Source organism: Salvelinus alpinus, chromosome 8, assembly GCF_045679555.1.
Source record: "Salvelinus alpinus chromosome 8, SLU_Salpinus.1, whole genome shotgun sequence".
NCBI classification, from domain to species: domain Eukaryota; kingdom Metazoa; phylum Chordata; class Actinopteri; order Salmoniformes; family Salmonidae; genus Salvelinus; species Salvelinus alpinus.
This window is the reverse complement of record NC_092093.1, coordinates 44,931,219-45,003,307: the sequence shown is the minus strand read 5'-3', so window position 1 is coordinate 45,003,307 and position 72,089 is coordinate 44,931,219. Positions and strand designations below refer to the sequence as shown.

The following is a 72,089-nucleotide window of genomic DNA, read 5'->3' as shown; positions in this document are numbered from 1 at the left end:
TCAAGGCCTTGCAGTATTATGGGATTGTTATTGTTATTTTATGTTTGCAAATACTTGTGTAATTTACAACTTTTCAAGGATCATTCGAGAATCAACCCACCCTGACGTTTTATATGTGTGTGCTTAACAGGTAATACTTGGCTGATAAACTGTCCAGAGCTGTGAGGATATATTCAGAGCTGTGAGGATATATTCCATGGAAACATGGTCAACCAGAAGACAAACCAACTTTCTACAGTTTTGAATTAAGACCTAGGATTATAAAACTGCACCTACTTTATAAATATAGGCTCTTTGTTTTATGGGAAAGGGCATTTTATTTATTTAGTCGAACTGTTCTGGTGTAAAATATCCTCCTATATGGAAAGAAACAAAAGGCAGCAGGTAGCAGGCGAGGATAGGGGAAAATGAAAAGTGAAATTCAAGATGGTGCTGGGCTTAAACGGAAAAACAGTTGATCTCCAGGGGTCAGTCGTCTTTCTGGAGAAGGAAAGTGGACCCCGTGGTGGAGAGAGCTTCTGGTGTTCTGAGCCGGCTGCCTGTCCGGCTTCACCGGCTTCACTGTCTATGAAGTTGTATCCCTGACACAAGCCTCAGATAAAGGGCATTCAATGGTCACAATGTTCTCAACCTCCTTGACGTAATGTTATTAATGTCATGACGCCATCCCACTGGGCACACACTGGTTGAATTAACATTGCTTCCACGTCATTTCAATGAAATTCCATTGAACCAACGAGGAATAGACGTTGAATTGACATCTGTGACCAGTGGGATGAGCGGACAATTGAAATTGAAAACAACAGTTGATATCATGAAGTTGTTTCGATATCTGAATTTTGGAGTAAGCTCTAGAATCAGAAATTGGTGTTGATTTACGCACACATTTTTCTACGTAGCTGCTGCTCACATTCCCTGACCCTTCACGTTTCACTCTTTACTCACCCTCTTCTGAACCATGATGTTGTATGTCCACTGCCTCATATTTCTGAACAGCTGAAATAAAGACCCTGCTGCGATTTGAACAAACATTCCCAAAATTAGATATCCTGTTATGAAGGCTACAACATTCTTTGTTGTAATGAATTTTGCAGTTGCACAAGCAGGACCAACCTGGACTCAGATTTAAAGGTATAGTATAGAAATCTGCCTGTCACAATTTAGTATATGTTACATTTCGTATGGTAGGTATTAATTTGTGGATGTCCATCATCCATTTCGTATGATATGTTACAAATTACAATTCGTATGATATGAACAGTTATTTGTACAATATGTTACAAATTTGTAATACGAATGATACATTACGAATTCCAATTTGTTGTAGCTAATGCTAGCAAGGTGGCTATATGACTAACGCTAATGTTATCTATGCTAGGGGTTAGGGGTTAAGGTTAAAGTTAGGCTTAAGGTTAAGAGTTAGGTTAAAGGGTTAAGGCTAGTGTTAGGGGAGGGTTAACTAACATGCTAAGTAGTTTCAAAGTAGCTAAAGAGTACTAAGTAGTTGCAAATTTGCTAATAACCTAAAATGCTAAAGTTCATGATGAGATTCGAACACGCTACTTTTGGATTGCTAGATGTTTGTATTGTACACCCACCCACCCACCTTTCGTTTTTGCCTGAAGTAGACTTCAGTCTTATTTAAAACCTGTTTGGGATAGGGGGCAGCATTTTCACTTTTCCATGAAATGCGTGCCCAGAGTAAACTGCCTGCTACTCTGTCCCAGATGCTAATATATGCATATAATTAGTAGTATTGGATAAAAAAACACTCTGAAGTTTCTAAAACTGTTTGAATGATGTCTGTGAGTATAACAGAACTCATATGGCAGGCGAAAACCTGAGAAAAATCCAACCAGGAAGTGGGAAATCTGAGGTTTGTAGTTTTTCAAAGCTTGGCCTACCGAATACACAGTGTCTATGGGGTTAAGTTGCACTTCCCAAGGCTTCCACTAGATGTCAACCGTCTTTAGAAACTGGTTTCAGGCTTCTGCTATAAAGGAGGGGGGAATGGGAACTGAATGAGTCATGGGTCTGGCAGAGTGTCTCAGGCTCGTGACGCGCGCTCCAGACAGAGTTAGCTCTCGTTCCAGTGCTTTGCTACAGACAATGGAATTCTCCGGTTCCAAATCAAATCAAATCAAATTTTATTAGTCACATACACATGGTTAGCAGATGTTAATGCGAGTGTAGCGAAATGCTTGTGCTTCTAGTTCCGACAATGCAGTAATAACCAACAGTAATCTAACCTAACAATTCCACAACTACTACCTTACACACACACACAAGTGTAAAGGGATAAAGAATATGTACATAAAGATATATGAATGAGTGGTGGTACAGAACGGCATGGCAGATGCAGTAGATGGTATAGAGTACGGTATATACATATGAGATGAGTACTGTAGGGTATGTAAACATAAAGTGGCATAGTTTAAAGTGGCTAGTGGTACATGTATTACATAAAGATGGCAAGATGCAGTAGATGATATAGAGTACAGTATATACATATGAGATGGGTAATGTAGGGTATGTAAACATTGTATTAAGTGGCATTGTTTAAAGTGGCTAGTGGTACATGTATTACATAATTTCCATCAATTCCCATTTTTAAAGTGGCTGGAGTTGAGTCAGTATGTTGGCAGCGGCCGCTAAATGTTAGTGGTGGCTGTTTAACAGTCTGATGGCCTTGAGATAGAAGCTGTTTTTCAGTCTCTCGGTCCCTGCTTTGATGCACCTGTACTGACCTCGCCTTCTGGATGATAGCGGGGTGAACAGGCAGTGGCTTGGGTGGTTGTTGTCCTTGATGATCTTTATGGCCTTCCTGTGACATCGGGTGGTGTAGGTGTCCTGGAGGGCCGGTAGTTTGCCCCTGGTGATGCGTTCTGCAGACCTCACTACCCTCTGGAGAGCCTTACGGTTGTGGGCGGAGCAGTTGCCGTACCAGGCGGTGATACAGCCCGACAGGATGCTCTCGATTGTGCATCTGTAGAAGTTTGTGAGTGCTTTTGGTGACAAGCCGAATTTCTTCAGCCTCCTGAGGTTGAAGAGGCGCTGCTGCGCCTTCTTCACAACGCTGTCTGTGTGGGTGGACCAATTCAGTTTGTCCGTGATGTGTACACCGAGGAACTTAAAACTTTCCACCTTCTCCACTACTGACCCGTCGATGTGGATAGGGGGGTGCTCCCTCTGCTGTTTCCTGAAGTCCACAATCATCTCCTTTGTTTTGTTGACGTTGAGTGTGAGGTTATTTTCCTGACACCACACTCCGAGGGCCCTCACCTCCTCCCTGTAGGCCGTCTCGTCGTTGTTGGTAATCAAGCCTACCACTGTAGTGTCATCCGCAAACTTGATGATTGAGTTGGAGGCGTGCATGGCCACGCAGTCGTGGGTGAACAGGGAGTACAGGAGAGGGCTCAGAACGCACCCTTGTGGGGCCCCAGTGTTGAGGATCAGCGTTGGAACATTATTGATGATTTATGTTAAAAACATCCTAAAGATTGATTCCATACATCGTTTGATATGTTTCTACGACCTGTAACGGAACTTTTCGAGTTTTTGTCTGGACGTAGTGCTCATGAAGTTGGATTACTGGGCTGAACACACTAACAACTAGTGGCTATTTGGACATAAATGATTGACTTTATGGAACTTTATGGAACAAATCAGTCATTTATTGTCGAACTGCGATTCCTGGGAGTGCATTCTGATGAAGATCATCAAAGGTAAGTGAATATTTATCATGTTATTTCTAACTTCTGTTGACTCCAACATGGCGGATATTTCTTTGGCTGGATTGGGCTCTGAGCGCCATACTCAGATTATGCTTTTTCCGTAAAGTTTTTTTGAAATCTGACACAGCGGTTGCATTAAGGAGAAGTCTATCTTTAATTCTGTGAATAACACTTGTATCTTTTATCAATGTTTATTATGAGTATTTCTGCGATTTCTGTGGCTCTCTGCAAAATCACCGGATGTTTTGGAATCAAAACATTACTGCTTGTAACGCGCCAATGTAAACTGAGATTTTTAGATATAAATATGAACATTATCGAACAAAACATACATATATTGTGTAACACGATGTCTTATGAGTGTCATCTGATGAAGATCATCAAAGGTTAGTGATTCATTTTATCTATATTTCTGCTTTTTGTGACTCCTATCTGTGGCTGGAAAAATGGCTGTGTTTTTCTGTGACTAGGTACTGACCTAACAAAACAGTTTGGTGTGCTTTCGTCGTAAAGCCTTTTTGAAATTGGACACTGTGGCTGGATTTACAACAATGTTATCTTTAAAATGGTGTAAAATACTTGTATGTTTGAGGAATTTTAATTATGAGATTTCTGTTGTTTGAATTTGGCACCCTGCACTTTCACTGGCTGTTGTCAAGTCAATCCCGTTAACGGGATCTCAGCCATAAGAAGTTTTAAAGAAGGTGATGGAGGATGATGGAAAGAATTGGCACCAGCTGCTACCCTACCTGATGTTCTTGATCCGAGAAGTGCCCCAAGCTTCAACATGATTCTCTCCCTTCGAACTCCTGTACGGGAGACGACCCCAAGGACTGCTGGATGTGGCTAAAGAATCCTGGGAACAGCAACCATCGCCCCACGAACCTTGGTGGAACACGTGGGAGACATGAGAGATAGGATGGTAACCCTGTGGCCCCTGGTACAGGAACACATGTTGTAGGCCCAGGAGGCCCAAGCGAGGGTGTACAACAGAGGGGGACAACGAAGGGACTTTCAGCCCGGAGACAAAGTGTTGGCGTTGGTCCCGACCTCAGAATGGTAGTTTTTGGCCCGATGGAACAGTCCATACAAAGTCATTGAGAAGGTGGGTGACGATAACTATAGGGTAAGACTGCCGGGACGTAGACATCTGACCCAGATTTACCATGTGAATCTGGTAAAGAAATGGAATGCACGTGATGTACTCTACTCTATTTGCCCGAAGAAGGCTACCGAACCGGCGAAGGTGCCAATGGGGGAGCAGCTGAGCCAAGCCCAGAAGCAGGAGCTGATGGAGTTGGTCGGCCGAAACCAGGATGTGTTCTCCAGTGAACCAGGACACAGTGATCTGGTACAGCACCGCATCATCACCAAACCCGGGAAAAGGTAAAGTTGAAACCCTACCAGAAGCAAGGAGAGAGGCTGTCAGGACCGAGGTAAAAACGATGTTGGAAGCTGATATAATCGAAGCTGATATAATCGAGTTGAATAGTGAGTTGTGCAGCCCCATAGTGTTCGTGCCGAAACCAGACGGCACCAACCAATTCTGTAATGATTTTAGAAAGGTAAATGAAGTCTCAAGTTCGACGCCTACCCCATGCCCCAAATTGTTGAATTAATCGAACGGCTAGGGACCGCCCGATTTATCAGTACGCTCGACCTGACAAAGGGTTATTGGCAGGTGCCCTTAGCTCCCGAGGCATGGGAGAAAACTGCTTTCGCCAGCCCGGATGGTCTGTACCGTTACAAGAAACTGCCCTTTGTACTGCACGGGGCCCCGTCCACCTTCCAGAGGTTGATGGACCGGGTTCTCCGACCCCATCGGTTGTACGCATCGGCATACATCGACGATATTGTGATCCATGGGAATGAGTGGGAAACCCATCTAAACCAGGTGAACACGGTAGTGCAGGCCTTACGGGAGGCGGGGCTAACAGCAAACCACAAAAAATGTCGGCTTGGCCTGCGGGAGGCTGAGTACCTGGTGTACATGATCGGAAGGGGATGTGTCAAACCCCAGTTGAAGAAAGTGGAAGATTGGCCCCGCCCCCTCAGCAAGAAGCAGGTACGCACGTTTGTGGGGTTGACTAGTTTCAACCGGAGAGTTATTCCCCACTTTGCCTCCCTAGCCAGTCCCCTAACAGATCTGACCAGGAGCCATCTGCCCGACCAGGTGAAGTGGACCGAGGAGACAGACAAAGCGTTCCAGGACCCAAAGGGAGCACTGTGTTCTGGACCCATGCTGGTGATACCAGACTTCTCCACAGCTCAAGAAGGTGGGGAACACCCAGGCATGTACATTAGCCGGAAGCTGTTGCCGCGAGAACAAAGATATTCCACGGTGGAGAAAGAATGTCTAGCGATCAAGTGGGCGATAGAAATGCTGAAGTATTACTTGTTGGGACGGCACTTTACCATCGTAACGAACCATGCACCACTGGTTTGGATGTAACGGAATAAGGACAGTAATGCCCGGGTCACCCACTGGTTCCTGTCCTTACAGCCCTTTGCTTTCTCTGTCATCCGCAGATCAGGTGCAGCCCATGGAAATGCTGATGCACTCTCCAGGAGGGATGCTCTAGGGAGCTGGGGATCGCCCCTCTCTCCCGGTCGGAGCGAGCGCGCCCGGGGGGGGGCGGGGTTGTGGCAGACGGCAGGGAGAGGTGAGGAGAGTGATTATTGAGGGGAGATGTCTGGCAGCTCGTTGGCTCCAGCCCTGGGCCTTATATGGACTTCCTACCCCAACGAGGCAAGGCTGTCGTTTGTTAAGCCTGGGAGTGCTTGGGGATAAAGGAGGAAGCAGCTTGCACAAAGGGGCTGAGTAGGAGAGAGCCAAGTGCGTGTGATGGAGAGTGGAAGAAGAGAGAGCAATACCTGTGAGATTACCCGTTGTGACCTGGACTGTTGGACTACCTCCCTTGTGTACCGGACCGGATTGGCTGAGGACCCGAGTGTGAGGATTACCCCCGGAAAATGTAACGTACAAAGAGAACGGCTTGTGGACTGTGAGGTGATTGGTGACTTCCCCCTTCTTTCCCTGTATACCAAATCCAGAATAAACTCCCCATTTGCATTCTATTTGTGCTACTGGTGCATGTTTTGTTATTGAAATTGGTGACATGGAAGCCCCACATCCTTGAGCCTGCTAAAATATGAGATTCATCAAAGTAGCCACCCTTTGCCTTGATGACAGCTTTGCACACTCTTGGCATTCTCTCAGCCAGCTTCATGATGTAGTCACCTGGATTGCATTTCAATTAACAGGTGTGCCTTGTTAAAAGTACATTTTTGGAATTTCTTTCCTTCTTAATGCATTTGAGCCAGTCAGTTGTGTTGTGACACGGTAGGGGTGGTATACAGAAGATAGCCCTTTTGGTAAAAGACCAAGTCCATATTATGGCAAGAACAGCTCAAATAAGCAAAGAGAAACAACAGTCCATCTTTACTTTTAGACATGAAGGTCAGTCCATCCAGGAAAATAGCAAGAACTTTTAAAGTTTCTACAAATGCAGTTGTAAAAACCAAGTGTTATGATGAAATTGGCTCTCATGAGGACCGCCACAGGAAAGGAAGACCTAGAGTTACATCTGCTGTTGAGGATAAGTTAATTAAAGTTAACTGCACCTCAGAATTTGCATGCCAAATAAATGCTTCACAGAGTTCAAGTAACAGACACATCTCAACATCAACTGGTCAGAGGAGACTGCGTGAATCAGGCCTTCATGGTCAAATTGCTGCAAAGAACGACTATTAAAGGACACCAATAAGAAGAAGTGACTTGCTTGTGCCAAGAAACACGAGTAATGGACATTAGACCGGTGGAAATCTGTGCTTTGTTCTGATGAGTCCAAATTTGAGATTTTTGATTCTAACCACCGTGTTTTGTGAGACGCAGAGCAGGTGAATGGATGATCTCCGCATGTGTAGTTCCTACCGTGAAGCATGGATGAGGAGGTGTGATGGAGCTTTGCTGGTGACACTGTTGGAGATTTCTTTAGAATTCAAGGCACAATTAACCAGCATGGCTACCACAGCATTCTGCAGTGATACTCTATCCCATCTCGTTTGCACTTAGTGGGACTATCATTTGTTTTGCAACAGGACAATGACCCAAAACACACCTCCAGGCTGTATAAGGGTTATTTGACTTACGAGATTGTGGAAACTCCTTCAAGACTGTTGGAAAAGCATTCCTCATGAAGCTGGTTGAGAGAATGCCAAGAGTGTGCAAAGCTGTCATCAAGGCAAAGTCTGGCTACTTTGAAGAATCTAAAATGTAAAATATATTTTGATTAGTTTAACACTTTTTGGTTACTACATGATTCCATATAAAAAATAAAGAAAAACCCTTGAACGAGTAGGTGTGTCCAAACTTTTGACTGGTACTGTATGTATTATATATGTATGTATGATGTATGTTCTCCCTACTTGAGTTTTGCATTGGGGCAAAAATCTATCTGCGTTTTAACCACACACAGACCCTACTAACAGCTATTTCACTTCTCAAAGACCACGCAAGTACCGCAGGATTAGGCTACCTAGCTTTTCCACTTTTGGGCAGATGAAAATTATATTAAATCGCTATCTTGACTGACTGTTTGTGTCGTGCTTATGTTTGGCGACACTGTTACAACAGACAGCAAAGTTTGTACAAACATGTTGATCATGTCTTTTGTGTACAACATGGTAATCATCTGCATGTAGCCTAACTCCCCTCATAAAAATAATACCATGAAATCACGCTTAGCCTATGCGTACCCCTTTCCTGTAGTCAAATGACCAAATCACCCTCTAGTGGCCTCATGAGTGGAATTGTTTTAATATTTTTCATAATTTTATAATTAATAAATATACAAATAAAATAAAAGCAGAAAATCTGATGTTTCTATGTCAAATGGTTTTGTTATATTTCAATCTTCTGTGATGTATATAAAGTGTAATATTGAATACATTTCAACTCTATATCTCACAGGGTACATGTCTTCTTCTTTTTAAGCCCATAACCATGTGTGTGAGGTGTATAGTTTTGTTTCAAAGTAGATATGTTTAAGACTACCAAGAAACACTTTGCACAGTTCATAAAAATGAGACACTTTAGTTAATATTCAATATTCAATTTCATAAACACCTTTGCTTTACAATACACATTTTAGATGTGTGGAACATGTTGTATGATATTGATATTTGCAATATATTTCCCTTATACAGTGGGGAGAACAAGTATTTGATACACTGCCGATTTTGAAGGTTTTCCTACTTACAAAGCATGTAGAGGTCTGTAATTTTTATCATAGGTACACTTCAACTGTGAGAGACGGAATCTAAAACAAAAATCCAGAAAATCACATTGTATGATTTTTAAGTAATTAATTTGCATTTTATTGCATGACATAAGTATTTGATACATCAGAAAAGCAGAACTTAATATTTGGTACAGAAACCTTTGTTTGCAATTACAAAGATCATACGTTTCCTGTAGTTATTGACCAGGTTTGCACACACTGCAGCAGGGATTTTGGCCCACTCCTCCATACATACCTTCTCCAGATCCTTCAGGTTTCGGGGCTGTCGGTGGGCAATACGGACGTTCAGCTCCCTCCAAAGATTTTCTATTGGGTTCAGGTCTGGAGACTGGCTAGGCCACTCCAGGACCTTGAGATGCTTCTTACGGAGCCACTCCTTAGTTGCCCTGGCTGTGTGTTTCGGGTCGTTGTCATGCTGGAAGACCCAGCCACGACCCATCTTCAATGCTCTTACTGAGGGAAGGAGGTTGTTGGCCAAGATCTCGCGATACATGGCCCCATCCATCCTCCCCTCAATACGGTGCAGTCGTCCTGTCCCCTTTGCAGAAAAGCATCCCCAAAGAATTATGTTTCCACCTCCATGCTTCACGGTTGGGAGGGTGTTCTTGGGGTTGTACTCAACCTTCTTCTTCCTCCAAACACGGCGAGTGGAGTTTAGACCAAAAAGCTCTATTTTTGTCTCATCAGACCACATGACCTTCTCCCATTCCTCCTCTGGATCATCCAGATGGTCATTGGCAAACTTCAGACGGGCCTGGACATGCGCTGGCTTGAGCAGGGGGACCTTGCGTGCGCTGCAGGATTTCAATCCATGACAGCGTAGTGTGTTACTAATGGTTTTCTTTGAGACTGTGGTCCCAGCTCTCTTCAGGTCATTGACCAGGTCCTGCCGTGTAGTTCTGGGCTGATCCCTCACCTTCCTTATGATCATTGATGCCCCACGAGGTGAGATCTTGCATGGAGCCCCAGACCGAGGGTGATTGACCGTCATCTTGAACATCTTCCATTTTCTAATAATTGCGCCAACAGTTGTTGCCTTCTCACCAAGCTGCTTGCCTATTGTCCTGTAGCCCATCCCAGCCTTGTGCAGGTCTACAATTTCATCCCTGATGTCCTTACACAGCTCTCTGGTCTTGGCCATTGTGGAGAGATTGGAGTCTGTTTGATTGAGTGTGTGTACAGGTGTCTTTTATACAGGTAACAAGTTCAAACAGGTGCAGTTAATACAGGTAATGAGTGGAGAACAGGAGGGCTTCTAAAAGAAAAACTAACAGGTCTGTGAGAGCCGGAATTCTTACTGGTTGGTAGGTGATCAAATACTTATGTCACGCAATAAAATGCAATTTAATTACTTAAAAATCATACAATGTGATTTTCTGGATTTTTGTTTTAGATTCCGTCTCTCACAGTTGAAGTGTACCTATGATAAAAATTACAGACCTCTACATGCTTTGTAAGTAGGAAAACCTTCAAAATCGGCAGTGTATCAAATACTTGTTCTCCCCACTGTACATTTGCTAAATTATGAAGATGAACACTATTTCATTACTTGACGTTGTCCGTTCCTTTATTTTCATGGATAATGAGAGATTTGTGTTTATATAAATGATATATTGTCATTCAGACTCCTTTACAAATGGTGCATAGTTTGGACAACTTTATAGGCCTACACCTAAACAGAATGCCGACTTAGGCTACATTTGATTCATTTGCATTCCATGTACCATGAAGGCCTAGCTGATATAGAACATACACTTGTCTTATAGGAATGTGTGGAGAAACAGACATTATATGCAACATTTATATATGTGAAATGTATTGCCTTATTGCTGTAATCAATTAAATATATCTGTAATCAAAACAAGGAAATTATCTACCAACTTTATTGTCTGTCGGACAGCTTAAAAGAGAAGCATTAGAGGTCCATAAATGGAGTAGACCTTGATTCTTAAATCTGAGCCCGGATACATAAAATATACTCATCCGTTTCGTCGCTGATATCTGGAGCCAGCAAATGTATAGAAACTATACCTTTCCCTTCTTCTCTGCAGAAACTATACCTTTCCCTTCTTCTCTGCACTTTCTTTGGAGCGACAGATTTCTTCTGACTAACATTCTTTAGAGGAAAGGGCTTAGCGGAATTACGTGAACATGCTCAGGGAAAGGTCTTCTAAGCCAAGAGATGTACAAATTCTCATTTATCAAGAGCTTATGATTCTGATATGCAACAAACGGTCTTTGTGAAGTACTGAGGCTTGACAGTTTGGCATCGTTATTCTGTCTCGGTGATGCATGCTATTAGTGTTGCGCTTAGGACATAGCATGTTTTCACTTTTAATCACCATAGCCAACTCTTGACTCTGCTTTAGAAACTGTTTATGGATAGAAAAGGTCTCACTAAGAGAAAGACAAATAGGCCTCGAAATTATACAAATTGGAAGACAAAGCATATCATACAAAAACGTAAGCCACAAATTTGTAACATTTCATACAAAATGGAGGGATATAAAAAAATGACCAAATTATATGAACTGAGTCTAGTTTGCAATATTATACAACTATTGCAGATACATACAGTGCCTTAATAAAGTTTCCATACCCCTTGACACCATATTTTGTTATGTTACAGCCTGAATTCAAAATTCATTACATTAAAGAAAAATCTCAGCCATCTACACACAATAGCCAATAATGACAAAGTGAAAACACATTTTTGGTAATGTTTGCAAATGTATTAAAAATGAAAATGAAATATCTCATTCACACGCCTGAGTCAATACTTTGGAGAAGCACCTTTGGAATCAATTGTAGCTGTGAGTCTTTCTGGGTAAGTTTCAGCAGACCATTCAGGAACGTTCACTGTCTTCTTGGTAAGCAACTCCAGTGTAGATTTGAACTTGTGTTTTAGGTTATTGTCCTGCTGAAAGGTCAATTCATCAACCAATGTCTGGTGGAAAGCAGACTGAACCAGATTTTCCTCTAGAATGTTGCCTATGCTTAGCTCTATTACGTTTATTTTTTATCCTGAAAAACTCCCCAGTGCTTAACAATTACAATCATGCCCATAACATGATGCAGCCACCACTATGCTTGGAAATATGGAGAGTGGTACTCAGTGATGCGTTGTGTTGGTTTGCCCCAAGCATAATGTTTTGTAAAAGTTCCTTTCTTTGCAATATTTGTAGCAGTTATTGCAAACAGGATGGATGTTTTTGATTTTTTTTTTCTGTGCAGGTTTCCTTTTCACTCTGTCAACTAGGTTACTATTGTGGAGTAACTACAATGCTGTTGATCCATACTCAGTTTTCTTCTATCACAGTACACAACACTTCCTGTTGAACGCGGAACGCGGGAGAGCTCGGACTGTTGTTTTGGAAAGTTTATTGTTTTGGAATATTCTGAAAGTTTCTTGAAAGTTACTTAGTAGCTACAGTAGCTACCTTTTGAGTTTGGATCCCGCGACGCGGTTGGCATCAGTTGATGGGACTGCTACTATCTCTCCAGGGATCCTGCCCACCAAGGCCAGGTCTGAGGAGCTGTTTGGCGTAGCAAATAGCCTAGCTGTTAGCTAGCTGCCTTTCAAGCTAGCAGGGTTTTCCTGAGGGCTTGAACACAGTCTGTGATGCGGTTAGCCATTGTGGCTGGGACTGTGGATTGTCCCAGGCTTGTGGCTGTCTAGATCCCTGCTGTTTGTTGTTGTTTTCAATCTTCCCTGCGACCTGCCCTGTCTGGAACTGCGAGGAGTAACATGTTGCTACCATGACAAAGACCAAAGCTGGTGGGAGTACCGTTGAGTACAGTGGTGTCTATCTATCACAGGTGAAGGATGTTGTTACAAGAACAAGAAAATAGCTTCAAGTTTTTTGTTGAAATACTGGTGGAGTCAACTAATAAAAGAATGGACGACCTGAAGAGAGGTCCAGGACCAGAAAAACAGTTTGCAGTTCTCCCAGGGTCAGCTCGATGAGTTTAAACAGGAGAACGGCAAGATGATAGCAATCTGTAAGTCATTGAGAGAGGACATCAGTTCTGTATGTGAATCCATGATAAGAATGATAAAGATATCAGATTATCACGAGGGACAATCAAGGCGGAACAACATGGTTGTGGTCGGAATTGCAGAATCTCCAAAAGAGACCTGAACGGAGTCTGAGGACAAAGTGAGGGAAATTATCTCGGAGAAACTGAAGATGGACCACAGGAGTTTTTTTCCATAGAACTGGAAAACCCACCACCGGCCCAGATGACAGGCCCAGGCCAATAGTGGTCAAGTTCCTGAGGTTCAAGGACAGGGTAGCTGTTCTGGAAAGAGCCAAGAACTTGAAAGGAACATCAACTCAGCAAAAAAAGAAATGTCCTCTCACTGTCAACTGCGTTTCTTTTCAGCAAACTTAACATGTGTAAAAGTTTGTATGAATATAACAAGATTCAACAACTGAGACATAAAATGAACAAGTTCCACAGACATGTGACTAACAGAAATTGAATAATGTGTCCCTGAACAAAGGGGGGGCTGCATTAAGTACTGCAGTGCATCTCCTCCTCATGGACTGCACCAGATTTGCCAGTTCTTGCTGTGAGATGTTACCCAACTCTTCCACCAAGGCACCTGCAAGTTGCCAGACATTTCTGGGGGGAATGGCCCTAGCCCTCACCCTCCCGATCCAACAGGTCCCAGACGTGCTCAATGGGATTGAGATCCGGGCTTTTCGCTGGCCATGGCAGAAGACTGACATTCCTGTCTTGCAGGAAATCACACACAGAACGAGCAGGTTGGCTGGTGGAATTGCCATGCTGGGAGGATGAACCTGCAGGAAGGGTACCACATGAGGGAGGAGGATGTCTTCCCTGTAACGCACAGCATTGAGATTGCCTGCAATGACAACAAGCTCATTCCGATAATGCTGTGACACACCGCCCCAGACCATGACGGACCCTCCACCTTCAAATCGATCCCGCTCCAGAGTACAGGCCTCAGTGTAACGCTCATTCCTTCAACGATAAATGCGAATCCGACCATCACCCCTGGTGAGACAAAACCACGTCTCGTCAGTGAAGAGCACTTTTTGCCAGTCCTGTCTGGTCCAGCGACGGTGGGTTTGTGCCCATAGGCGACGTTGTTGCCGGTGATATCTGGTGAGGACCTGGCTTACAACAGGCCTACAAGCCCTTAGTCCAGCCTCTCTCAGCCTATTGCGGACAGTCTGAGCACTGATGGAGGGATTGTGCGTTCCTGGTTTTATTCGGGCAGTTGTTGTTGCCATCCTGTACCTGTCCCGCAGGTGTGATGTTCAGATGCACCGATCCTGTGCAGGTGTTATTACACATGGTCTGCCACTGCGAGGACGATCAGCTGTCCGTCCTGTCTCCCTGTAGCGCTGTCTTAGGCATCTCACAGTACGGACATTGCAATTTATTGCCCTGGGCACATCTGCAGTCGTCATGCCTCCTTGCAGCATGCCTCAGGCACATTCACACAGATGAGCAGGGACCCTGGGCATCTTTCTTTTGGTGTTTTTCATATTCAGTAGAAAGTCCTCTTTAGTGTCCTAAGTTTTCTTAACTGTGACCTTCATTGCCTACCGTCTGTAAGCTGTTAGTGTCTTAACGACCGTTCCACAGGTGCATGTTCATTAATTATTTATGGTTCATAGAACAAACATGGGGAACAGTGTTTAACTCTTTACAATGAAGATCTAAGAAGTCATTTGGATTTTTACGAATTATCTTTGAAAGACAGGGTCCTGAAAAAAGGACGTTTCTTTTTTTGCTGAGTTGATATGTTCTTCAATGAGGAGTATCCTGAAGATGTGTGCCAGAAGAGGAAAGAACTTATTCCAGCCATGAAAGCTGCCAGAGCGCATGGGGGCATTGCTTACATCCACTATGACAGGCTCATTGTCCACCCTCCCTCCAAAATGCCTGGAAGGGATGAGAGAGCCAAGCCTATGAGTTGGTAGCTTCAACCCTGCAGCACACACAAATACATTTTACATTACATTTAAGTCATTTAGCAGACGCTCTTATCCAGAGCGACTTACAAATTGAATACTTACATACACCAACAGATTAATGTATATTTTTTCTCTTCCTTTATTTTCTCTTTTCCATATTATGTCTATCTCTGTTAAGCTACCCAGGAAGGGCTGAAAAAAGCCCATTTTAATATATGTAGCCTGAGAAATGAGGTTAATGAAATCAATAACTTGCTAACATCAGATAACAGTAATATATAATACATTTCTGAGAATCACTTAGATAATTAATTTGATGATACAGCAGTAGCAATACAAGGATATAACATCTTTAGAAGAAACAGGAATGCTTATGGGGGAGGTGTTGCTGTATAAATTCAGAGCCATATCCCTGTTATGCTTAGAAAATATCTTATGTGAAGTGTTATTGAAGTGTTGTGTTTGCAGGTTCACCTGGCACATTTAAAGCCTTTTATTTTGGGGTGTTGCTATAGGCCACCAAGTTCTATCAGTCAGTATCTAAATAATATGTGTGAAATGCTTGATAATGTGTGTTATGTAAACAGAGAAGTCTACATTCTTGGAGACCTGAATATTGACAGGTTTTCAACAGGCTGTCCACTCAAGAGGAAGCTTCTCACTGTAACCAGTGCCTGTAATCTGGTTCAGGTTATTAATCAACCTACCAGGGTGTTTACAAATGATACAGGAACAAGATCATCCACATGTACTGATCACATTTTCACTTATACTGTTGAACTTCGCTCTAAAGCTATATTCATACCCAGTGGATGCGGTGATCACAATATAATGGCTATATCCAGGAAAGCCAAAGTTCCAAAATGGTGTATAAGAGTGCATATTATTTTGCTGTGGATGGTGTTAAAAATATGTGTTGGTCTGATGTGATTAATAAGGAGCATCCAGACGCTGCACTTGATACATTTATAAAATTTCTTCTTCCAATTATTGATAAACATGTACCTGTTAACCTCACTAGGGTATGTGAGCCAACATCCAGTGAAATTGCAGAGCGCCAAATTCAAATACAGAAATACTCATTATAAAAATTCTGAAAACATACAAGTATTTTACATAGGTTAAAAGATTAACATCTTGTTAATCCAACCACGGTGTCAGATTTCAAAAAGGCTTTAAGGCGATAGCATACCTTACGATTATTTGAGAACCTCGCCCAGCAGACAAATCATTACAAACAGTAACCAGCCAAGTAGAAGAGTTACACAAGTCAGAAATAGAGATAGAATGAATCACTTACATTCGATGATCTTCATATGGTTGCACTCAGAAGACATTCATTTACTCAATAAATGTTCCTTTTGTTCGATAAAGTCTCTCTTTATATCCAAAAACCTCTGTTTTGTTCGCGCGTTTTCTTCAGTAATCCACAGGCTCAAACGCAGTCACAACAGGCAGACAAAAAATCCTAATTGTATCCGTAAAGTTCATAGAAACATGTCAAACGATGTTTATATTCAATCCTCAGGTTGTTTTTAGCCTAAATAATTTATAATATTTCAACCGGACAATAACGTCAATATAAAAAGTTAACAAGAAAGGCACTCTCTCGGTCGCGAGCATGAAAAAGCTCTGTGACACTGCAGGGTCCACTCATTCAGACTGCTCTTACTCCCTCATTTTTCAGAATACAAGCCTGAAACTATTTCTAAAGACTGTTGACATCTAGTGGAAGGCATAGGAACTGCAACTTGAGTCCTAAGTCAATGGAGATACTGTAATGGAATTGAATAGAAACTACAACAACAAAAGATATCCTACTTCTTGGATGGATTTTTCTCAGGTTTTCTCCTGCCAAATCAGTTCTGTTATACTCACAGACACAATTTTAACAGTTTTGGAAACTTTAGAGTGTTTTCTATCCAAATCTATCAGTTATATGCATATCCAATCTTCTGGGCCTGAGTAGCAGGCAGTTTAATTTGGGCACGCTTTTCATCCAAAATTCCATATGCTGCCTCCTACCCTAGAGAGGTTAAGAAACTGACTGTTAGAACTGTGAAGGCTCCATGGATTGATGAGGAATTGAAAAACTGTATAGTTGAAAGAGATGGGGCAAAAGGAGTGGCTAATAAGTCTGGCTGCACATCTGACTGGCAGACTTACTGCAAATTGAGAAATGATGTGACCAAACTTATCAAAAAGAAGAATAAACTGTTTTATTAAGCCAAGAATTATATAAAGAATGATGGAAAAAAACTTTGGAGTACTTTCAATTAAATTATGGGCAGAAAGAAAAATTCAACTCCATCTTTCATTGAATAAGATGACTTATTCATCACAAAACCATTTGATGTTGCCAAATATTTGAATGATTACTTCATTGGGAAAATGGGCAAACTAAGGTAGGAAATGCCAACAACAAACAGTGAGCCATCATAGTCTTGCTTAAGAAAACAAATAATGAAAGAAAAGCATTGCAAGTTTGAATTTTGTTAAAGTTAGTGTAGGAGAGGTGGAAAAATTATTGTCAATAATAACAATCCTCCTGGCATTGACAACTAAGATGGAAAGCTACTGAGGATTGTAGCTGACTCAATAGCCACTCCTATCTGTCATATCTTTAATCTGAGCCTACTGTAGAGGAAAGTCTTGGTCCCTCAGGCCTGGAGGGAATCCAAAGTCAATCCGCTACCCAAGAGTGGTAAAGCGGCCTTTACTGGTTCTAACAGCAGACCTGTCAGATTGCTGCCAACTCTTAGCAAACTATTGAAAAAGATTGTGTTCAACCAAATACAATGTTATTTCTCTGTAAACTAATTAACAACTGACTTTCAGCGTGCTTATAGAGAAGGGCACTCAACATGTACTGCACTGACACAAATGACTGATGATTGGTTGAAATAAATTGATAATAAGAAGATTAGATTTTAGTGCAGCCTTTGACATTATTGACCATAACCTGTTGTTGAGAAAATGTTATGGCTTTGCAACATCTGCCATATCGTGGATTCAGAGCTATCTATCTAATAGAACTCAAAGGGTTTTCTTTAATGGAAGCTTCTATAATGTCAAACATGTAAAGTGTGGTGTACCGCAGGGCGATTCTCTAGGCCCTCTACTCTTTTTCTATTTTTACCAATGACCTGCCACTGGCATCAAACAAAGCATGTGTCCATGTACACTGATGATTCAACCATATACACATCAGCAACCACAGCTAATTAAGTCAATGAAACCCTTAAAGAGTTGCAGTCTGTTTTGGAATGGGTGACCAGTAACAAACTGGTCTTGAACATCTTTTAACCTGTCTAGGACTGGGGTTCCGCTAGCGGAAATTGCAGGGCGCCAAATAAAAAACAACAGAAATCTCATAAAATCAAATTTCTCAAACATACAAGTATTAGGCACCATTTTAAAGATAATATTCTCGTTAATCCAGCCACAGTGTCTGATTTTAAAAATGTTTTACAGTGAAAGCTCCACAAACGATTATGTTAAGTCACCACCAAGTCACAGATAAACCCAGCCATTTTTCCCGCCAAAGAGAGGAGTCACAAAAAGCACAAATAGAGATCAAATGAATCACTAACCTTTGATGATCTTCATCGGATGACACTCATAGGACTTCATGTTACACAATACATGTATGTTTTGTTCGGTAAAGTTCATATTTATATCCAAAAATCTTATTTTACATTGGCGTGTTAGATTCAGTAGTTCCAAAACATGCAGTGATATTGCAGAGAGCCACATGAATTCACAGAAATACTCATAATAAATGTTGATGAAAATAGAGCTTTTATACATGAAACTTTAGATACACTTCTCCTTATTGCAACCGCTGTGTGAGATTTTTTTTTAAACGTTACGGAAAAAGCATAATCTGAGAACGGCACTCAGAGCAAAAACCAGCCAGAGAAATATCCGCCATGTTGGGTAGTCAACATTATTCATATTATTCATATATAAATATTCACTTACCTTTGATGATCTTCATCAGAATGCACTCCCAGGAATCGCAGTTCCACAATAAATGCTTGTTTTGTTCGATAATGTCCATCATTTATGTCCATTTATGTCCAATAGCTTCTTTTGTTAGGGCGTTTGGTAAACAATCCAAAAGCGCGATCTGGTCCATTCAGTATAGAATATACTATATATAGAATGATAGATAGACTGATGATAGACTATGTATAGAATCAATCTTTAGGATGTTTTTATCATAAAAGTTCAATACTGTTCCAACCGGAGAATTCCATTGTCTGTAGAATTGCACTGGAACGAGAGCAACCTCTCAAGTGAAAGCGCGTGACTGAGAACGAGGCTGTAGGCAGACCCCTTAGTAAAACAGCTCCTATCCGGCCCCCCTTCACATGAGCAGCCTGAAACCACGTTCTAAAGACGGTTGACATCTAGTGGAAGCCTTAGGAAGTGAAGAGAATAACCCATATCTCACTGTGTATTCGATAGGGGTGACTTCAAAAACTACAAATCTCAGATTTCCCACTTCCTGTTTGGATTTTTTCTCAGGTTTTTGCCTGCCATATGAGTTCTGTTATACTCACAGACATCATTCAAACAGTTTTAGAAACTTCAGAGTGTTTTCTATCCAAATATACTAATTATATGCATATATTAGCATCTGGGACTGATTAGGAGGCAGTTCACTCTGGACATGCTATTCATCCAAAAGTGAAAATGCTGCCCCCTATTTGGTACACATTATTCTCTAAGTTCTAGATAGACCTGAGCTGCATCTGGCAATGATTCGTGTGGCCGTTGAACAAGTTGAGGAAAGTAAATTACTTGGTGTTACCTTAGATTGTAAACTGTCAAGGTCAAAACATATACAGTGGGGAGAACAAGTATTTGATACACTGCCGATTTTGCAGGTTTTCCTACTTACAAAGCATGTAGAGGTCTGTAATTTTTATCATAGTTACACTTCAACTGTGAGAGACGGAATCTAAAACAAAAATCCAGAAAATCACATTGTATGATTTTTAAGTAATTAATTTGCATTTTATTGCATGACATAAGTATTTGATCACCTACCAACCAGTAAGAATTCCGGCTCTCACAGACCTGTTCGTTTTTCTTTAAGAAGCCCTCCTGTTCTCCACTCATTACCTGTATTAACTGCACCTGTTTGAACTCGTTACCTGTATAAAAGACACCTGTCCACACACGCAATCAAACAGACTCAAACCTCTCCACAATGGCCAAGACCAGAGAGCTGTGTAAGGACATCAGGGATAAAATTGTAGACCTGCACAAGGCTAGGATGGACTACAGGACAATAGGCAAGCAGCTTGGTGAGAAGGCAACAACTGTTGGCGCAATTATTAGAAAATGGAAGAAGTTTAAGATGACGGTCAATCGCCCTTGGTCTGGGGCTCCATGCAAGATCTCACCTCGTGGGGCATCAATGATCATGAGGAAGGTGAGGGATCAACCCAGAACTACACGGCAGGACCTGGTCAATGACCTGAAGAGAGCTGGGACCACAGTCTCAAAGAAAACCATTAGTAACACACTACGCCGTCATGGATTAAAATCCTGCAGCACACGCAAGGTCCCCCTGCTCAAGCCAGCGCATGTCCAGGCCCTGTCTGAAGTTTGCCAATGACCCTCTGGATGATCCAGAGGAGGAATGGGAGAAGGTCATGTGGTCTGATGAGACAAAAATATAGCTTTTTGGTCTAAACTCCACTCGCCGTGTTTGGAGGAAGAAGAAGGATGAGTACAACCCCAAGAACACCATCTCAACCGTGAAGCATGGAGGTGGAAACATCATTCTTTGGGGATGCTTTTCTGCAAAGGGGACAGGGCGACTGCACCGTATTGAGGGGAGGATGGATGGGGCCATGTATCGCGAGATCTTGGCCAACAACCTCCTTCCCTCAGTAAGAGCATTGAAGATGGGTCGTGGCTGGGTCTTCCAGCATGACAACGACCCGAAACACACAGCCAGGGCAACTAAGGAGTGGCTCCGTAAGAAGCATCTCAAGGTCCTGGAGTGGCCTAGCCAGTCTCCAGACCTGAACCCAATAGAAAATCTTTGGAGGGAGCTGAAAGTCTGTATTGCCCAGCGACAGCCCCCAAACCTGAAGGATCTGGAGAAGATCTGTAGGGAGGAGTGGGCCAAAATCCCTGCTGCAGTGTGTGCAAACCTAGTCAAGAACTACAGGAAACGTATGATCTCTGTAATTGCAAACAAAGGTTTCTGTACCAAATATTAAGTTCTGCTTTTCTGATGTATCAAATACTTATGTCATGCAATAAAATGCAAATTAATTACTTAAAAATCATACAATGTGATTTTCTGGATTTTTGTTTTAGATTCCGTCTCTCATAGTTGAAGTGTACCTATGATAAAAATTACAGACCTCTACATGCTTTGTAAGTAGGAAAACCTGCAAAATCGGCAGTGTATCAAATACTTGTTCTCCCCACTGTAGATGAAATGGTTGTACAGATGGGGAGAGGTCTGTCCATAATAAAGAGATGCTCTGCTTTTTTGACACCACACTCGAAAAATCAGGCTCTACTTTTGTCAGGCTCTACTTTTGTCTCATCTTGATTATTGTCCAGTCATGTGGTTGAGTGCTGCAAAGAAAGACCCAGTTAAGCTGCATCTGGCCCAGAACAGAGAGGCACGTCTTTCTCTTCATCGTAATCAGAGGTCTAATATAAATACTACACATGCCATTCTCGATTGGCTAAGAGTTGAGGAGAGACAGGCTGCAATCTTTCTTCTTTTTATAAGAAACATTAATGTGTTGAAAATTCCAAATTGTTTGCATAGCCAACCTACACATAGCTCTGCAACACACACTTACACAACCAGACATGCCATAAGGGGTAATTTCACAGTCCCCAAATCCAGAACAAATTCAAAAAAGCGTACAGTATTATATAGGGCCATTATTGCATGGAACTCCCATCTCATATTGCTGAAATGAACAGCAAACATGGTTTCAAAAAACAGATAAAGCAACACCTCGCGGCACAACGCCTATCCCCTTATTTGACCTAGATAGTGTGTGTGTATGTATTGATATGTAGGCTACGTGTGCACTTTTTTAAATTAATGTAGTTCTGTCCTTGAGCTGTTATTGTTGATTAATGTTCTGTGTTATGTCATGTTTCATGTTTTGTGTGGACCCCAGGATGAGTAGCTGCTGCTTTCGCAACAACTAATGGGAATCCTAATAACATACCAAAAATACCAATACAGCCATTAAACTCTATAACTGTTTTAAAGTCACCATTTGCCTCATGGTGAAATCCCTGAGCAGTTTCCTTCCTCTCCAGTAACTGAGTTAGGGAGGACGCCTTTATCTTTGTAATGACTGGGTCTATTGATACCCCATCCAAAGTGCAATTAATAACTTTACCATGCTCAAAGGGATATTCAGTAGGTACCTTTCTTTTTGAGGCTTTGGAAAACCTTCTTGGTCTTTGAGGTTGGATCTGTGTTTGAAATGTACTGCTCGACTGAGGGACATTACAGATAATTGTATGTGTGGGGTACAGAGATGAGGTAGTCATTCAAAAATCATGTTAAACACTATTATTGCACACAGAGTCAGTCTATCCAACTTATTATGTGACTTGTTAAGCAAGTTTTTACTCCTGAACTTATTTAGGCTTGCCATAACAAAAGGGTTTCGATATTTATTGACTCAAGCCATTTCAGGTTTTTATTTTGTTTTAATTTGCAAAAAAATCTAAAAACATCATTCTACTTTGACATTGTGGGTTATTGTGTGTAGGCCAGTGACAAAAATATCTCAATTTAATCAATTTCAAATTCAGGCTGTTGACAACAAAAGGTGGAAAAACTCAAGAGGTGTGAATACTTCCTGAAGGCACTGCATGCTTCTGTTCACACTTTCATTGGGACTGGACAAAGTGAGGTAATAAGCCCTATACCAACTTTGTATGGTCCATAATACGGTCTACAATATTGGCTGTCAGTAAGGGTATAGACTACAGGCCTACTTTACTACATGGAGTTTAACATAACCTGCTATAAATAATATAGGCATGTTTTTAAATGTAATTAAAAGTTGTTATTATGCCATTACTGTGTGGATTACAACGAACTCAGCAAGTAGTGACTGCTAAATAAGGCGTATCTAATTCTTCATTAGTTCAGCTGACTAACTTCAATGGTCTGTTACTCACTGGCTGCGTTTACACAGGTAGCTTATATATTCTATATGTTTCACTAATTGGACTTTTGACCAATCATATCAGCTCTGAAAAAGATCTGATGTGGAGAGATCTGATGTGATTGGTCAAAATACCAATTAGTGGGAAAATTATTAGAATTGGGCTGTCTGTGTAAACCATTTTTTTTGCCATCAGCTTATTTTAGACGCTTTCATTTACCTCAGAATGATTTAATCAATGTAACAGGACAAGGTAACCTACTGAAAATAAAATTAACTAAGGCAAACTGCTCCTTGAAAACGCATCGATAGGCTACCATTTTTTTTAAACGACTTGCGTAACTTGCATTCGTAAATGCAAACGGTTAGATGGTGTTGGAATTGTGAGAGACAGTATGACTAACTTATTTGAAAACCCTTGATAAGTTTTATCTATTTACACCAAATTGTTGAGATAAGTTATTACAGGCTCCACCATGTTTTCACATTCCATTTCGGCTTGAGTGTACCCATAATTAGCTTGTATGCTTATTCCCAAAAATAGAAATATTACTTTATGAATTACATAATTGCAATATATAATGATAGACTAGGTAGGCTTTATGGATTATTTTAAGCATGAAACATAATCATATATTCCACCCCTCTGATCACTTAACACGGTGAAATAAGGCCTACGTGGCAGCGAAGTCCAAGACTTCAAATATTATTTTATTGGCATGTAAGATGTGAGGAATTAAATAGTAAACCTATATCATCATCATGACCATCATCTTACTTTGTACATACTGTAGGAAAGAAATGTACAATCTTAAATGTATAGCCTATGACGAAAATAAAATTGTATTATCCACTTCAGATAACTGTTTAGGGGTGAATATTAGCCTATAGGCTAGTCAAGACCATGTCAGTTGTGAAGTTCTCTCTCCTTCAGTGATGTTTTCAGTATTCGATTAGACCCGAAAGAGGAAGTAATAATGGGCCCAATAATGCAATTAAAAGATAATAATAATATTATTAATAATAATATATATAACATATGACATTTAATCGAAAATCAAAAGAAATAAATGTTTTATTTACAATATTTTCAGTGCAAATAATTATTGAAAAATATAAAATACAACAATATTTATTAACGCTTCCAGAGTAAATTACATTAACATTGTGTCATTTTCTGGGATTTCAGAACGCGGAACACCTGTTTCAGATTAAAATTCACAACAGAATATTTCCTTAATTTGAGGAAAAAGTCATGCACATGGCCTAATACTGACTGACAGAGCTGAAAGATGGAAGGAGTCGAAAGTAAAAATAATAATAACCCATAGCCTCTGCAGTAAGGCATCCTACTGGCCCTCCACTTTAAGACAAACTTCACTCTGTATATCAATTTATCAAAATAATATTTATATTAAATTATTAATGTTACATTTTTTTTTAAATACGTTTGACTTTGCACTCATATTTACATTTGTGATGATGTCACAGTTTCTGTGAGTGCACCGACTGAAGTTGCCTCTTCCGTACTCACAGGGGTGGCCCCGGTCATGATCACACTAGTCTTGTTATGCTCAGAAATGTCCACGTCACTCTTGTCCTCCTGTCCTTCCTCGAATTCGGACTCGCAGCTCGCTTCACTCTCACACTCGGACACTTCCGGCTCTTTGGGCTCGGCCTCTGTCAGTGACTTGTCCAGTGTCTCCTTCTCCTTGTCCTTCTGTGCCTGGGCTTCTTTCGAATGCCTCCACTTCATCCGCCTGTTCTGGAACCACACTTTGACCTGACGAGAAAGTGCAAAAGCTCGTTTAGATGTCGACAGCATGATCCTGATGCCTAGGCCACTCGCCAACAGGTTGACAATGAATTTTGCTCCATAGAAATATGACCCAGAGACCTAATTGATAGCATAAAAGGACAGTCTCTACATAAGACAACAAAACCGTATTGATACGGAAATCATAGCCTACATTTCATAATGAATAACTTGACAGTAGCCTAGGTAGGCTACAATAAAGTTAATGCAGAATAAAACAACAGTGTGGGTAAAGGTGGGCATACTTTGCGTAAATGTGGGCCTATAGCCAACAAAAACAAATTGCTATTAACACATCAGCTGGGCTATAGGCTAGTATTATGTGTATTCCTTAACCCAATGGAGTTACGTAAGATTATGACCTTTCTCCATTTGCAATAATTCGTTGTAATCGACTTTCATTTCCCTAAAAGTTCTCGATTGCGCAATTCTACAGTTGCCTACTAGGATATATTACCGGGTGTGTCCCCTGAGTGGCGGCTTCCTGTCTTAACAACACCAGGGCTCTATTCAATCCGTATCGCGAAAGTTCAGCGTTACAGCATTCTTGAAATTTTAAGACAATGTTCATGATTTAGCGGAGACTGCATTCACGGTAAACGCTCCATATGTCGGCTCAGTGCAAATTACTTTTAGGGTATATTTCTATCGCGCAATCTTTAACGCTTCAGCTAAACTTATTGAATATATATATTACACTATTAGGCATATGTCTTTCCATCTCAAGAAGAAAGGATTCTTAAAATATAGTCCATAATACAATGTCCATAAAATTGGGTACTATAGGCTACAACGTGATGCAAGTAACGTACCTGTGCATCTGTTAGGCCAAGCATTGCAGCCAGTTGTTTTCTGTCGGGTTTGGTGACGTATTTCTGTATTTCGAATCGTTTCTCAAGTCCTTTTCTTTGCAGGTTGGAGAAGACCGCTCGCGACCAGGACCTCTTCCTTTTGTATGTCTGTGGTATCGTGTCTTTTGTGAGGACAGCATACGGACCTGTATAAATAAAGGGACATAAAGGTTGAGCAATGTTATTTATTCGTTCAAATTTCAAAGTGCACTGGTAAACTATAGTTGGATATCCTAGAAAAGTGGTGTCACGTCATCAAACATGCCAAATTATATTCACTTGAAAAACACGATCAACAGAAGATAGGCCTATGGTTTAAAAACACTGAGCAAAGTCTGAATAATAACAGCTATGTACAAATATTGTTTGAGTCCTTAAATGCCATGTGTGCGGAAAAAGTCCCTATGTAGCCTATGTGCTGACGGCTACACTACCTGGGAAGGTGTCCTGAAACTGATGCTGCCCTGAATGCCTGGCGCCGTTTAGTGAGCTCATCATGGAGGACGTGTCGCTCATCGCTGGGTCTATGGATGCGAAGTACTGGTTCGCCGAGGGCTGCACGGGCATGTGGATCCCTGACTGACGATTCGAGCTAACAATGGACGTGAGATCTGTCACAGGGCGAGAGATAAATAAGTAAGAAATTACCGCAACGTATGATATACGAGCATTTGTCAACGGTAAAACTTTTCACCTAAAAATGACTTTGGTGTGCGAGTCTGAATGTTTAAACCTTTATTTAACTAGGCAAGTCATTTAAGAACAAATTCTTATTCACAATGACGGCTTAGGACCAGTGGATTAAATGCCCTGATCAGGGGCTGAACGACAGATGTTTACCTTGTCAGCGGGGGGATTCAATCTAGCAACCTTTCGGTTAGTGGACCAACACTCTAACCACTAGGCTATCTGCCGTCCCAAGCTAAATAATACCTAGTTTTATAGTGAGGCAACTGTGGCAGTTTGGATGTTCATATAGAGGTTTTGTGTGCGTAAATAATAAAATGCATGATGTAGCCACTGTGGTTTAGGTGTCTTCGAGGTCAGTAATTTATAAACGTAGCCTTTAATTAAGTCAATACAGCCGCATTATAAAAATAAAAAGTGCCTTTACAACATGATGGCATTCTTGAATGCTTTCTATTGCAGTAAGATCATCTTGATGTAGGCCTATAAATAGTTATTTTAGAGAATTCATGTTGACAACGGTATGAAAGTTCATTTAAAAGGTTACCTCTTAAAGACAATATGTCTTTTGTTTTTGGGTCGAAGTCTGTTGACAAAATCCGATCGATTCCGAACTTGAGGTCCTTGCTTGATGGTGGAGGAGCTTGTTGGGAATTAAAACTCGTTCTAGATACAGACGTTACGTGTATTCCGTGCCTGTGATATGGAGACCCGGGGTTCAGTCTCCCACCATAGACCGACTGTTCTGGCCCCACCGGGAAAGGACGCAACGGAGATCCAGAGGTGTGGACCTGAGAACGGTGTCCCATATGAGCCATGAGGGCCGAAGATTCCGGGATGTTCTCGGCATCCCCAACCTGCAAAATGTCAGCAATGCAAAATGAGGGCTTCTTCATTGTATCCACAGCGAAACCACCCGCGCAATACGCAGACCAAAGACTAAAATTTGATGCGTAAAACGGATTGAGTCCTGCCGTATACATCCTGAACTCGTAATGTTGCCCCTCGGTTGATCACAAACGATGATACAACAATAAATTCGGCATGTAACGTTGAGTTAACTGTAGTCAGAAAGGCTGCCGTCTTTGTGTAAGTGCAAGAAATCTCTCACACAACTCTGACATGTTAGTCTTTGGTCTAAGTACTTCAACGTTGAAGTTTTTCCTCTGACACGGATTGGTTGCTTTCTAGCCAATAGAAGTATGGTTTCGACACCCAAACACGCCCTTGTGATGGAAATGTGCAGAGTTAAGTGGAGCTAATGACCATATATTGAATATCTTCATAAACACTTTCAACGGCAGTCACAGACAACAACATCATCTCCGTCACTATCTTGTTCATCATGGATGGCATGCAGCAACGACAACAATAAATGCAAGGGCAAACGTCTTCTGCAAGATGAACATGTAAACATGTCGAATAATGTAATTACGTCTATCCTTGCACTCGGCTTTTAGGCATTCAGCTTTATTTGTTTCTAAATACTTTTTTTTTTTTATGTTGATACAAAAATTATTAGGCTGTACAAGTGGAATCACATTTTCATATTTTCTGTTTGTCGCTCAAATGGCAAAACAACTGCCAATTAAACGATTTAGGCTACAAAAAGTAAAGACGGACAATGTTGAAGATTGCATTTGACAAAGATTTCATATTTTTGTGCCATGTTTAATTTCTGACAATATCATCAATCGAAGATCATACATTTAGGTTACAAGCTAATACAAGTGAAGTACCACGATCTACATGGTATATGCAGCGCCGAGTGCAGGAAACTATAGTTTCTATTAGATTCAGATGACTCTGTTTTTTATGGGCTGTGATTCGTGCGAAATGAGCAGATATGCCTGTTAGATTTGTCTCAAAATAGAACATGTTTAACTATTTTAGGATACAGCAGCAATCCTTATTTCTTCCTTAGTAGAGGGGGAAACTTTATAATTACTGTTAGAACTTCCTTTTTTCAATATTTGTGCAACTTTATCTCGACCTGCAAGTTGCATGGTGACGCAAATCCGTCCCTATGCTCATAATAAACAGAGGAAATCTATTCCCCTCTTAAACGAAAACAAAATTAACTTCAGAGGCAATACTTCACCGGGTAACGAACATAATGGGGGACTGATTATTATAACAATGACAAATATGTAAGGGTAAATTGTATTTTTTAAGTATTATTGTAAGCAGGATTACTATACTTTTTTTGTCATTTTATATGGATAATAATATAAAAATAATCACAATCATAATCAGCATAATTATAATAATACAAGTACAATCATATCCATATTGATAATAATGAATAAACACATGCTTTACTTTTTATAATAATATCAAATCGTTTACTCATGGAATATTGTTGTTGTTTTTTAATCAAACCGAATCTCTAACATGCTTACATTCTCATACACTCCTCTAAAATTGAGAAAGTAGTGTGCGTGTGTGTGTTTGTTTGCCTGCGTGCCTGCATGCGTGCATGTCTGACATGGAGACGAGTTTGTATCGTGCAGGTACACGTTCCCAAATTCCCACGCCACGGATATAGGCCCATGCACTGTTTAAAACCCATTGTCATTACTGCATTCATTAGACTTGATTCATTGCCGGCAGGGTCTATGACCCTGACTGCCTGCTATCGTGGTGTTTTCGGATGACACTTTTCCGGGTTCAAATTAGAAATTAAATGTAGGCTAACGTTTGCCCCCGATCATGCAGTCAAAACAATCCAGGGAAAAGGATGTAGCAGAGGCACAAAGGGTTAGCACGCCTAAGTTATTTCAGGTGCCGATGAGCCTTCAGAGGGAAGCATTAAAACATGCACACTAAAACATGTCAAGGCACTGGAGTCTTGACACTCAAGAACGTCAGTAAGTCAGTAAAATAGTGCCATTTAATTTAGGAAATTATTTCATAGTGAGTGAATGTCAGGTTTGTCCAGTTGAAAATGAAAGTATGACCCATGTGACAAAGGCCTACAGTTATTGTTTCAGCTCTGATAAAATTGTTTATTTGCCTTTAGTTTTCAATTATATCAATGCAGGTTGGTGTTTAAACACCAATACCATTGTAATAGCTACACATAGTCCATTTAAAAGTGCTTTGTATTATACTTTATCCTGGAAATGTTGATTGAGGCTATCAGAACTTCCTAAGGCAACTGTATAAGCACGTTGAAAAAGAAAATGTCAAACCATGCATGAACAGTGGCAGATAAAAAAATATATATAAGTTTGACAGCTACAGCTGACTTCAAGCCCATTGTTGTCAGTTGATTTCTCAGTGTGTATTTTTCAGGAAGCCTTATCCTAGCTCAGGAAGGCTGATTGAGCGCCTCATCTAACAACTCTCTCGGATCAGATTTTGGGAGTCAATTAAATCATTTCCATTACGACACTGAGAATTATTACTCTACTCTGGTAAAACATCGACCCAGGCCAAGATGACTATTTCTGGCAATGTTTGTCTCAGGAAGGAACTGTCGTAGATTTAATGGGACCTGTGCCATTGTACACGGCCTTCTGTATGGCATAGTGCCATTATTTTCAAAGCAAAAAATAAATAAATGTTAAGGGAGTTATCCAACTTCAATTGAAAACAGGATTGTCCCGTTTGTAACCCCAAATGTGGCTTTTATTATATGTATTCATATTTTAATCAGTTCTGTTTAATAGGCCCCCATGTTATGAGGGAAATGGGCTCTCCATCACGTGAAAAGGTATAGATGTTTTTGAGGATTGTTTCAGGGTGTCTGTCCGCCCACTGGTTCAACAAACATCAATTGTCTGTGTTATGTCTGTGTTGGTCCATATGAGTATTCCCATGACCTCTTTGACAGAGGGTTGGGACACCAGGCTAGCACATAAAATATATCCCTATAGGCCTCAGTAGGCCACATTAGGACACGGACCATATTATCCAGGTTTTGAATCTTAGGAGAGAGCTCTTAATGTATTCCTTTATTTGTGATTGAAAAATCACCTAAATGCATCAGGACCCTTTCGGAGACTTAGGCTGTTTGTTTTTGTTGCCGGATATTTGGAGGCCTATTAGTGTTGGTCTGTTGCTAGGGCCAGCCAAGAGGAGAGGAGCTATAGCCCAGCTGCCAATCAGTGGAGACAGGACTCATCACGCAGGAAACATAAAAATCTAAATCTAAATATCCTTATCTTCCACCACTGATCATGGGAAAATATGGAAACCTCATGGATTTTCCCCTACCCTTCAGGCCAGCAATCACCATCCGGAGAGTTCCACTCATATGGCCATTCAATTTAACTCCACAAACTTCATCACAGGCTATAACAGTGATTGTCTCTGAATATGTCCACCCCAGACAAGTGACTCATAAATGCCCCCTTGTTCCAATCCAAATGGGGAAGTGATCTATATCCCTAGTATATTTAGCTAATGAGTAAGTCACAAACACATTTGATTAAATCCATATATAATGACTTTTCAAAGTTAGTAGGGCTAGTTGTATTTCAACTTACTCCTCCCAATTAAATATAATTGTCTAATGTTTTTCTTTCCCCATCTCTTTGAGAAAAAAGAGAGCAAAACCCTATACTTACCACTCCAACAGAAACATACAGATTTATAATGCCAACAACCAAACCTGAATGTAGCCTAGTCTCCACAGTTATTGTGGTTTTAGGCCATATTAAACTCAAATAAAAATAATTAACCAGAATTAAAATCATAATTAAAATCACATAATTGAAACGGAAGATCCTGAAAGGCTACAGTGTGGGCGATTTTTTTTTCTTATTTTCTCCATTTGTGGTCATATAATTATACTGTTCTCGTACCTTTGCCCCACAGAAGAGTATAGATAAAACATTACGTGGTCATTAGATGGACATTAGGAGTGGTAGACTAACTACACTCGCCTCAGTCTGCCCTGTCGTTTAAACAATCGAAGGGCTTATTTAATGGAAGCTTTTAAATATGATGGTGTCCCAGTGTCTGTACATTAACAACCTCTGTGTTTACATAAAAACAGCCCCGTTGCAGATTAAAGTCGCTCCCCTCTTCGCCTCTTGTGACTGGTGCATTTAGGGCCTTCTGATTACTCGCTGGGTCAATGTACACAGGGTTAAATCACATTTGCTGAGTACTCCGGGGTTACAGCGCTAAATAAGAGAGGAGACTAATGGAAACGTAAAAGGTCATCATAACAAACCATTACTTATTTTTCTCTCCCAGTGTCCTGGCAGGCATCCCATGAGGCCGAGAAGATTCGAGGAACAGTGCGCACTCTGTGTAATGACGCCCATGTGACCGATGGCCCAGGTCACTTGGCAACCCCGTGGGCCAAAAAAACTAAAGTTATAGGCTCTCTTTAAGTATTGTCTGCGACTGTGTGCTAGAGTGATCAATTTTGCATGTATTTAGCGCAACCCTTCACCATTGAGGTAAAGCAGAGCCTCTCTAAGGGCCGAGGCGATAGATCTGTAACAATGTCACACACTGTAAAATTGTTGTAATAACAAGCCGCTGTGGAAACAATTGCGAGGGGGTGCTGCAGCACCCTTAGCACCTCTACTTCCCAGAGTTGGCCTACTAGAGCTGAATAACGTTCAATAGGCCTAGAATATTACACAGCCTTATTTTAACTTCTGAAAAGTATTGTTATAGTCCACATCAGCCATAATGTTCTCTACCTGATTTATGGCCGTTAACAAAACAATTAAATCAAGGTTATGATCGGGCGTGTTCTTGCAGAGCGACATTTCACACCCCAAGTATCATCTTGATGGATTCCAGTTTTGTCAACGCTCCAGAGCTGTCCAAACAGACCGTGTTTTATTACCTCTCCCTGAAAGTACAGCTGTCAAAATTACGAATGTATAGGACTTGTCATTAAACCAGAAACATCGTCTTAGCAATGCCAAAATGAGACAATAACATACATTGAACAGTCATAATAGTTATTATATTTAATTTCCCGAGTCTTCATCGCGAATCTGGGTAGTATGTGGGAATACTATGCGTCAAAATCTATTTCAATGCCTTGTCATTGAATTGATTTGACATAAATCAAAATGTACACCATCGAAATATATAAAGTAGCCTAACAAAAATATGAATAGTCTTATTCATTTTGAGAGCAAGACAAGTTCACATTTTTGTTATAGGCCACAGGCCTATATATTATCCTAACGTTTTGTAAATATCATATCCATCTTTGGGTGGCAATAATATTTTCTCTAATAAATCCGTATTCCTTGTCTTTGTGCAGTTTTCATTATGGACACCTGGACAGCCACAATTAGCCTACAGCACTTCCTCCCCCAGGACAACAATGCACTTTCACTTATAAAGATCACACCCCAAGGAGCACAGGTCCCGAGGCATCCATATACATGTGGTTAAAAAATACACCAATAATAGCTTTTCCACACTATCCCAAGCGCCCTATTTCATGTACAGTTTTAATGTAGGCTAATGCATTTAAAAATATATATTTCATCATGTCAGCCTAAAGGTCATCAGATAATAGACAATACAGATACAGTAGCCTCATTTTTTTAATGATGAAATTAAGTTACTTTGGAAGCACGTGAAGCTATTTGGCTATTTGTCTGTCATGCCAACTATAGTTGCTTGTGAATATCGTATCCTAATTGTATTTATTCCTGCTAAATCATTAATTAATAACTGAAGGTGATTATATTGTTATTACGTTTGTCTATTGCTTATCTCGACAGGCTACTGTTAATAAAGAAGGGTTATTAAATGTAGCCTTATCAAGTTGTAGGCTACCCAGGGCTTTTGGGTGAAATTTACCTATCAAGCGATTTCAGGCACACAAACACATTTACAAAATGATATTAGCTAACAAACCCTTTGTTGTAGACATTGCCTTTATTAAAATGTATAAGGTGCAGTGTTGCTGTGTAGGACTAGCTTACCTGGTCATGATAGGATACCCTATTTCTACATTCTTTAGGCTGGCCTACATTACCAGTTAAGCTGCTCATTTCATCACAGCTCCTCTCCTTAATCAAACACCATACTATTGATTCACCAATCAGGTTACAGTTGGCCTAGTCTGGGTACCAGTCTTTTTTAGGTAACATTCCACTGAAATCTTTGGCATATAACAGGAGTGATAAGGAGTGGAATGCAATAACTGAAAAGAGACGGCAACCGGGCTACAGTTGGCCTTTAAATGATAGCCTATATTCTAACGTCATTCTTAAAATCGGATACATTTTTTCGACTGTCGTTTTATGTGATCAGAGATTCTAGTCCTCGTGCAGGTCCTTATTTGGGGTCCTTATTATAGCCAAATAAACTCTCAATACACAGGTCAACTTTAACAAAATGCTGTCATCTAGTGGTGGTTCTTAGAAACAACCTGCCATTTTAAACATGGAAATTATAATTTGAGCTAAATAGACTGTGTTTACACAGGCAGACCAATTCTGATGTATTTTTCAGATCAGCTCTGAAAAGTATCTGATGTGAAAAGATCTGATGTGATTGGTCAAAAGACCAATTTGTGGAAAAAAATATCAGAATTTGGGCTGCAGGTTAGAGCATTGGGTCAGTAACTGTTGTTCTGCCCCTGAACAAGGCAGTTAACCCACTGTTCCTAGGCGGTCATTGTAAATAAGACTTTGTTCTTAACTGACTTGCCTAGTAAAATAAAAATTGGGCTGCCTGTGTAGACAGAGACATACAGTCTCGGCATTATGGTAAGCTATGAGCGACTAGAATATTGCAGATAAAAAACAGACAACATGAAAAAATGTCTGTCAGATGCTCATGGCGATGTATTAACATCTGTTGACCTCGGATCAGTTATGTGCAGGGGCGCAACTTTGGTTTTAGAAGTGTGGGGGACACACTTTTTGATTGATTTATTTTTTGTCAGATAAACACTCCAAACAGCCTACCCGACCGCTCGGAGGTGCCCGCATGATCCTAAAGCACACCGTTAGTTTGTATCACATTCCACTGATAAAACTGGGGGGGATAAAAACGCCATTTCAGAATGTGGGAGGGACATGTCCACCCAGTCCCCAGTGAAGGTTGCACCCCTGGTTATGTGCAGAAAAACATTCTCTTTTTGTCTTAACCATCAATGCGCTTCCCAACAATGTCTCAATTCGGATTACACGTTGGTCCGCAATCCTTTGGACTTCTCAACTCTGACGTTTAATTTAAAATGGTTTAATGTAAGGGTTATGGTTAGGGTAGTGGATAAGGTTAGGATTTAGGGTAGGGACGTCCCAAGGATCCCGCATAGCACTAACCATTAAGGTTGGATCCCGGTTAGCACTAACTATTACTACACATTGGGCTATATTTAGTGCATTGAGTGTGAGACAGCTTCGGGGAGGTGACCCGGGTTTTTCTCCTAAAATGTCGATGTAGATCATCAAATCCAGGCACGTTGAGCGTATTGTGGACAAAGCGCTTCTCCACTGAAACCAGCGCTGTTCAATTCTGGTCCTGGATGGCCGAAACACTTCTGAGTTTTGTTTCTACTTGGTAGTTAATTGCACTCACCTGAATCAGTCGCTGATTAGAAGGAGAGAATGAAAACCAGAAGTGTTTTGGCCCTCCAGGACCAATATTGAACAGCCCTGGCCTAAACTAATGCACAACAGGCTTGTCAAGTGTGAATAATTTACAGCAGGTGGGATTTATCCCGTTTCTTATCCCAATAAGCAATCTATTTGTCTTTCCTCATAGCACAAGTTCAGCTGTGGAAAGAATGTTAAAGATCCAGCTGTCCACTTGACAGTCTGCTAAGGAAAGAAACTGGCCCGTAGAGACTCACTTTGGATTCAGTTTCAATGTTTCATTTAAATGGCAAGGTTTAAAGAGGTAGCCCATGCTATTTATTTTGTAAGGCATGCATGTATGTATAGCTTTTTGCATGTATAGGCGTATTTCACTTTTCAGAATCGCCCAGCATAATAACATTAGTCTTCTATTCTTAAGATTAAAACTTTGAGCTTGAATGACCAGACACACAGTGGAGGACATGGTTTCCAGAACTTACAGATCAAACTTATCTTGGATTGTGTTGAAACCATATCCATTTTTACTAGACTGCCACATCGTATAATACAACTAAGCCATGACATTTGATGGAAATATTGTCTTTCAGTTTCATGTAGGGGTAATGTAATCTAACAGCATGAACAACAGGATCACTGATCTGTATTGGATGTTCCAGATGATCCAGCTGCAGTTGGTTGATTGCGGCTCCCTGTGGTTTGCATTGAGGATACGCTGGCGTTTAACCTCTGGCCTCAATTAGGTTCTAAACTATTAGGGAGGACGTTTTGCTGGTAGCAGACGGTGCCAGGTAGACAGGAACTCCAGCTGGTGGCCGGTGTTGGCATGACAGGAGACAGGTGAAACTGGACACCTGCACTGGCTTGGATATTCATTTTTTAAAGGGGAAATTCAAGGGGACATTAAATAGGAAGGACAAGTTATACATTTGGCAGATGTTTGTAACCTTTGTATCATAAATAACCATTATAGCAGAATCTTTATTATACTGATGAATTTTGGTCAAAATGCAGAAATCCTGGGTCATTTCACCAAATCAGCAACCAACTAAAACTTTTGATTTCGCCTAATTTTAACATTCTGGCATAAAGAGCATATGTTCAACTTCATAAAAAAACGTTTTCCCATCTCAAGAGGTTAAAGAAATAAATTACTGTAGTAAGAGACTGCACATTTTTTGTAATGTGGGAAACCTAGAGAAAATTGGATCGCTGAAATATATTTTTTTCCCCTGACCCTCATGAACGCTTGAAAAAACATGTGCCCCTCCCCTATACCCAAAATAATACTTAAAACATAAAGTGGATAGCAGAGAACATGCCTACCGTTTACCCTCACTCCTAGGACAGACCATAGCCGTAGATATGCAGTTTTAGAACCTGTTATTCGTTTTGTAAGCATTACATGGCAAAGTAGCCAGAAGATTGTGGATTTGCAGGTCACCGCGGACAAAGGATAAAGGGTCAAAATATACCCACTATAATAAAAGCACTGCATGAATTTCTCATCTTATTTGCGGTCCGAGAAAAAAATAGCTTTTAATAAACGCATTTCATGGAAGTCTACGTGATTTTATATGACTGGAGACAAGCAGAATGTTTTTTCATACCACAATAGAGCATGACAATGAATGAGCGCATGCTGCAGCACCGGAGATGTTTGGATTTTTGTTTAAAAAAAAAGAATAGTCTAAGTTTGGAACAGTGCTAAAGTTGAGCCCAACAGAACCAGTTACAACTGAAGTATCTGACCGTTAATAAAAGCCATTAGTTGTTTATTAACATTGCATCCGCATATCATCAGGTAGACCTATATGCACTTGTAAAATAAAATCATTTGGGAAACTATCATTTTCTAATTGATTCTATTTTATTCCATGATATTGTTGTTACAAAATAGATGTGTTGACTGTGATTAGGGCATGGGAATATAAGAGGCTAAATTAACAGCTCACCACATAATCCTCAAACCAAAGACTGGCCAAACACATTCAAAGGCACTGTATAGCCTAATAAGGCATTTTTCGTTTCATGATTATTTAATTCTAAGTAATTTTTTACAATTTAATTTTATACTACCTAAATGCTCAATTTATAGTCATGTTGTTGAAGTACTGTTGTTGATGTGTTATTGAAAAGCTGAGCGCTCCTGCCAGCCTTTACTGTGTAACAAAGGCTCAGACCCGGCGGCAGAACGAATCAGTTCGACTGGCCTTTCATTTCCATAGGGTGGCATGTTTTTTCACAGGACCTCCTAAGTGTGATCGCACTCCTATGCGCATTTTCTTCAAACAGTTGCACATCAAAAATAACGTTTTCGTTTCTCAAAATCATTGTCACATGGTTAATCATAAAAATCTGAAGTAAAATGATACAAATCAAAAAGTAAAAATTCAACAATGACCGAAAGCACTAGCCTCTGCCATGTGATCCATTGGCGGCTAAAGAAATGAGAGCATATAACTCAGAGACACAGCAGTAGGCCTATAACTTCCCTCCCCAGTTTGGGGATTCGATTTTACAAGTCCAACGCTCTAACCACTAGGCTACCTGCCGCCCCAGGTAGCGGCAAATAGAGTAATCCCTCTCGTTTCGCCTCTTCCTCTCTGCCGAAACGATATCACCGGAGAAAGCAGCCGAGCGAGCGAAACGGCGCCTCTCTATTTGTAGCCCATGTACTGTCTGTATCAGATGCTGTCTGGCCAGAAATAGTATTGTCATGCCATACTCATTTGGTCCAGACAGCATCAGATACATGCTCTACACATACTGAAACAGAGGGGCGCTGTTTCGCTCACTCGGATGCGTTCATTGATGCTTCTTTCTGTTGGCGCCATCTCGGTCAAATAAATGATAAATATTTCAATATTTTATTTGGACGGGCGAGGAGGTACGGTAGGGCGGGCCAGATCCCAAAGTCCTGCCCATAACGCTGGCCCTTCATTTTCCTTCCTTCTTGGCTACCTGGCTTGCTGCTGACTGATTTAAAGTTACTATGTTGTTTAATATCCATGCTAAATATTTGTGTTGTCTCCTATGGGTTGTAGTGCAGCCTCTGAATATCATAGAGACAAATTAAAGATATGCCATATGCATCGGTCACTTCTTTCCACTGCATTTTATAGATTGTTTCTAGCATAAAGCAGTGCGGACTAAAGTGTAGTTATATACTGAATACAAATATAAATGCAACATGTAAAGTGTTGGTCCCATGTTTCATGAGCTGAATTAAAAGATACATACAAAAAGCTTATTTCTCTAAAAACGTTGTGCACAAATTTGTTTACATCCCTGTTAGTGAACATTTAGTGAACTCCTTTGCCAAGATAATTCATCCACCTGACAGATGTGGCATATCAAGAAGCTGATTAAAGAACATGATCATTACACAGGTGCCAGAAACAAGCTATAAAATGCCACATTAAAATGTGAAGTTTTGTCACACAATACAATGCCACAAGCGGGCTGTCATGTGCCTTTTATTGAGGAGGTGCTTCCATGTGGCCACTCTACCATAAAGGCCTGATTGCTGCAGAGATGGTTGTCCTTCTGGAAGGTTCTCCCATCTCCACAAAGGAACTCTTGAGCTCTGTCAGAATGACCATCGGGTTCATGGTCACCTCCCTGACCAAGGCCCTTCTCCCCCGATTGCTCAGTTTGGCCGGGCAGCCAGCTCTAGGAAGAGTCTTAGTGGTTCCAAACTTTTTCCATTTAAGAATGATGGAGGCCACTGTATTCTTGGGGATATTCAATGCTGCAGACATTTTTTGGTACAATTCCCCAGATTTGTGCCTTGCTTTGTCATTGTGGGGTATTGTGTGTAGATTGCTGAGAATTGTTTTTTAAAATAAATATAATTCAGAACAAGGCTGTAACGTAATTTTTTGGGGAAAAAGTCAAGGGGTCTGAATACTTTCAGAAGGCACTGATACAATTTCAAATCCCCCATATATGTTTTTGTAAATATATATATATGTGTAGGCCCACTGAGTGTACATTCTGAACCTTGTTTGAAGTCAGCAGGTCACATGACCAAGGAGCTATTGAAATTTGAACGTTTGAAAAATTCATGTAAAAACGTGTGAGATGAAAATGAACAAACCAAAGGGTGTGCAATATAGAAGGGTAGTCAGTGGACATTCTGAACCTTGTTTGAGTCAAGTAGGTCATATGACCAAGGAGATATTAAAATTTGAATGTTAAAAAAGTTTGTGCTTTTTTTACGCTTCCTAACTTATTCAACTTGGAATACAAAATGCTGCTCACATTTCCACATGTTTATTAGTTTTGGAAAGCGAATTAATGTCCACATCGTGAAAATAAGACCTGTGCAATGTTGAGCGCAATTTTTCCAACATCATGACACTTATTTGGAGTCTGTGGCTCAAGTGGTTTGAAAGCTATTGAGGTTTGAAAGTGCAAATATCCATTAAATATCCAACTTGAAACAGTCCTCGGTGTCTCTGACTTGTGGTTAGACTCGCTCAGGTGGAACAAACTTAACAAAACAGCCACACGACAATATTGGTTTTCGTGGTAAATGTGAAAGAAAAAAACTGTTTTGATAATAGTTTTCATACACACACCTTGTCCATAATGTAGAGGCCTATGGGATTGCCATTGAAGAGGAAAAGAAGGAGGGTGGTACATGTGATTTGCATAACATACCATTACCAATTGACATACCTTTGTATGCCTCCTTGTCTGTATACCTACAGACACAGGAACAAAAGTGAGCAGTTCAGTCATCTGCACCCAATATAGCTAGCCTTCAACATATTCTTATAGCATACATATTCTCACCTCTTTGTTGATTGATATCCATTGAATTGTGTCCATTTTCTGTTTTAGAAAGATTTGCACAAATATGAAAAGATAGATGGTATCATCATAAAACAATATAAATTTAGGTCATATAAGGGACAAACCATACCTTAAATTGAGGAACGCGTTTACATTTGTCAGTTAAGTGCCTGCACCTGCTATCCTTTCAAATTTAAATCCAAATGTTTCAGTTGGGCAGTTAGGTTCCTGCAAGAACCCCCACCAACTAAGGAGGTTTCTTGATGAACCCCACTTCCTATGGGGTTCTTGGAATAACCTTTTGCAGGCAATTTTCAGTGCCAAGAACCCTGAGGTTCTTCGAACCCTTGTTGAACCCCTATTTTTTTTTAGAGAGTATAGGCTACGTCATAAAATCGGCCTACCTGATTACTTTGTATCAGTGCTTGACTGACTGAAATAGGTACCAGTACTCATTTTGGGTGCTGATACTGTTTATATTTAGTAGCAGGAGCTCCACAATACTTTTGAGCTAATATTCTATAAGAGGCACAGGAGCTCACGCAGTAGAACATTTGAGGTAATGGTACTCAGCTCTGGTGAGCTCCTGCAAAAGTCAAGCGCTACTTCTTATCCATTGAGCAAATAGCCAACAGCTGTGTCTGTCCTGAGCTCACTGGCGCGGGAAACTCTAAGGGCCCAGAATATTTTATACAATGATACAATGAAGTTCGCTACCACAAGCTTTAGGGCCGGACCCAAGTTAAAACCTTTTCGGGCTAGAGGGCAGTATTTTCACATCCGGATGAAAAGCGTGCCCAAAGTAAACTGCCTGCTACTGAGGCCCAGAAGCAAGGATATACATATAATTGGTAGATTTAGATGGAAAACACTCTAAAGTTTCTAAAACTGTTTGAATAATGTCTGTGAGTATAACAGAACTGATATGGCAGGCGAAAACCTGAGAAAAATCCATCCAGGAAAAAAATAATTTTATAATAACTTTTCAATGGGTTTTCTAAGGGGATCTAGATTTCTGTGGCACTTGCTTGCAGTTCCTATTGCTTCCACTGGATGTGAACAGTCTTTAGAAATTGGTTGATGTTTTTCCTTTGAGAAATTAAGAAGTAGGGCAGTTCAGAACGAGGGTCGAGTGAAGTGTACTGTTTGTTAGAGGCGCGTGACCTGAAAGCACGCTCCACTTTGTTTTTATCCGCTATTGAAAGCAGTTTATCCCGTCTTAAATTTTAATCGATTATTTACGTTAAAAAATACCTAAAGTTGTATTAGGAAAGTTTTTTGAAATGTTTGGAACAAGTTTACAGGTAACTTATTAGATATTTTGTAGTCATGTTGCGCGAGTTGGAACCGGTGTTTTTCTGGATCAAACGCGCCAAATAAATGGACATTTTGGAGATATAACGATGGAATTAATCTAACAAAATAACCATTTGCGATGTTTATGGGACATATTGGAGTGCCAACAAAATAAGATCTTCAAAGGTAAGGAATTAATTATATTGTTATTTCTGCGTTTTGTCGCGCCTGGCGGATTGAAATATGAATGTCATGTGTTTGTTTGGTGGGGTGCTATCCTCAGATAATCGCATGGTTTGCTTTCGCCGTGAAATCTGACACGTTGGCTGGATTAAAAACAAGTGTAGCTTTAATTTGGTGTATTGCATGTGTGATTTCATGAAAGTTTAATATTTATAGTGAAAGTTTTTAATATTTCACCGGATGTTGTCGAGGGGTTCCGCTAGTGGAACGTCTAGCCGTAACAAGTTAGTTGATTCAACGTTTCAAGTTCATGCAGACATGCCATGTGTAACCAATGTTATTTATAGTATACTTATTTTTATCAAGATATTTTCTACCTGCTAACTGCAATGTTTTTATTTGTTGGCTTTATGTAAGCTATTTTTACATAGTTGGCAATGGCAATAGAAGTTACTTTTTAAGTTTGTATCATTTTCATTTAGATAGAATTTTGATTAACCACATGACAGACTTTATTTTAAATGAAGTCGCTCTGGATAAGAGCGTCTGCTAAATGACTTAAATGTAAATGTAAATGTAAATGAAATAAAACTTTCACAAAAATGTGCATATGAAAACCACAACTGGCACGCAGATCAGTAGAAAAGGTAAGATAAATTGGCATTCCACATGAGAAAGGTTGCCAACTCCTCGTGTAGCCTATTAACGGCAACTTCAGGAGAGTAATGGAAGAATCTGCGACAGCCAGCAGCAGCGGGAGAAGAATAGTTTGGTCAGGTTATGCCTTTTTTCTTTCTGGTTATCTAGATCTGGCACCTTCTTGAGTCTTATTTCATCAAACACCAAACTTTAAGCATCAGACAAGCTCAATGCATATAGTTGATTTTATTAAAACACATCTATATGTCTATATATGAAAAAATACACATTTAAAAATGTAGACCAATCGAACAGACTGCTTTCGGTCGACCAAGATTTTTTTTTGTCAGGGACAGCCCTAATCCAAACTCAACCCAAATTTACCACAGGCATTATGATCGGGTTGCGAGCAGCTGCACTCCCAATTGATGATCACTTGTGTGCTGCCAGCTGAGGGCAGGATTGAAACAAACCTAACCAACCTTTATTTACGTTGTGATGCAGTCACAACCACAAGTCTCACAAAACTGTTTTGGACGAGACTGACTTTACGACCGAAATTATCCTATTTACACTTTGTAGTTATTTTGACAGTAGAATAAATGTGTTTAACTTATATTGATGCCACATAGGCTGTTTACTAAATGAGAAGTTTGTTTTTAGGGGTAGTTGCTCCTAAAAACATTTCTAGCCTGTCCATCTATTGGTAACAGGGTAGACGTGTTACTGTATGCTGGACCGCTCAGTTCTGCCACAAAACACCAGAAAATTGTCAAAAAGAGTATAACCAGCGCACCTGCTTTTACTCGATGATTACTAGATGTTGAATGTTTCTGTTGAAGAAAATATATAAAAATTAATAATTTCACCATATTGAAATGAGTTTAGTTGAGGTAACAGAGTTGACCTTAAAATGAGGGACAGATGTAAATGTCACTAATCACATGAAATAAATACATCTTCAGAAATGACTGTCAAAGCAACAAAATAACTAACGCTTTAAAATGATGGAACTTGGATACAGTATGGGATACAATCTTCCTAGAAGTGACCCTGGGTTGATGGAGGGACATGTCAAAATGCTACATTTTGGCACAATTTACTTAAAACAAAGGGACACAAAAAAAGGCATTATTTTCATGGAACGACCCTCCTATTTCATCTCTAAGTATAATACAGCACAGAACTCAAGTTCTCATTATTATTTATTTATAAAAACATTTAACTGGAGCCAAGTTCAATACATCCAGTCAACATTGTTCACATGGCACTTTAAAATCCCAAGCAAATATACGTCCTAATCAAAAGGTGCAACATAAGTCTTACAAAAACCTACATAGGAATCTTGGTCCTGAGAACAGTTTCCATTCACTTACTGAGAGCTTGGTAGGCTGTTCAACTAACCTACTTAATCTATGGCTTAGCCTTAGGGGTAGCGCCAGCAATATTCACCCACGCTATCCATTGCTAGAAAACTATGTACCAAGAAGCATGGGTTAGTAATAGACTTTATAACCCTTTTTTTTTTTCTTTTTTTTTTTACATTTGATAATGTGTCAGTCAATGAATATATCCAGAACAATTGCAATTGTTTGATAATAAAACAGGGAAAAACATCACAGGTAAAATCATGCAGGAAATATTGAATCACAGATCCCAAAGCACACTTATGGTAGTGCAATGGACTTGACACTCACACAATATCAGTCATTATGCAACAAGTGTTCAGTGGGGAACATTTCAGCTAACTTTTAATTTGTGGTTTAAATTCAAAGCCCTAAAAATGTACTAAAAGTCCAATGTCTGACATAGTATTTATGTTGTCACTAGTGACACATTAGTAAAATGTACAGTGCAACAATGAAAAACATTTGAAAAAGCATGGAACCAACAGCCCACTGGTGTCATATGCAATATATTGTCCAAGTTACTACATGTCCATGATTTCACACCAGGGGAAATCAGAAATAAGAGGTCAGTACAAATGGCTGAACACAAGCCCATCCAGGGCTGAACACAAGCCCATTTTCCCAGTTGAAAAACAGCGGTGAGAGCCACCAAACCAAATGACACTGGCCAAGACCAAAACATTGAAATTAAATCAACTCAAAAACGAGTGTATTACCATATCCCAGAATCCAATATTAGTTAAGTGTAAGAAACCACAGTAAACCCATATATACAGTGCCTTGCAAAAGTATTCATCCCCCTTGGCGTTGTCCCTATTTTGTTTTATTACAACCTGTAATTTAAATTGATTTTTATTTTGGATTTCATGTAATGGACATACAAAATATTCCAAATTAGTGAAGTAAAAAAAAAAAAAAAAATTGTTTCAAAAAATTATATATATTAAAAATACATTTTAAAAAGTGGTGCGTGCATATGTATTCACCCCCTTTGCTATGAAGCCCCTAAATAAGATCTGGTGCAACCAATTACCTTCAGAAGTCACATAATTAGTTAAATAAAGTCCACCTGTGTGCAGTCTAAGTGTCACATGATCTCAGTGTATATATACACACACCTGTTCTGAAAGGCCCCAGAGTCTGCAACACCACTAAGCAAGGGGCACCACCAAGCAAGCGGCACCATGAAGACCAAGGAGCTCTTCAAACAGGTCAGGGACAAAGTTGTGGAAAGTACAGATCAGGGTTGTGTTATAAAAAAATATCTGAAACTTTGGACATCCCACGGAGCACCATTAAATCCATTATTAAAAATGGAAAGAATATAGCACCACAACAAACCTGCCAAGAGAGGGCCGCACACCAAAACTCACAGACCAGGCAAGGAGGGTATTAATCAGAGGCAACAAAGAGACCAAAGATAACCCTGAAGGAGTTGCAAAGCTCCACAGCGAAGATTGGAGAGACTGGGACGGAGGTTCACCTTCCAGCAGGACAATGACCCTAAGCATACTGCTAAAGCAACACTTGAGTGGTTTAAGGGGAAACATTTAAATGTCTTGGAATGGCCTAGTCATAGCACAGACATCAATACAATTGAGAATCTGTGGTATCACTTAAAGATTGCTGTACACCAGTGGAACCCATCCAACTTGAAGGAGCTAGAGCAGTTTTACCTTGAAGAATGGGCAAAAATCCCAGTGGCTAGATGTGCCAAGCTTATAGAGACATACCCCAAAAGACTTGCTGCAAAAGGTGGCTCTACAAAGTATTGATAGTTATGTACGCTCAAGTTCTGTTTTTTGTCTTATTTCTTGTTTGTTTCCCCCAAAATATTTAGCATCTTCAAAGGGGTAGGCATGTTGTGTAATTCAAATGATACAACCCCTCCCCCAAATCTATTTTAATTCCAGGTTGTAAGGCAACAAAATAGGAAAAATGCCAAGGGGGGATGAATACTTTTGCAAGCCACTGTATCAATGACCACAGTAGTGCACTCTATCAAACGATGTTATGTTATGGTTAACCTTTTGGGGATTTATAAAATGCCTGCCACCACTGACACATTTAACCGATGCTGCAACAAGCCTTGAGGAGGGCTAGTCCAAGATCCTATCAATATATGTCACCTGGAATTTACAACCAGGAGTTTACAACAGTTTTAAAGATATTGTCATGTGCAGTTATCTGAGAAATGTGTTGTCTTTATGTCACACACGCATGGTGTGGAGTACGACAGGGTTATGTTATCTACATGTCACACACACACACACACACTTTCAGCATGTTGCGAGGTCATCATATCAGGTCAGTTAGCCCTCTTCCTGCACCCTTCCCTCGTCCAGCAATCTTGTCCTCTCCACTGGGTTGACTTCCTCCTCCTCCACGCTGGCGCAGCCCAGAATCCTTGCTAGCAGGGGGCGGTGAAGCCCATTATACAGTGCCGCACCCACCAACAGCACAATGAAACCCAGCACCTGTAACCCATGGAACTGCTCCCAGCCCAGAGCCAGACTGACCACCCAGATGACCACAGTGCGCAGGCTGTCCAGCACCATGCGCGTGGTGGCACTGATCTCCTTGGTGACAGAGATGCCGGCAAAGTTGAAGAAGGCGATGGACACCGTATTACCGAGCAACGCCAGGATGATCATGGGATTGTGGCTGATCTGGCAGAAGGCGTCCAGCGCGTCCTCAAGGACATGGCGGGGGTTGTTGCTGAAGCTGCCCACCGGGATGTAGAAGAAGGGGACGAGGAGGAGCGAGAGGATGAAGAAGCCAAAGAACCCTGGAGAATGGAGAAGAAGGGTGGAAATTAATGGAGGCAGGGTGAATTACTAACGGAGCGGTCGAAATGTACATAATTGTTACCTGGAGGAAAATGGAGGGTCGTGCTATTTCAATTTCAGTTAGGGGGAGGGTTTAGTATTGTTTTATTTATGTAATTTATAATCGATTAAATGTCATACTGCTCTGTGTTTGAGAATGTGTTGGTTATTATATCTCGATGTGTGCCCAATTCTGCCCCTCATCCCTGATTCTCTGCTGGGCGCGCAATATCAAGTGCGCCTAGTGTAGCCTCAATCAAATGATCAATAGCCTATACTATAAACTTTAGGCCTAGGCTATACGAAGAGCATGCTCAGAGAAGGACAGGGCAAAGTTATATTTCTAAGAAAATGTACTTCCTCAGTTTTTGCACTGCTGGGATGGTGTATATAAAACTTGGCTACACTGATTACACACTTCAATGGATAGACGTTCCCAATCATGAGCCCTGGCCTGCCCTGCTCTTGCTAATGTAAACCCTTTTTTTGCTGCCTAACCAATGGCTGTGCTGTGTACAGTGGCTCTTCGCCATGTAATGTTTACAAAATGAGTGTCTCCATATCTAAGCTTCTGGTCTGTCCATTATGTTGTAATTATTATTTTGGGTATAGGAGATGGGGACTTGTTTTTTTCCCAAGAGTTCAGGGAGAGCCAATATATTTTACTGAATGGAGGGCCATAAAAAAAAATCTCCAGAGGTCTGATTTTCTCCAGGTATCTCGCATTATAAATAATGTACAGTACGTAATGATCTACAAACATTAGCACCATCTCAAGTACGAAATGGTGACAGACATTCTTTTCCTGTTGAAATAAATTAATGGTTAAATAGGTCATTAAGTACTATCTACACATCTGATTAGTATGCTTGTGTTTCTTAAGAGTGTACAGCTTTGGGAGTGAAGCTTACAAACACCATTGTTACATTCTGTATATGGAGTTATACATTAACCAAATGCACACAGCCGTCCTATGTATATAGTACATTCACTGTACCGTACCTTCAGTGCCCACTGCCCGTAAAGGATGAACATCGTGCTTGTAGACAAACTTCTCCTCCAGAACCATCTGGACAGCAGCAATGACCTGGGCCATGATGATCAGAAGGTCACCTTAGGGTTAGAAGAGATGGGTAAGGCCTTTGCACGGCAGTTCCTCATTGGACATTTATTTTAGTAAGATGTTGCTGGTGTGGGAAAACCAGTCTCTGTAGAAGCAAAATCTAAATAATTAAAAGTCAATAGACTCCAACTCAAGTCGTTGGCCCTGTTTGAATACCATTCAAATGTATCCTTCCCATTTTCCTTCAGGTAATCACTGATCAGATGTGACTGGACTGGTGAAATAACCGCTCTGTTAAGCTTGCCTTCAACTATCCAATCATAAGTTAGATCCGTAATTAATTCAAGTGAGGAAGGAGGGAAAGATATATTCTAAGACAGTGGTTGGTAAACACTGTTCTAAGAGTATTCGAACAGGGCCTTACCTTTGTCACTAAGTGCCCACTCATTATCCTCTTAACAATGAGTATGTTTACATGCACAGTAATAATTTAAGATTAAACTGATTATGGCAGTAGGCAGAGTAGGGCTGACACCATTTAGTTGACTGGTCGATTGTTTGATCAAGATTTGTTTTTAGTCGAGCAGCGGCAAATATATATATAAAAAAAACGTTATGGCACACGAGACGCCTGTCTAAGTGGACCGATCTATTGCGGAGGCCACGGGGATGGCACACCGGTATCACCATTAGTACATTTACCATAATTTCAAATTATTTAACCAAAGTTTGTTTGGTTATGGTAATTTCTGTTAATGCATTCAATATATTATTAGTCTTACCGTTGTCATTGTAGGAGTGGACACGTTGTTTGCGGAGCGCACAACCAAGGCTACACTTGTGAGGAAAAAGTTTCGGTTTATTTTATTCCATTTATGAGTTGTCAATATATTTATTGTCTTTTGTTTGGAGCGCTCCTGTCAATCTTGAGTAAGGACACGCACCTGATTACGCATGGACCTGGGCCTAGACTACCTGGCCTGCACACAAATGTAGGCTTATAAATGTGCCCATTTGGCAATCTGATACTATTTCGGATTGTCTTAACTCACCATCACCGCGGAGGCATTTTTTCTTCGCCTCAAAAAGCAAGTCAACTAAGTCTATTTTTACATTCATTGAGAATGACAATAGTTCCTCAACGTAGCCTATTTGAAAAGCCTTTCCAGCTCTCCCTTTTGATAACCACTCAGCATGAAAGGGGGAAAAAATGGTATGTTCTGATCCAGTAGAAATGTCATAAACAAGGTCTACCTGATTACTTCTTATATCTTGTGCAAATAGCCTACAGCTGTGTCTGTCTGTCCGGAGCTCACTGGAGCAGGAAACTCTAAGGGCCCATAATATTTCATACAATGTTGCAAGTTTGCTAGCATGAGCTTCAGACCGGACCCAAGTTAATACAATGTTCAAGTTCCTTATAGACAGGCCATGCATAGCCAATGTGATTTATAGGATATTTTATACCTGTGGGCTGCAATGTTTTTATTTGTTGGCTTGATGTAGGCAATTTTTTACATGTATTTGATCTGCGTACAACCCACGCAAGCTTCCTTCTTTTGCAGAAGTATATTGAGTTTGGAAAAACTGGATGTATTCATCTTAGAAATAGTTTTCACATACAAACTTCATATGTCCGAACTCAGACTCAAATAGGCTTCACAAAAATAACACGTTCGCTGTGGTAGAATGTTTATTTTGATTGGTGATTTTCTGCATTTATCGAAGTCCCATAAGGTAGCCTGATTTCCGATGTGTCCATGTAAACAGGATTAAGGAAATTGTTCTTCTTGCAAAGCATGTAAAAATTTAAAATCAAACTATTATATTAATCTAACTATTCACAATAATTGTATTATTGTGTGAATGTAACCATACTCATTGTGTTCTAACAGTCCTACCCTTGCTACTACAAGTATCCCCTTCCAACCCACCATTCTCTCTACCTTACCAGTGATGACCTCGCTAAGTTTGTGAGAGTCGTCCTTGTGTCCGCTCATGAAGTCCGCCAGGCCCACCACTATCAGGCCCAGGATGGTGATGAGGATGCCTGTCCACTGACTGGCTACCAGGCGGCGCCCTAGGAAGGCCACTGACAGCAGGCCTGTGAAGATGACCACTGCCCCGCGCAACATCTGGAAGCTGGAGGCGCTCGTCATGTTCAGAGCTGGGGAAGAGAGTCACAGAGGGTCACAGACAGAGCTTGGTTCAAATAGGGCGGCAGGTATCCTAGCGGTTAATAGTGCTGTGCCAGTAACCGAAACATTGCTGGTTCAAATCCCTGAGCCGACTAGGTGAAAGGCACTTAACACTAATTGCTCCTGTAAGTCGCTCTGGACAAGAGTGTCTGCTAAATGACTAAAATGTAAATAGGATTTCTTGTTTCAATATGTCTGCCCGGAGTGGCAAATGGGCAGCAGTTGCACTTTGGGACTATTCAATTGGTTCAACTGGCAATTAGTTCCAGGCAAAAGAAAGCAAATACTATTTGAACCCAGGTCTGCAGGCAGTCAGCACAAACTTTCACTATGACAATCTAGAGTTCTCAGATATTGTGTTACAGTTCCTTAATAAAATGGAAGATACATCACAGGAACTTCAAGTTCAATGGAAAAACGTGTTTGTAATTGTGTCTCTGACCATAATGTTACAGATAATTTTGAATTCCTTGCAGTTTTTGAAAAATACTTTTGAAGAATATAACTTTTTGATGTAGCCCTTTTTGATGTGAATTGTCACATTCAAATATTTTATGTAAGGTGCGAGGGAGTTAAATGGCGGCTCAAGCAACAAGCAACATGCCCAGAAACTCTGGAGCCCACTGCAATACCAAATGAAGATAAATATCCCAGATGTCGGGGTCACATACCAACATACATGATGGAGGTAGCGGTCATGTCACAAAGGGCAGGGAAAAGGAAGAGGAGGGGGTTGAAGCTCTGGCCCGTGTTCATCTTGGGCTCTGGTCTCCGTCTATCGTGACAAAGCAGCATGTGGAAGACAGCCAGACAACTGAACTCCCCCAGGAACATCCCTACGGCCTAGTGAGCGGAGGCAGAGGGGTAGAAGGAGAGAGAGAGGGGAAGCAGAGGGGTAGAAGGAGAGAGAGAGGGGAGGCAGAGGGGTAGAAGGAGAGAGAGAGGGGAGGCAGAGGGGTAGAAGGAGAGAGAGAGGGGAGGCAGAGGGGTAGAAGGAGAGAGAGAGGCAGAGGGGTAGAAGGAGAGAGAGAGGCAGAGGGGTAGAAGGAGAGAGAGAGGGGTAGAAGGAGAGAGAGAGGGGAGGCAGGAGTGACAGAAAAAAATAACAATGACACATTTAATCCATTCAAAATGTTGATAAAGACAAGTGACTGATTTAGGTCTTAGCTTACACACTATGTATTTTTATTTGAAAGACTGTACCTGTACAAATGGGTGGGCGAATGCGTGTTCAGGGGAGTTTTTACAACCCTTTGCGGAGAACATGTCAGCCCATCTGGGGAAGAAGAGAATGTTGATTAAGTTTGCTCAAGAATGTCACACCAGGTCTCCCGAGTGGCGCAGCGGTCTAAGGCACTGCATCGCAGTGCTTGAGGTGTCACTACAGCCCTAGGTTCGATCCCAGGCTGTATCACAGCCGACCTTGACTGGGAGACCCATGAGGCGGCGCACAATTGGCCCAGCATCGTTCGGGTTAGGGGAGGGTTTAACCGGCCGGGATTTCCTTGTCCCATCGCGCTCTAGCGACTCCTTGCGGCGGGCCAGGTGCCTGCAAACTGACCTGGCCAGTTGGACAGTGTTTCCTCCAACACATTGGTGTGGCTGGGTTTCGGGTTATGTGAGCAATGTGTCAAGAAACCTTGGAAGGGTTGTGTTTCAGAGGACGCAAGGCTCTCGACCTTCGTCTCTCCCGAGTCCATATGGGAGTTGCAGCGATGGAACAAGACAGTAACTACCAATGAATTTGCTGTTTGTTTTGGTTGTGTTTCAGATTAATTTCAATTGGGGACAAAATAATGGTAAATAATGTAGCGTCATTTGAGTCACTTTTATTGTAAATGAAAATAGAATATGTTTATAAATACTTCTACATTAATGTGGATGCTCCCATGATTACGGATAATCCTGAATGAATCGGCAATAATGATGAGTGAAAAAGCTACAGACACACAAATATCATACATACATACAGTGCATTCGGAAAGTATTCAGACCCCTTGACTTTTTCCACATTTTGTTACGTTACAGAAGTATTCTAAAATTGATTAAATTATAATTTTTCCTCATCAATCTAAACACAATACCCCATAATGACAAAGCGAAAACAGGTTTTAATATTTTTTTTCAAATGTATAACAAAAATTTTAAAAAACTTATTTACATAGGGGGAGGCCCTTTGCTACCCTCAGACCCTTTGCTATGAGACTCGAAAATTGAGCTCAGGTGCATCCTGTTTCCATTGATCATCCTTGAGATGTTTCTACAACTTGATTGGAGTCCACCTGTGGTAAATTCAATTGATAGGACATGATTTGGAAAGGCACACACCTGTCTATATAAGACCGCAAAGTTGACAGTGCATGGCAGAGCAAAAACCAAGCCATGAGGTTGAAAGAAAGAGCTCAGAGACAGGATTGGGTCATGGCACAGATCTGGGGAAGGGTACCAAAACATATCTGCAGCATTGAAGGACCCAAAGAACACAGTTGCCATCATTCTTAAATGGAAGAAGTTTGGAACCACCAAGACTCTTCCTAGAGCTGGCCGCCTGGCCAAACTGAGCAATCGGGGGAGATGGGCCTTGGTCTGGGAGGAGACCAAGTACCCAATAGTCAGAGTTCCAGAGTTCCTCTATGGAGATGGGAGAACCTTCCAGAATGACAACCATCTCTGGAGCACTCCACCAAATGAGGCCTTTATGGTAGAATGGCCAGACGGAAGCCACTCCTCAGTAAAAGGCACATGACAGCCCACTTGGAGTTTGCCTTTAGACAAGATTCTCTGGTCTGATGAAACCAAGATTGAACTCTTTGGCCTGAATGCCAAGCGTCACGTCTGGAGGAAACCTGGCACCATCTCTACGGTGAAGCATGGTGATGGCAGCATCATGCTGTGGGGATGTTTTTCAGCGGCAGGGACTGGGAGACTAGTCAGGATTGAGAGAAAGATGAACGGAGCGAAGTACAGAGAGATCCTTGATGAAAACTTGCTCCAGAGTGCTCAGGACCTCAGCGAAGGTTCACCTTCCAACAGGACAACGACCCTAAGCATACAGCCAAGACCTGAAAATAGCTGTGCAGCGACGCTCCCCTTCCAACCTGACAGAGCTTGAGAGGATCTGCAGAGAAGTGCAGAAGTGCAGGAAATACAGGTGTGCCAAGCTTGTAGCGTCATACCCAAGAAGACTCAAATCAGTAATTGCTGTCAAAGGTGCTTCAACAAAGTACTGAGTAAAGGGTCTGAATACTTATGTAATTATTTCTAATAAATTAGCAAAAATGTCTAAAATCCTGTTTTTGCTTTGTCATTATTGTCACCCCCTGATCTGTTTCACCTGTCCTTGTGCTTGTCTCCACCCCCTCCAGGTGTCGTTTTCTGTCTGTCTGTGCCAGTTCGTCTTGTTTGTTCAAGCCTACCAGTGTTTTGTGTCTCAGCTCCTGCTTTTTCCAGTTTCTCTTTTCTCGCCCGCCTGGTTTTGACCCTTGCCTGTCCTGACTCCGAACCCGCCTGCCTGACCACTCTGCCTGACCCTGAGCCTGCCTGCACCTTTGCTCCTACTCTGGATTATCGACCCCTGCCTGCCTTGACCTGTCGTTTACATTTACATTTAAGTCATTTAGCAGACGCTCTTATCCAGAGCGACTTACAAATTGGTGCATTCACCTTATGATATCCAGTGGAACAACCACTTTACAATAGTGCATCTAACTCTTTCAAGGGGGGGGGGGGGGGGTTAGAAGGATTACTTTATCCTATCCTAGGTATTCCTTAAAGAGGTGGGGTTTCAGGTGTCTGCCCCTGTGGTTGCCTGCCCCTGTGGTTACAATAAACATTGTTACTTCACACAGTCTGCACTTGGGTCTTACCTTGATCCCTGATAATTATGGGGTATTGTGTGTAGATTGATGAGGAAAAAACATAATTTAATCAATTTTAGAATAAGGCTGTAATTTAAGAAAATGTGGAAAAAGTCAAGGGATCTGAATTCTTCCCGAATGCACTGTACATACAGAAATCTTGACTTTTCACATTTTGTTTCGTTACAGCCTTATTCTAAAAAGGATCAAATTGTTTTCCTCCCCTCATCAATCCACACACAATACCTCAATGATGAAGCAAAAACAGTTGGATTTTTTAATAGCTATTTTATAAAAAATAAACTGACACAAGTATGCAGACCTTTTACTCAGTACTTTGTTGAAGCACAGGGTAGGCTGTCATTGTAAATAATAATTTGTCCTTAACTGACTTGCCTAGTTAAGTAAAAAGGTATAAAAAAAAATGGAAATAACATTTAGAAAAATTGCACTTGATATGCGTTTAAAGGCTATGGATGAGAAAGTTAACTTAACATTTCCAAATGTGTGTCAGTTGCATGCTGCTTTGTGATCTATTAACAGCAAGGGTTGCATTAAATAGGCTAAATATTTTTTACTGATGCATTTAGCAATATTCAATTCATACGCACAAAAGCATTCACTGTGAAAGTTGATAAGCTATATATGAATGGCCTACATGCAGCCTATGTGCAGCACTTAGCTCAATTGATCGAATCAGTTATTGCTTTCTTGTGCCAACCGCGAGCAACACCTGTCTAACTCAGACATTCCTCTCGAAACACAGGGATGTCGATTCACATGGGACTAGCAGAGGACCATGGAGTTCGCCAAAAAAACTGTAGGTTATTCTGTCTGTAATTGTTACTCTCCTGCCACGTAGAAATGACTGACATAGCAGATTTGGACGCGACTAAAAATACAGATGTGGTGTTTTGTGCTCGTGCACATAATTACATTACCCGACCTCCCGCAGTAAAACTAATCCCATTCCAATAGGGCACAATAGGGCATATCATATCAGACAGCAAAATTCATGCACTAGACATGACAAATAAACTTGAAACGGGGGAATGTTTACTCGTTGCTCAGGAGGTAAAGGGAAAGTCAGATGTGTGGAATACATTTGTCTTGCTGTGGAAAATACTGGAGATCAATAAAAAGGTGAGGAGCAAGCTCTACGTGCATATTATGTGCGCCAAACAGGTGCTGTATAGATTACAATATCATTTATCTGACCATTTGGAACAATGTAAAGACTAAATCAATTCTAAGCATACTAGAGAGTTAGTTTTTTTAAGCCTTTATTACAGCAAAGACTAAAAACAGTCGCATTCATTTGCGAATGCAATTTCCAAAATGGAACGGTTTATTTATTGAAGCAAATTATTCAAGGCTCGCTTTGTTTTATTTTAAAACTAAAATGCTTGATTGCATTTCAAATCATGAATGACTCGAATGCTGTATGATGACATTAACAAATTAATGATTGATTCAGTAGCCTATATAAGTATTGAAATATAGGCCTAAGTAAGTTACAGTATTAAGACTAAACAGGATGTGCTTTTAGGCCTAAAGCTCAGTGGTGGTTATACGAGGCTGCTATACTAAGCCTACTAATGATAATTACATTATTTATAATAATAATAGTAATAATAACAATAAGATCAAGAAAAAGGAGCGTGTTAATAAATATAATTTTTCGGACAATTTGGAACAGCCTAATAAACAAATCATTGTGTTTTGCCAGATGTCTAGCCTGCATTTTCCGTACTTGACGCCCATGTGCTTAGCTTTCAAATAGCTAAAAGCGAGCTCGTTGGAGAGTGTGTGTGTGTACTTCCGTTTGTACCACCGCATGGTAAAACAACGCACGAGTTGAAAATACTGAACGCATGCGGTACACAGAATGCACCACAGCCTAGTGCGGTACCCTCAACATTGCGTTACTGACTGCTCCATTGACAATGAATGACTTCCGCCGGAATGCAATGAGTTTGATGCATCGGGTGGACATGAGGCGTCAGTCTCGTCTCTGCTCCACACACACCGAACAGATTCCGATACGCTGTTTTGAGTTTTTATGCAACTTGATGAATTTATTTATTGTTATTATTAATTAATTAATATATATATATATATATATAAAACTATATAATTATTATGTCCCCCCACTTCTAAAAGCAAAGTTGCGCCCCTGCAGGAACTGAACATAGAGCTCACAGAAAAATGAAATTCAAATGATTTTATAGATGTTGTTTAAAAAATTAAAAAAATACCCAACATTTCAGTTAATCGGTCAGCACTAGCACCTATTGGCTTTTATAGTCCAATAGGCCTAACCAGTAGAGGCATGACTGGCATGTGAGTGTTCTCCTTGCTGATTCAATAGAAGGGATGTAGTAGTCACAGTGCCACACAACGTGATGATGCCGCCTTTTCCCTCACACATCAGCAGATTGAGCTCCATATCACAAATATGCCCGATTGAGTCACCGGTTTATTGACAAAATGTAGCTCTTGATCTGAAGACATTTGACATTCACACACTGCCAAGTTTTAACACAGTTGGTCAAATCCACTCAAAGGGTCTTCGCAAATTACCCCTAAAAGAAATGTAAAAAATTCTACACAAGAAGCAACTGTTCTCAGTTCAAGATAACATTCTCCTCAGTGATATGCAGACAGTGAAGGGTTTGGTTTCAGGTGACTGCTCTGGTAAGAAGTCCCAAAAAGTGGATGAAACTTGATCTCTCTATTTGCTACATTGACTCATTTCACTGAGCAAGAGCAACCATGTGTAACATACAGTATCCATACGGAGGGACTTTTGCCAGACTAGACCACATCTTTGACAAAATGTTAAAAGTTGATCAGGTGTCATTTCCACATGACATAAAAAAGCAGAGTATCAGAACTACGACCTGTAACCCCAATCCACATCCTATTTTGCATGACATCAAAATAAGTTAAACTGCTGTAATTTACAGAAGTCAATTTAGAGTCTTGTCTGTTTTGTGGCACAAAGCCAGTGATTTGCTGAGGCAACAGTGTCCTGCATTTCATTACATGACAAGACACGAATCAACAGTGACGCAAGGCAAACGTGAAAGGTTTCCTTGTGTCTGGCATTTTGTCTAATGTCTAGCAATTTCACAATTTCAAATGTAATCATACATTACATTGACACCTGTAATTAAACTTACAGAATATCATTATCAACCATGCTTGATTGTATGAAAATGTATTTATTTACAAAGACGGTGGAAATATATACCTTTCCCAAATGAAAGATACCATGAATCGCCAATTTAGACAACAGTTGATACAAATATATTGAGGAACAACTCTGTTTACCAGGAACAGTGCAATAAACATGAAAAACAGCCCGAATCGTGATGGTCTAACACGCATTACATTAGACGTTGGCTACATTGTAAACACGGTGACATCAATGGACAACATAACTGAAGCGTTCACTTACTTTGCCGATAGCGTGTTGATAGAGCCGGTTGTGAGCATAAGACCCGCAAGAAAGAGTTGATACTTTGTCCAAGCCATGTTGGACGTGCGAGGATATAATATACAATTACTAAAAACTTTGTTTCAAACCCAGCAAGATGTTTACCAGCAACCGTGTGCACTCTATCTGCCTACAGAAATCCAATCACATGACTTTGAGTGTGTCAGCTGACTGAGTGCGCACAAGCAGTGAAAGGATGGTTTCTGGCTCGTGGGGCATTTAGTCCCTGAATGATGCCTGAAAGGCAACCCTGTCTCCTACGGAGTAGGTTACTTTTTGAAGACACGGACTGCTTCTGTATGTGTATACTGTTTAATACAACGTAATAAAAGGACATTCAAGCCCCTCCTATGTCACTGCTCAACATTAACATTACACCACATCTCCCTTTCTGAAGAACAAAGGGTATGTTACCTTTGTCTCAGCAGGTCAAAGGGGGATTTATTCTGCCCTTGTAAACCAGACCTGTTCCTAACTTTGAGCCTGTTTCTTATACTGAGGTATATAAAGCACTAAAGGCTATAGACAGTAAAAAGTCTGCAGGTCCAGACAACCTGGATCCCTCTCTCTTAAAGATAGCAGCTGGTATTATTACTCAACCTGTGGCTCACATTTTCAACTTGAGTCTCTTGACCAATTCCATACCCAGTATTTGGAAATCAGCTTATGTCCTCCCACTGCTAAAGGGTGGAGATCACTCAGATGCTAATAACTCTCTAAACTCCCTATCCTGGCCAAGGTCTACGAATCCGTAGTGAACTCACAGTTAAAAAACTTCTTACTTGAAAATAACATACTGAGCGGGGTTCAGTCTGGCTTTAGATCGGGGCACAGCAACGTAACTGCAGCTATGACAGTGGCAAACAACATCATTAATGCACTTGATAAAAAGCAACATTGTGCTGCTCTGTTTGTGGATTTATCAAATGCCTTTGATTCAGTTGACCATGAATTGTTGCTAGCTAGACTCAGAAACATTGGTCTCAGTGAAGGGGCAGTAAATTGGTTTAGGAACTATCTTTCTGACAGAACACAATGTGTATATACTGACAATCACAAGTCTAGCTTTCTTGAGATTAACAGAGGTGTGCCCCAGGGTTCCATTTTAGCTCCTGTGTTGTTCTCAATTTTTATTAATGATTTGGGAAATGGGATGCAACCAGCAAAGTTACATCTATATGCAGATGATACAGTTATATATTCATGTGCTCCTTCTCTGGTTCAGGCTGTTGAAGAGCTCCAGACTGCTTTTCAGTCACTGCAGGCCTCCCTTTATGGTCTCAAACTGGTCTTGAATGTACAAAAAACTAAATTCATGACCTTTACCAGAGCTAGAACTCTGCCAGAGAACGTTAGCATTGTCACATCTGGTGGCTTATCCATTGAAAAAGTGTCATTCTACAAATACTTAGGTATTTGGTTGGATGACAAGTTGTCTTTTAAAGTTAATGTGGATAATCTTGTGACAAAGCTTAAATTGAAATTGGGTTTTTATTTTCATAATAAGGCTTGCTTCCCGCTTATGGCTAGAAAGAAGCTTTCTCAGTCCACTTTCCTCTCTGTAATTGATTATGGTGACTTGTTGTACAGTATATGCATGCAGCCTCCTCCGTCTTACAAAGACTGGACTCTGTTTATCATGCATCCTACCGCTTTATTACAAATGCCAAGTCACTCACCCACCATTGCACATTGTACCAAATGGTAGGTTGGACCTCACTTTATATGCGCAGAAAGATACATTTGTATGTGTTCATCTACAAAGCCCTTTTGGGTAAACTCCCTCTTTACCTCTGTAGTCTGGTCTCCTTCACCACCAGCAGTTACCATACCTGCTCTGCTAGGTGGTTGCTACTTAAAGTCCCAAGGACATTCACAGTATTAGGCAAGACTGCCTTCTCTTCTTGTACACCAGACGCATGGAATAATCTACAATCCATGCTTCATCTAGATATGTTAGTGCCACTGAACTAATTTAAAATATTGATGGGAAACTGTTACAGAGGAGTGTAAATGATTTTTCTTAGGCTGGATCATGTTGTTGTATTGTTGTATGTTTTAATTATGTAATGCATTGATTGTTGCTGCCTTCTTGGCCAGGTCTCCCTTGAAAAAAGAGACTCTGTGTCTCAATGGGCTTTTCCTGGTTAAATAAAGGTTAAATAAAATAAAATAAATTCCACAAGTTACCACTGGCTAAATCTATGACATTAAAATGCCTATTTACTCCGTTCCATCCGACTGTGCAATCCACTGTCTCATCAACACAGGCAGGGAAATTATAAACTTGATCTCCGCTATAAAAAGCATCTAGACATCTGACATTTATTTTAGACTAACTTTTAGTTTTCAACAGCGGAGATTTGTATAAACGTTGCTGTCTGTCTCTCCGACATTTGCAACATTGTTTCAATATTCAAATTTGATCTCCAACTTTCCCATAGTAATGAACGTGTAGGGGTCGGTAGTCGGGATGAGAGAGAGAGGCATGCAGTGTTTCTCAGCCAGTCAAAATAATGAATCAGCTGGCATTATTTTATGGATATATACAAATAAATGTCACTTGAAAAAAGGTCAAACGAAACAAAGAGCAGCTAGTTTGCAGTCTTTCCAGCTTTCGTTTGAAGTTATTGTGTTAGCTGTGTTGTTGGCTAGCTCCTCTTTCACAAGAGGGCACATGTTCTATGCCAGGCAAAATCGTGACTCATTAGCTCATTGTTATGGATGTATCCAAATAAATGTCACTAGATAACAGCTTAAACAAATGCAGCTACTGTTGTTATTCTGTCTGCACTGTTTGTCGTGACTGTAAATTAGCCGTAGTTGGCCAGCTAAGAACATTGCCAACCAGTATGCCAATAGAACATTTAGAACAAACGACTGGGTCGCATCCATAGATTCAGAACAAAAAGACTGAAAGACTGGGTCACGGCTCTGGCAACCGAACCAATAGAACGAACGAACGACCAGCCGGCTTGTGTAGCAACCCTAGATTTGTTTTGGGACTATATCTTGTGGAAGTCCTTAAGTCATTTTGCCACAACTTTGGAAGTATGGTTGGGGTCATTGTCCATTTGAAAGACCCAAGCTTTAACTTCCTGACTGATGGCTTGAGATGTTGCTTCAATATATCCACATAATTTGCCTTCCTCATGATGCCATCTATTTTGTGAAGTGCACCAGTCCCTCCTGCAGCAAAGCACCCCCACAAAATGATGCTGCTACCCCCGTGCTTAACGGTTGGGATGGTGTTCTTCGGCTTGCAAGCCTTCCCCTTTTTCCTCCAAACATAACAATGGTCATTATGGCCAACAGTTCCATTTTTGTTTCATCAGACCAGAGGACATTTCTCCAAAAAGTACGATCTTTGTACCCATGTGCAGTTGCAAACCGTAGTCTGTCTTTTTTTATGGCGGTTTTGGAGTAGTGGCTTCTTCCTTGCTGAGCGGCCTTTCAGGTTATGTCGGTATAAGACTCATTTTACTGTGCCTGGTTCCCCAGTAGGTGGCCTGGAAATGTTTGCAAACTTTTGGCAACATTTTGTGAAATACTATTTAGTTTGCAGCAAAATGTCCTCTTGTTTTTTTTTTGTCAATGTGCAGTGGGCAGAACCTTCTCTTCATTCAGTTGGAAGGACTAGCATTTGTTTACTTGCAGAAAAAAAACATTTAGACAGTTTTTTGCATAGAGTATCTTATTGACAAGATCAGAATTTCTTGTTACCAAGGAACATAACTGGGGATATCAGCCTAGTAGTGATTCTCAACCTAAGGACCAATGGGGGCTCAGTGAGTTTTGGGGTCACTAAGTAGCTCACATTGTATAGAACATTGCAATAAATATACTGTACGTTAACAAATATTTATATTTTGTTCTAAAAATGTTGTCACCACTATAACCTTTATCTGAATCATGAGACAAAATATGGGGCTGATTCTTTTGGAAAAAGTCTCAGACAGTAGACCTAGAAAAGAGCCACTGGCCTATATACCAAAATCCACAGATCTAGATTCTTAGAAAGTATCTCTATTCAATCAAATATATTTATAAAGTCCTAAAACCCCAAACAGCAAGCAATACAGATGTAGAAGCACAGTGGCTAAGAAAAACTCCCTAGAAAGGCAGGAACCTAGGAAGAAACCTAGAGAGGAACCAGGCTCTGAGGGGTGCCGGTCCTCTTCTGGCTTTTCCAGGTGGAGATGATAAGAGTACATGGCCATTTTGTTCTTCAAGATGTTCAAACGTTCATAGATGACCAGCAGGGTCAAATATTGGTTACATTTACAACAAGCTTCATCAACTGTTTGCTTGTCGTTTTCTATTTGTTTTCTAAATGTTTACTAGACGTGCAATGTACATCACAGTTGGGATAACTTCCACAGATTGACAGCATTAGGCTAAATGTTCAGCTCATGATAGAGCTTACATCATTTGAAGTGAGGGATAAGTGAATAGGCTTGAATAGGTTTAATTAAACTAAAACATTAAGCATTCAATTATTTTATTCATGAGCTACATTACACAACATGCTTGCAATGAACCAATAACAATTAAGCTTTGTATTAAATTAAATTATTAATGGGCTATGCAATGTCTCAGAGAACAGAGACTACAGAATCCACACTAACATCCAGGCATAAAGGTCACTACACATTTATGCATTAATTGATCCATAGGTGATTCTACCATGCATTCATGACATGGAGGGTTAATGTTGTTTCTGTTATTATAATCAATAACCTTAGAAAGATTATGTTACATAGGCTAACAAGGATAATTAAATGTCTGTGGTAAGGTATCAATATTGACTTGTAAATCTACCATGATTTTGGTTCATTGAGGTCACATGAATCATTGGCCTCAGCCTCCAGGTTGGTTACTCTATTCAAATACATGGGAATCATTGAAAGGTTAAAATATGGACAGCAGATGGCAGACAAGTCCAAAGTGGTTTGGCTGGCTCTGGCTTGTTCTGCAAGAACCTCTGAGTTGCTCAGAGCTAGTGTAGAGGATGTCAATCAAGCCAGGTCGATGAGCAGAGCAGTTTGTCAAGGACAGCTGTCATCCTTAAAGAAAGGCCCCCAGACCTCACATAATACGCACCAACCTGGCTTGATTGACATGACGATACGCACACATCTCTTTTTTTTCAGACACATTGTTTCATCCAATTATGTCCACTGACTTAAAGCTGCAATATGTAGAAATGTGGGTTATAAGCAAGTCCAAGAATCGGTAGATCTGTTCTATGTGCACTATTTCTATGCTTCCCATTCTTAAGTTTTGTTTTTGTGTCTTTTACTTCTGGCTTTCAACTTACACTTGAAAGTTGTAATAGTAGAATACACATGGTAAAATGTCGAAACTAGGTAGTGCATCATCAGTTTTCCTCTTGTCATGTCAATCATTGCATACCGTAGAGAGCTATTTATAACTTGTTAGAAATGTCCAGATCAACTAACTAGCCCATGTCAGCTAACATTTTTAACGCGATTTTTTAGCCCATAGATTTTGTTGTAATGTTCGAGTCACTCAAATATGACACGAATACACATTAGACATGAGAAAATGTATAAAATTGCAAGAACATTTGCTTTAAACCTGCCAGATTGTCTCTGCACCCCATGAAAAAATGTGGAGAATTGTAGGAAATATACTGTAAACCTGCCAGATTGTCTCTGCACCCCATGAAAAAATGTGGAGAATTGTAGGAAATATACTGTAAACCTGCCACATTGTCTCTGCACCCCATGAAAAAATGTGGAGAATTGTAGGAAATATACTGTAAACCTGCCACATTGTCTCTGCATCCCATGACAAAATGTGGAGAATTGTAGGAAATATACTGTAAACCTGCCACATTGTCTCTGCATCCCATGAAAAAATGTGGAGAATTGTAGGAAATATACTGTAAACCTGCAACATTTTCTCTCCGCCAACAAGAGGGATGTGAAAAGTTTGTGTCTTGAACATTGCTTGTGTCCGTAGAAATAGCGTGCGGAATGTTCCCCTAATGCTGGAAGGGGGACCTGAGTGAAAAGTTTGGGAACCCCTGCTCTACAATATACATTGCTTGTTTTGTCACATAACTGAAATTAGGCAAGCTATTAGAATTTTTGCAACAAGGAAATTGAGTGATTTCTACATATTGAGGGGTGAAAGAAAAGCATAATATATACAGGTATGTTACTAAAGATAAGAGTCTAGGGTTTATATGTAAGATTTATTTAAGTTCAAATTGGTTTAGAAGGACCTCATATCCAGGGCTCATCCCCTCTCATCAGATGTTTATTAAAACTTCTTATGGCTGCCATCCCGTTAACGGGATCAATATGACAACAGCCAGTGAAAGTGCAGGGCGCCAAATTCAAACAACAGAAATCTCATATTTAAAATTCCTCAAACATACATGTATCTTATACCATTTTAAAGGTAATGTTGTTGTTAATCCCACCAAAGTGTCCGATTTCAAATAGACTTTTCAGCGAAAGCACCACAAACGATTATGTTAGGTCACCGCAAAATCACAGACAAACAGTCATTTTCCAGCCAAAGACAGGAGTCACAAAATGCAGAAATAGAGATAAAATTAATCACTAACCTTTGATGATCTTCATCAGATGACACTCATAGGACTTCATGTTACACAATACATATATGTTTTGTTCGATAAAGTAAATATTTATATCCAAAAACCTCAGTTTACATTGGCGCCATGTTCAGAAATGGCTCCAAAATATTCCGAGAAATTGCAGAGAGCCACGTCAAATAACATAAATACTCATCATAAACTTTGATGAAAGATACATGTTTTACATAGAATTAAAGATACACTTGTTCTTAATGCAACCGCTGTGTCAGATTTCAAAAAGCTTTACGCCAAAACACAATATTCAATAATCTGAAAACAGCGTTCAGCCACAAAAACAAGCCATACAGTTACCCGCCAAATTGTGCAGTCAACAAAACTCATAAAAAGCATTATAAATCTTCACTTACCTTTGCTGATCTTCGTCGGAATGCACTCCCAGGACTCCCACTTCCACAAGAAATGTTTGTTTTGTTCGGTAATGTCCATCATTTATGTCCAAATAGCTATTTTTCGTTAGCGTGTTTGGTAAACAAATCCAACGTCAGGAAGCGTGTTCACTAAAAGCTGACGAAATGTCCAAAAGTTCTGTAACAGTCAGTAGAAACATGTCAAACGATGTATTGAATCAATCTTTAGAATGTTTTTAACATAAATCTTGAATAACGTTCCAACCGGAGAATTACATTGACTCCAGATGAGCGATGGAACAGAGCTCCCTCTCATGTGAACGCGCATGGTCAGAGCATGGTCAGGTCATGGCAGACCTGACTAATTCCCCTCTCATTCGGCCCCCCTTCACAGTAGAGGCATCAGACAAGGTTCTACAGACTGTTGATATCTAGTGGAAGCTGTACGGAAGTGCAAACTCATCCATATCTCGCTGTGAATTTAATAGGACCTTGGTTGAAAATCGACCAGCCTCAGAATTCTCACTTCCTGTTTGGATTTTTTCTCAGGTTTTTGCCTGCCATATGAGTTCTGTTATACTCACAGACATCAAACAGTTTTAGAAACTTCAGAGTGTTTTCTATCCAATACGAATAATAATATGCATATATTAGCAACTGGGACTGAGGAGCAGGCAGTTTACTATGGGCACCTCTGTGCACCTTTCATCCAAGCTACTCAATACTGCCCTTGCAGCCATTAGAAGTTAAATGAACTGAAATGGGCTGCCTGTTGCATTCCCTCCTGCCTGCATGTGCACTTAACTTTCTGCTGAAATAGCACTTGTGATGGAGAATGGTTTCAGGGCAGGCAAATGCCAGGGACAACTAGACGGCTACTGAGCAAGTTAGGAAGCCTCTGTTCTGTCCCCTCCCCACTCTCTGTGAAGCCACTTGTCTCTCCTCACTGCAGACTGGAGCACTCTCAGCTCTCACCCCCACAAGGTCTGTTCAAGTGCCTCTCCATGTGACACAACAGATCAACTCTCACTTCAACCCTCAGAGAATAACATTCCTCTGTAATATTTTGAAGTGTTTATGGCACAAGGTTTGCCCCGGATTCCATTCTCACTTGAAGATGTGTAAGGTAAACAATACAGTAGATCATGCTTAGCTAGAGCTTCTGGACTGAAACAGACTATAGTCCTCAGGTTGTTGAACATGTTTGGGAAGTATTTGCGGTCAATGTTGGAATACAACTTTAAAATGAAAGATCACACTAAGTGGTTGCTTTACTGAGCGAAATACATACATGTATTTCAGTGCTCACACATTTCCAAAGGCAGTTGAACTGACAGAGGATGGATGGAGCAAGGGCATATTGAGGTTACCAACAGAGCAGGATGGGACAATTGACATTGTTTTTGTAACGCAATGGAGATAGAAAACAAAATGTTCTGAAAAAACAGCATAAATTAAACATAAAGCTTCCAAGCCCAGATTCAAACTCAGTGTATTCATGGATGCCAAGGGAAGCCAGGCTTCCCCAAAAAATGGACCAAGAAAACAAAAGAAAAATATGAAAATTCTCTCTGTGTTTCATACATTTCCTTCAATTCGCAAAAGGCTGAATGTGCCATACCGGAGAAAGCATCCTAGCGAACTGAACAGCGCCCCTCTGTCTCAGTATGTGTAGTGTATCAAACGGATGCTGTCTGGTCAGAAAGAGAATGACATTGTTGCGGGCCGTAACATTGAATGCAAGGGAAGCCAGCGAGCATTTGGCCTCCTTTGAAAAAAATAAAAAATAATAATAGCCAATAAGCGTTGAGCCAAACTGAGTGAGCTCAGCTGTGAATGGTCCTCGCGCTCCAAAAAGTGTCCTCGCGCACCAAAAAGGGAAGCCAGTTTGGATTTGGTTTCAGACAAGTCACATCACAAGCCAAACGTCATTATTGACAGAAAAATACTTCAATTGTTGCATCTCGTTGTGCTGTTGTCCTCTGGTGGCTAGCTAGCTAAAATCATTCCATACCTAAATTAGCCATGGATGGAAATAGGGATTTGGACCTGTGGTTTTACTTAATTCTCCGTACTGGCCAAGGATAATAATGGTGATTCTGATCCAACCATAAATTCAAACATTGTTCCCATGGACTGAGAGGATGGAGAGGACAAAAGTCTTGAGGTATTGCTCACCTGAGATAGAGTACCTTGTGATAAGCTGTAGACCACACTATCTACCAAGAGAGTTCTCATCTATATTATTCATAGCCGTCTATTTACCACCACAGACCGATACTGGCACTAAGACCACAATCAACCTACTCTATAAGGCCATAAGCAAACAAGAAAATGCTCATCCAGAAGCTGCACTCCTAGTGGCGGGGGACTTTAATGCAGGCAAACTTAAATCAGTTTTACCAATTTTACCAGCATGTCACATGTGCAACCAGAGGAAAAAAAACTCTAGACCACATTTACTCCACACACAGAGATGCATACAAGCTCTCCCCCGCCCTCCATTTGGCAAATCTGACCATAATTCTGTCCTTCTGATTCCTGCTTACAAGCAAAAACTAAAGCAGGAAGTACCAGTGACTTGCTCAATACGGAAGTGGTCAGATGAAGTGAATGCTACGCTACAGGACTATTTTCTAGCACAGACTGGAATATTTTCAGAGAACCATCAAACAAGCAAAGCGTCAATACAGGATTAAGATTGAATCCTACTACACCGGCTCTGACGCCCGACGGATGTGGCAGGGCTTGAAACTATTATGGACTACAAAGGGAAACCCAGACGCGAGCTGCCCAGTAACGTGAGCCTACCAGACGAGCTAAATGCTTTCTATGCTCGCTTCGAGGCAAGCAACACTGAAGCATGCACGAGAGCACCAGCTGTTCTGGATGACTGTGTGATGACACTCTCGATAGCCGATGTGAGCAAGACCTTTGAACAGGTCAACATTCACAAAGCCGGGGGGCCAGACAGATTACCAGGATGTGCACTCAAAGCATGTGCGGACCAACTAGCAAAAGGGTCCTCACTGATATTTTCAACCTCTCCCTGACCGAGTCTGTAATACCTACATGTTTCAAGCAGAACACCATTGTCCGTGTGCCCAATGAAGCTAAGGTAACCTGCCTAAATGATTACTGTCCCATAGCATTCACGTCGGTAGCCATGAAGTGCTTTGAAAGGCTGGTCATGGCTCACATCAACAGCATCCTCCAGGATACCCTAGACACACTCCAATTCACATACCGCCCCAACAGATCCACAGATGATGCAATCTCAATCGCACTCCACACTAACCTTTCCCACCTGGACAAAAGGAATACCTATGTGAGAATGTTGTTCATTGACTACAACTCAGCGTTCAACACCATAGTACCCACGAAGCTCATCACTAAGCTAAGGACCCTGGGACTAAACACCTCCCTCTGCAACTGGATCCTGGACTTTCTGACGGGCCACCCCAGGTGGTAAGGGTAGGCAACAACACGTCTGCCACGCTGATCCTCAATACAGGGGCCCCTCAGGGTTGTGTACTTAGTCCCCTCCTGTACTCCCTGTTCACCCACGACTGTGTGGCCAAACACGACTCCAACACCATCATTAAGTTTGCTGACGACACAACAGTGGTAGGTCTGATCAACGACAACGATGAGACAGCATACAGGGAGGAGGTCAGAGAACTGACAGTGTGGTGCCAGGACAACAACCTCTCCCTCAATGTGAGCTGGTCGAAGGAGTCAAAGGAGCTGGTCGTGGACTACAGGAAAAGGCGGGCCGAACAGGCCCCCATTAACATCGGCGGGACTGCTGTGGAGCGGGTCGAGAGTTTCAAGTTCCTTGGTGTCCACATCACCAATGAACTATTATGGTCCGATCACACCAAGACAGGTGTGAAGAGGGCACAACAAAACCTTTTCCCCCTCAGCAGATGTAACGGATGTGAAATGGCTAGCTAGTTAGCGGGTACGCGCTACTAGCATTTCAATCAGTTACGTCACTTGCTCTGAGACTTAAGTAGGGTTTCCCCTTGCTCTGCAAGGGCCGTGGCCTTTGTGGAGCGATGGGTAACGATGCTTCGTGGGCGACCGTTGTTGATGTGTGCAGAGGGTCCCTGGTTCGCGCCCGTGTCGGGGCGAGGGGACGGTTTAAAGTTATACTGTTACATTGATGCTGTTGACCCGGATCACTGGTTGCTGCGGAAAGGGAGGAGGTTGAAAGGGGGGTGAGTGTAACGGATGTGAAATGGCTAGCTAGTTAGCGGGTACGCGCTACTAGCATTTCAATCAGTTACGTCACTTGCTCTGAGACTTAAGTAGGGTTTCCCCTTGCTCTGCAAGGGCCGCGGCCTTTGTGGAGCGATGGGTAACGATGCTTCGTGGGCGACCGTTGTTGTGTGCAGAGGGTCCCTGGTTCGGGGCAAGGGGACGGTTTAAAGTTATACTGTTACACAGACAGATTTGGCAATGGTCCCCAGATCCTCAAAATGTTCTACAGCTGCACCATCGAGAGCATCCTGACCGGTTGCAACATTGCCTGGTATGGCAACTGCTAAGAATCTGACCATAAGGAGCACCAGAGGGTAGTGCGTACGGCCCAGTACATCACTGGGGCCAAGCTTCCAGCCATCCAGGACCTATATAATAGGTGGTGTCAGAGGAAAGCCCATAAAATTGTCAGAGACTCCAGTCACCCAAGTCATAGACTGTTCCTACTGCTACCGCACGTCAAGCGGTAACGGAGCGCCAAGTCTAGGACCAAAAGGCTCCTTAACAGCTTCTACCAGCAAGCAATAAGACTGCTTAACAATGAATCAAATGGCCACCGGACTATTTACATTGACACCCCCCCTCCATTTATTTTGTACGCTGCTGCTACTCGCTGTTTTTATCTATGCATTGTCACTTCACCCCTACCTACATGTACAAATTACCTTAAACCAACCTGTACCCCTACACACTGACTCGGTACCGGTTCCCCCTGTATATAGCCTCGTTATTGTAATTTTATTGTATTACTTTTTATTATGTTTTACTTTAGTTTATTTGGTAATATTTTCTTAACTCTTCTTGAGCTGCACTGTTGGAACCTCCGCCACCTTTTTTTCAATATTTGCCCAAATCTAACTGCCTGTAGCTCAGGACCTGAAGAAAGGATTTGCATATTCTTGATACCATTTGAAAGGAAACACTTTGAAGTTTGTGGAAATGTGAAATTAATGACTGGAACGGATTGCAAAAATCGCTGATGCTGGAGACATATATTTCCCTCACTAACTTGAAACATCAGCTATCCGAGCAGCTAACCGATCGCTGCAGCTGTACATAGCTCATCTGTAAATAGCCCATCCAATCTACCTACCTCATCCCCATATTGTTTTTATTTAATTTTCTGCTCTTTTGCACACCAATATTTCTACTTGTACATCATCATCTGCACATCTATCACTCCAGTGTTAATTTGCTAAATTGTAATTACTTACTACTATGGCCTAATTATTACCTTACCTCCTCATGCCATTTGCACACACTGTATATAGACTTTCTTTATTTTCTATTGTGTTATTGACTGTACGCTTGTTTATTCCATGTGTAACTCTGTGTTGTTGTTTGTGTCGCCTTGCTTTGCTTTATCTTGGCCAGGTCGCAGTTGTAAATGAGAACTTGTTCTCAACTAGCCTACCTGGTTAAATAAAGGTGAAAAAACAACAACATTTGAACAAATTAGATCTGGTCAAAGATAATACAATAAAAAAAACATTAATACAATTTAAAAAATTGTTTTGTATTTTTTGTTGTGCCATCATCTTTGAAATGCTTGAGAAAGGCCATAATGAATTATTCCAGCCAAGGCGCAATTAACATTTGGGCCACTCGATGGCAGCAGTGTATGGCAGCAGTGCAAAGTTTTAGACTGATCCAATGAACCATTGCATTTCTATTAAAAATGACGTGTTAAGACTGCCCAAATGTGCCTAATTGGTTTATTAATAACTTTAAATAATGTTCATAACTGTGCACTCTCCTCAAACAATAGCATGGTATTCTTTCACTCTAATAGATACTGTAAATTGGACAGTGCAGTTAGATTAACAAGAATTTAAGCTTTCTGCCAATATCAGATATGTCTATGTCCTGGGAAATGTTCTTGTTACTTACAACCTCATGCCAATCCCATTAGCGCACATTAGCTCAACTGTCCCGAGGGTGGGACACCGATTCTGTAGAGATCCTTAAGAGGTTTTAATATCAATAAGTTGACAATGTCACTTTGCACTTGTCAATCAATCGTAGCATGCAGCAAAACAATTGTGTAATGTGTACCTTTAAAAAATACTGCATTCCTATATGCTGAAAAAATATTTGCACGTCCTTAGATCTGAAACATCTGTGTGGAAAAGACATGAAAAAAAGATGATGGACCAGAAGCATGTTGATTTCACATCAACTGATTATTTGATTGACAGCTCCATCAAGTTTTGTCAGGTGGGACCTAAGAGAGAACCGGAGGTGAGGATGTTGGGGAAAACTGTACAGGCTGTTCTCTTGTCAAACCGAGTAGAACACAGAAAGGTCAGATGGAGAGCTCTGTAATAGTATAATTAGGTGGGTGCTTACATTTGCCAATGTACACCTGTGTATTATGAGGGTAATATTACATTTGCCCATGTACACGTGTGTATTTTACACATGTCTGAATTGGAAATTCTTTTTTTTCTTCATATCCCACTCCCCCTGAGACACCCTCAGAGATTGGGGTCACATCCAGGGATCAGCAACACCGGAGCAATTAGGGTTAAGTGGCTTGCTCAATAGCACATCAACAAATCTTTCACCTTGTTAGCTAACCTTTTTGGTTACTGGCCCAACACTTTTAACCGCTAGGCTACCTGCCACCCACTCTGTAGTGGGTGGCATGTACTGGTCAGTACATGTCAAGGAGTTTGACGTAATGGCAAACCTGTTCACCTGTCAACATACCTACTAAATCATCTAAACCAAAATCTGGAGATCTATTCATCTATTTCAATGTTTTATTGATATAGAGGCATGAAATGAGGAGGACATAGACAGAGGGAGATAAAGTTTAGAAGTCCAGGGGGGTGCTGCAATTCAATCCCATGCAGGTAGGCGACATATACAGTTTTTGATTGAGGCCACGGCCTTAACCGCACACATTTTTGTTTTAGCCCCAGACAAAAACACCCGATTGATTCAGCTTTTCGAGGGCTTGATGATTTGTTGACCTGTTTGCTCAGCGAGGAGGGAGATGAACCTGTGGACTATTAGACCCAACGAGATCCACTGCTCTCTGGACTTAGTCCCCTTCCCCTCACCCTCTCAATTTTTTTAAATGGCTGAAATGTCAAACTAGTACTGTATTTGTCATTTTTCAAAAATGACAAATACAGTACTAGTTTGACATTTCAGCCATTTAAAAAAATCAAGCAGGTGTGCTTGTCCGGGGCCACAACAAAAATAGGTACTGTTGCGGGTACTGGAGGAACGGAGTTGGGAAACACTGCCCCTAAGCCTCAGGTATACCTGCTGCTGCTCTTATGTCGTGGTACAGTGTATCCGTGGATTTGGTGCTGTCTGTAGAGTGAGGGTAATATTACATTTGGTAAAGTGAACTAGATTATTTTAGCTCTTTATGCTCTTACATTATAGAGTTGATGAGCGTATATACAGTCCATGCTTGTAACAGGGTTAACAATTACATCATGAACATGCATCTATTAGTCCTATGTCCTATACTGAGTGTGAATAACAAATCCATACTTTTGTGATACAACCCTAAGAAATGCATGTAAATTGGAATCACTCTGCGTCTGTGTGTGTGATACTGCGTGGCCCATTTGGCAGTGGGTGCTTTTGATGAATAGTGATACATAACAATGGCTCAGGTCTGCTCTATAAGCGCAGCAAAATCACACATTCACCTAGAAGCCTATTAAAAGCAGCAGGGCACTTAGGAAAAAGTGTCTATGGCTTAATCAAGCCTGTTGCTTAGCTACATCTTTCCAGTCTCATTTGATGTATTTCCCAGACTCCCTAATCAATTTAATGGCTCTCTTTCATGTATTTACTTGTTTGCTTTTCCCCTTCTTTTGTCATTGAAAACAAGGGGCCTCATTTTGCACACGGAGAGATGTATTTATCACTTGAAATGGCTCAACTCCAGCCATGATGACTTGGTAGCACTTACAGTAGTTGAATTTACTGTACTAAGAAATGCTATTAGCC

The 72,089-nt window shown here is 40.9% G+C and overlaps 2 protein-coding genes across 3 annotated transcripts; both read right to left on the bottom strand.

The window, feature by feature from the left end:
* Positions 1-24,231: 24,231 nt before the first annotated feature.
* Positions 24,232-27,699, bottom strand: LOC139583204 (H2.0-like homeobox protein). 2 transcript variants are annotated; one of them, XM_071414036.1, is made up of 4 exons: positions 27,076-27,659; positions 26,276-26,452; positions 25,803-25,987; positions 24,232-24,957 (listed from the first exon to the last, which is right to left on the bottom strand). In XM_071414036.1, exons 1-4 carry the CDS (start codon positions 27,509-27,511, stop codon positions 24,643-24,645), a joined length of 1,113 nt encoding a protein of 370 aa, XP_071270137.1. In that variant the 5' UTR covers positions 27,512-27,659; the 3' UTR covers positions 24,232-24,642. The 2 variants fall into 2 exon arrangements, with proteins under 2 accessions (XP_071270137.1, XP_071270138.1); XM_071414037.1 differs by lacking the exon at positions 26,276-26,452 and having other exon boundaries at positions 27,076-27,699.
* Positions 27,700-43,176: 15,477 nt separating this feature from the next.
* LOC139583203 (solute carrier family 35 member F6-like) lies at positions 43,177-56,999 on the bottom strand. Its single transcript, XM_071414034.1, has 6 exons — positions 56,808-56,999; positions 50,691-50,763; positions 50,159-50,330; positions 49,241-49,456; positions 47,229-47,339; positions 43,177-46,186 (listed from the first exon to the last, which is right to left on the bottom strand). The coding sequence occupies exons 1-6, from the start codon at positions 56,882-56,884 to the stop codon at positions 45,711-45,713; spliced, it is 1,125 nt and encodes a 374-aa protein (XP_071270135.1). The 5' UTR covers positions 56,885-56,999; the 3' UTR covers positions 43,177-45,710.
* Positions 57,000-72,089: the final 15,090 nt, after the last annotated feature.

Excerpts from the sequence above, each read along its gene's own strand:
- LOC139583203 (XM_071414034.1), bottom strand. The coding sequence starts at position 56,884 with ATGGCTTGGACAAAGTATCAACTCTTTCTTGCGGGTCTTATGCTCACA. Across the intron at positions 49,457-50,158 it reads TACCTCCATCATGTATGTTG|CTCTGAACATGACGAGCGCC; the intron begins GTATGTGACCCC and ends TCTCTTCCCCAG. Across the intron at positions 47,340-49,240 it reads ACTTAGCGAGGTCATCACTG|GTGACCTTCTGATCATCATG; the intron begins GTAAGGTAGAGA and ends TCTAACCCTAAG.
- LOC139583204 (XM_071414036.1), bottom strand. The coding sequence starts at position 27,511 with ATGTATACGGCAGGACTCAATCCGTTTTACGCATCAAATTTTAGTCTT. Across the intron at positions 26,453-27,075 it reads AGACATATTGTCTTTAAGAG|ATCTCACGTCCATTGTTAGC; the intron begins GTAACCTTTTAA and ends GCCCTGTGACAG. Across the intron at positions 24,958-25,802 it reads TTGGCCTAACAGATGCACAG|GTCAAAGTGTGGTTCCAGAA; the intron begins GTACGTTACTTG and ends CTTTCTCGTCAG.